The sequence below is a fragment of the Puma concolor genome, chromosome B4 (assembly GCF_028749965.1).
Source record: "Puma concolor isolate L17-30 chromosome B4, mPumCon1.1.hap2, whole genome shotgun sequence".
Lineage (NCBI taxonomy): Eukaryota > Metazoa > Chordata > Mammalia > Carnivora > Felidae > Puma > Puma concolor.
The window spans coordinates 103,662,967-103,735,055 of record NC_141673.1 but is presented as its reverse complement, the minus strand read 5'-3'; the positions used below and the strand labels follow the sequence as shown (position 1 = coordinate 103,735,055).

Genomic DNA, 72,089 nt, shown 5'->3' with positions numbered 1-72,089 from the left:
AAGACATTATTTATGGGTGCCTGGGTGCCTCAGTTGGTTATGCATCTGACTTTGGCTCAGGTCATGATCTCACGGTTTTGTGAGTTCGAGTCCCACTTTGGGTGAGCATGAGCCCCTCTTCTCTCTCTCTCTCTCTTTGCGCCTTATGGGATTTTCTCTCCCCCCACCCCCCTTGCCCCTTGCTCACTTGCACCCTCTCTCTCAAAAAAAAGGTAAATTATTGGGAGAAACAAGTAAACACTAATTGGGGAGGTGGCAGAATCTTCTCCCCAGGTTTAAACACACACACACACACACACACACACACACACACACACACACACGTAGATTCTAGGCAAGAAGCTAGGAGGCTGGATTAGTCCTCTGTTCTAGCCCAAGACCTCCCCAGGCCCCTTGGAGGTGGGTGGACAGAGGAGCTCCCCCTTCTTTCCAGCACAGATGAAGCCCCTACTCACTGTAGATGGTCTGATGGGGTGTGCCATCCACATGGCCGTCCTTGTGTATCTGCAGGTGGTAGCTGTTCCTGGCTGTGGCCGTGTACAGGTGGGTCAGGCCACCCCAGCTGGAGCCCAGCAGCGGGGAGGTGTTAGGATAGGCTCTGACTACCCAGCACAGGACAGAGACCAGGAGCCCAAGGCGGGTCCCTGACATCACGGAGCTCTGAATGGCTGACTAGAGTTTGAAACCTGACACTGCCTCCCTGACTCCCTGGTCTTTTTCTCCTCTTCTCCTTTGTGGGTATCTGGCGTGAGGATCCTAGGCTGGATTCCCTCCTTTTTTCCCTCGGATTTTTAAAGGGTAGATGTGTGACATCAAACAGGAAAAACTCCACTGTCCACATCCTCTGTGTTGTAACCAGCCCATTGGAAGAGAAGGCAGAGACCTCGGAGGCTCACGGAAGGCACGTCGTTCCAGACACACACACACACACACACACACACACCCCTCAATTTCAAGCCAACGCTCCAAAAAGTGAATGATGTGTGGGCAAAAGTTATCTACGACTCTGGGTTGTCTGTTGACCTGCCCCACTTCCACCAGGAAATGTGAAGGCAGTCAGCGGTTCCGAAAAAAAATCCAGCTTCAGTCATGCAGTCAACAGACTCCTATGCAATTAATCTCCCATTGAGTCTACTCATTTTGGTTTTCTCCGTCCTTTTAATTCCAATCAGCAGCTATGTATCCGGGGCTTTCTCCCTGCACAGCACCAGGTGGGTGTTTTGAAGTTGCAGAAATAATACAGGACACCAGCAGGCAGAGGGCACCCTCTGAGACCCCTCCTCATGAAGATATGGGAGCTGGGAACAGAGGTGCAAAAACCAAACTTGCCACCTTGGGAAGATTTCAAAATAGGAAGAAAGGAAACCAGGCCTTGAGGTCACCACTACTCTATGAAATTCTGAGGTTTGATTTCTCAGTTTTCCTGGTTTGGACTGCCTAAGGGCAACTAAACTGGTATTATGTTCCCTCCGACAGTACACAGACTAAATCAGAGACCTCATGAAGCTGGGAAGACTGGGGACTGAGCACAGGGGATTGGAACCCAGAAAGGTATCAGGAGCAGAGTGGACAGGGTGTCCTTGCCCTTAGTGTCTCCTGGGTGCCTGGCTCCTGGACACTGGACACTGGGCACTTCCCTGCAGACCCTGCTCACAGGTGTGCCCTCTGGGAAGCTACATTTGATGTGAGGCGATAGTGGAAGCACCTGCGGTCCAATGGGGAGCAAACTTCTGGAACACATATCAGAAAAATAAACCCACAAGGAGACTGCTCCTCTTCCAATTTTCCATTCACTGCTTGTTGGTGTCAGGCTGGACTTCATGGTTGATAGATGAGAGAGCAAGGTGTGGTCTCTGCCTCAGGGAGCTCACAAGCTAATGGAGGAGGCAGAAACAAGAAGGTATCACACAAAGCATAATAGGATGTACAATCATACAGATGCAGGCAAAAGAGATGCCATTTGTTATCCTACGTTTGTGTAAGTTTTGATAGTTTATAAGATATTTTGATAGGTATTAGCTCATTTGAATCTCACTGCAACCCTGTGAGATAGTTCCACCAGGCATTATCGATATTTTGATTGTATAGATGGAGAAATGGCAATCATGGGTTCATATGTCCAAAGTCACAAAGCAGATAAGGGAGAGCCTGGGTGGCTCAGTTGGTTAAGTCTCTGACTTCAGCTCAGGTCATGATCTCATGGTCCATGAGTTTGAGCCTTGCAGTGGGCTCTGTGCTGACAGCTCAGAGCCTGGAGCCTGCTTCAGATTCTGTGTCTCCCTCTCTCTCTCTCTGCCCCTCCCCTGCTTGTGCTCTGTCTCTCTCCTTCTCTATTTTTCTCATAAATAAACAAACATTTAAAAAAATTAAAAATCAAAGTCACAAAGCAGATAAATGGGAGAGATAGGATAAGGCCATGTGTTTCCCTAGACTGCTTCTCCAGCAATGACCAACACCTCTTGAGAGCTTACTAAGGGCTTTACTTGTAACAACTCATTCCGTCTTCATAATAACCCTTTGAGGAGATGCTGTTACCTCCTTTACACACATGAGGAAACTCATGCATGTGGTTTGAGTAACGTGCCCAAAGATGTACAGCCAGTGTGTGGAAGGGGTTGGATTTGAATCTGGGAAGTCTGACCCCAGACCCAGACCTCCTAAGGACTTTGCTAGATGTACAGACCCACACAACATGTTAGAGCAAAAGTGACAGGAACCAGGACTGGGTAAGAAAGTGCAAATAGCAATTTCTCTAGTAAATACAGGCCTTTACCCAGGATGTATCTCCAGGATACAGCGTGCTATCTCCCCAGGTTAGGCAGATGATCTAGGCCATATAAGACAGCTTTCTTTAATAACGGCGACAGAATGATTCATAACTAGAGTACCACATCTTAGCGAATTGAAGAAATTGTAAAGTTTCAGAATTGAAATACAGATCATTCAGGAACACTTGCTAATTGATAACCCCATATTTCCTTTCCTGGTTGCAAGATGTAGAGAAGGGAAGTACCTGTGAAACAATCAGCAGATACTGGGAATCTTCTCTGTGCAAGAGAGAAGAAAGGAAGGAGTTCCAGGAATAAAAAACAGAACAAACATCTTCGAAGAGCTTACAGTATAACTGAGTAGAGGAAAACCTTAATACAAAGCACTGTGGGAGAAGAGCTAAATTACCAGGATGTGAAGGAAATGCTAATGACTTTCAGAAAAGGGTGAGAGCACGGTGGGTGGATGCTGTGGCCAAGGAGGGCTTTGAGGGAAATGGGACTTGAGGGGGCCTGATAGGATGACAGGGAAGGGGCACTTGCCAACATCTGCCAGAGCACGGTGGGAAGACAATTGCAGGTGTCTCAGGAAGAGTATGTGGTTATTCACTCTGTTCCTGCAGTGATCAGAGGGGGCACCTCCCTGGCTGATTCAATTTGTCTTATTAGGAAAGAGAATTGATGGGCCAACTTAATCCATTTCCATACTTCCCTCCAAGAAGAAGCCTTGAATGCCTAGCAACTGGATCTGAAGGTAGAAGACAGCCCAGGATGATAAGTTTATTTCTGATGGGAATGGGGTGTGGGGTGCAGGAATAAGAAGCATTCTCCACTTGGCAAAAGCAAAGGGGGGCACAAGAATCTTAGAATAATCCTTTCCATTGAGATATGGAAACATTGAGAGTGGAAGAGAGGATTTATTCATTTGTGTGCACACATGGCAGCTTCTGGCTGAATTCCCTACCAGTGTGTTTCAAAACTGCCTGCCCATTAGAATCACCATAACTACCCCAACACTAACCTTAGACATACTGAATGTGAAGCCCAACTATTGAACTTTTCCCCAAAGCTACCTGGGAGATCCTGCCACCCTCCTTGATGTTAATGATACTGAAGGACTTTTCAAGAAATAAGAGGTTGTCAAGAAGATTCCTATATCAGACAGAGGATTGGAATAGATGAACTCAGAGACTCTTTCAAACTCTGAGCTTCTAATATTCTGGCCTTATAAAACTTCTCAGAAAAATGTATTAAAGACAGACTGCCCAGGTATGTTGTCTTGGTGGGTCTGACCAAGTGCATGAACCATCCATCCATCCATGCACCCATGCACCCATGCACCAAACATATTTACTAGGGGCTTCAGAGGTACCCAGTTTGGTATCAGTTGGTGACTCCTCTCTGTGGAGCTGAAAGGTCTGCTCAGTAGCAATCAAGCTAGTTGGGAACTTCTTGGCAACATGAGGCTACTGGGATGATCTTAAAGGTTAGGTTTGTGACAAGGTGGATCACAATCCACAAACAGTTGATCAACTAGTTATGATTCAAATGAGGGTCCCTTTGTGTGCACCTATATAGGGGATGCTGGGCTGGGAGGGGGGATGCATATTGAAAAAGACAAGGTCTATTTTAGGAGAACATGGGGAAATGACACTCAGGATTCAAGAGAATGCAAGCAGATTCAGTGCAGAGTAATCACAGTTTCTGTTCAATGAAAGGAAACTTCTTATAGGAATAATGATTTGCCCTATTGTTGTAATGAATTCATTGATAATTTTGCTGTGGCCTTGCTTTGTGGAATCAAAGGTCTTGAAAGCTGTAGCAAGTATACACATGCAAACCCAGTCATGCACAACTCTTCAGGTGTTCAGTGGATGGTGGCAGGAGTTGAAAGGAGGGACCAAAGTTCTCTCCAAATAGCAAGCAGGTTCCAGAACTCAAAGATATGTAGTAGGATTCAGGAATCAACATTTGGGAAGCCAAGTTTGAGTCCAATAATGGCAGAAATCTGTACTAAATCTGGATATACTTGATACATCCAAAGCATTGCTTTGAGTCCCAGCCATACACTGGAATTAGTGCACAGAGACCAAGCCCCCCTTCAGTGGCTTGCTCAGTTTTTATTTCCTTTCAGGATTTCCAGCCTAACTGCGCAGTTTGAGATGTAAATGGGTCTCTCTAGGAAATTTTAGTAATGAACACCACATTAGCACACTGTGACCCTGAGCAGCCTTTTTCCTGAGCCTGGTATGTGTGACATCTCCTTAGAAGTTTCAGAGGGTGAAGTGTGAGTCCAGAGTAAGTTGGTTCCTGTTCTTTCCACCTAAGGGGGACTCAGCTGTCACAGCTCAGGTCAGAGAATCTGGGAGCTACTGTGACCTTGGGAGCCAAATGTGAAACACTGATACCAGATGGGAGCAGGGAGATCAGGGAGGAGGCCAGCACTTTATGGTTTTGAGTATCACTGTCCTTGGTTCCCAGGTAGCTGCCTGGAAAGAAGCAGGTAGGGACACACCTGCTCTTCTCTGGCTCGCTCTAGAAGCCCCTGCTCTGGCTTCAGTAGAACTTGCCCTGGGAACTTTGTGGGGGCCTTTTGTCCCAGTCCCTGCATTCACAATCATAGGATCTAGGCTCTAAGTACAGGGGTGCCTGGGTGGCTCAGTCGGTTAAGTGTCCAACTTTTGATTTTGGCTCTGGTTATGATTTTGTGGTTTATGGGATCATAAACCCTGCCCTGCATTGGGCTATGCACTGACAGGGTGAAGCCTGCTTGGGATTCTCTGTCTCCCTCTCTCTCTGCCCCTCCCCGACTCCCTTCTCAAAATAAATAAATAAACTTTAAAAGAAAAGGCTTAAATATGAATTGGGGACTCTACTCCCACAAGTTCATTCTATTCCGTATCTTCTGACTTCTTTTTCTCAGAGCCCTCTGAGAAGGCACTAAAGAGGAGTATCTTGCCAAGGTCATATCTCTCTCAATGGGAAGACTCGGCAAAAATTTTCAGAAAACATTATCCTGTTTACTAGGCTATGAAGAAAAAATGTTGGAGGAATCAAGGTGAAGGAAGAGCAGGAGCTGAGGAGTAATCTCAGGGTGACTCAGTGTTTTCCTTTTTTTTTTTTTTTTTTTTTGATACTCTGTCTAAAGACTCCATCTATAGATGGTAGGACCATAGGCTGCTGCTCCCTCACCATTCCTGCCTCTTCACGACTTCGTCTCCATCATTGCTGGAATGGTTTCACCATCTTCTTCTTGTTCACTCCGTGGGTTCGGACAGATAGATATCCAAGTCATCCTGGACAAATGGTTGTTTCTTCTCAAAGTTGTGTGGGGAGGAGCCACATAAAAGTCTTCATAAAAGACTTGTTCTTCCTTAGAAGCTTGTTCTTAGAAGCATCTTGTTCTTCCTTAGAAGCTTCCTTAGGAGCCTGAGAGGGTGAGGAAAGAGCCTTGCATAAGTCTTTGCATCTAGAGGGTGCAGATTCTCTCTTGTTCTAATGTATCCATTCAGTCAACACATAAATGTTTGAAAGCCCATTTTATGGATAGTGCTATGTAGAAAATCTTTAGGGGAGCCTAAGAATGGAAAAAGTACAGTCCTGATCTTCAAGGAGTTTACAACGCACTGAGCAGAATATAGTTCGTATTTTTCCAGCACTTGACAACCTACAACCTGCACATTCACATCTAATGTCTCATTTGATACTCACGACAGTCCTGTGAGGTGGACCAGCTGGTCACCGCAGGAGAATCCAGAACTGGTTTGCCACATGGGGCCAATCTCCTCCCCTTCCCTTCTTCCGTTCCAGATGACTTGTTTCAGTTTCTCCTCCCCAAGACAAAATTTCCATCTTACTTTTGTCATGGTAGCATTTCTAGAACAAAGGCCCCTGGAAGGATGTGTCTTCAGGGCAGGCCCTTTTCCAAGGGCGCCTAGAGCTCAAGAGTGAAACATCAAGGCCTGGAAAGGAGTTCAAAACCATAGAAAGTGTTGACATGCTTTTCTAGAAGTTTCAGCTGGCAATGGCCTCCTCTCCTGCCACTCTTGCCAAAGAAACCCCCAAGCTTCCAGTGACCTTGTAAATTTATAAATATTGACATTGATGGCTCGGTAGTGACTGTTGATGAGAAGTATAGGCACCTGAGTGCTATTTACTTGACCTTTTTGAGAATAAGCCTCGATTTTCAAATGCATGACATTAAATTTCACCACCTGTTTTGAACTTATTACACCTAAAGTAGTTTTTAAATGTTCTTATTTATTTTTGAGAAAGAGAGCAAGAGTGGGGGATGGGCACAGAGAGGGAGACAGAGGACCTGAAGTGGGCTCTGCACTAACAGCAGAGAGTCTGATGTGGGGCTTGAACTCATGAACCGTGAGATGACGTCCCGAGCGAAAGTTGGACGCTCAACCGACTGACTCACACGGGTGCCCCAGTACGAAAATCTTTTATAAGAATAGCAAATGCTTGAGAGTATTGAATGAAAACATAAGCATATATCTAATTAAAAATATGCTCCCATTAAGCATATATGGGTACTTGTTTACTTAGAAGTTTGAAGCTTTTCAAGAGTATACCACAACCATATTGAGTATCAGAATTCTAAAGAGAGAAGAATTGGAAGACAGAGCTCAGTGACAGTTGACAGAAGATACACTGAGGATGAGAAGAAGCAAGAAAGCCTCAGGACCATTACAGCCAGGAGCATCCCTCAAGAGCCAAGGCTTTTCATGGTGAGTGGGGCTCCGTAGGCTGCAAGGGCCCAGAGCTGACCACATACAACGGGGCCTCTGTGCTGTTGTGTGGGTAGAAGTCACGTGGTGCCCTGTGTGAGCCACTACACGGTCAGGGGAGCTGGGCACTGGGAGGGCACACAAAACAAAGAACTGGAGCACAGAGGATCTTTAGGGTAGTGAAAATCCTCTGTATGATGCCATAATGGTGGACATAGGATATGACCATTTGCCAAGACCGATAGAATGTGCAACATAAAGAGCAGGAACCCTAATGTAAACTACAGACTTGGGTTTATAATCATGTGTCAGTATTGGTTCATCAACTGTAACAGATGTAGCACCCTAATGACAGATGCGGATGATAGGGAAAATTGTGTGCAAGATGGGGGAGAGGAGAAGAAAGTATAGGGGAACCCTGTACTTCTTGCTCAGTTTTTTTGTTAACCTATAACTGCTCTAAAAAATAAAGTATATTTTAAAAAATGACTGGGGTGCCTGTGTGGCTCAGTTTGTTAAACCTCTGACTCCTGATTTCAGTTCAGGTCATGATCTCATAGTTCATGCGATGGAGCCCGGCCTCAGGCTCTGCGTTGACAGCACAGGGCCTGCTTGGGATTCTCTTGCTCTGCTCTCCCTGTCCCTCAAAATAAATAAATAAACGTTAAAAACTTTCAAAATGGCCAGCAATGGTGTTTGTCTCCACAGGTGATAAAATTTAGTCACTACCTGGAATGAGTCATTCCAGGATCAGATCGGTGAAATGCACTAAAAATTCATTCCAGGATCAGATCCACGAAATTCGCTAAAACAACAAGGATTTCACTGTGCCCAGCTAGTTAGTTAACTTTAATTTATTTAAATAAGACACAAGCAAATCTCTCAGCCATCCCTGTCACATGGAGCAAGCTTCCCTATCAAAACTAGAACTCATTTCTTTTTAAATCTGTATGACCTTAGGGACATCACTTCCTCTCTCTGCACCTAAGTTTCTCTAGCTGTAAACTGGGGAGGTGGGATGTGGGATGTCTGGGGGTTTCTCCGGGGGGAAGGACAGGGTCTTGTCTTCCAGCCCCTAGCCCTCCCCAAATTGTCTGCTTTGTCACCTGCTACAATTGACCATCTACCTACGGATGGGGATGGGAGGGGTTTAAATTCTCTGTCGGTGTACAGATTAGGTATAAACTCAGGGGAGGCAAATGCCTTTAATCTAATATTTAATATCATAATATGATGATACATATTTTATAATTTATAGCATGGGTCACTATTACAGCAGTCTCAGCGCAACAGATGTACTTAAATGTAAATCTCAAAATATAAATAGAATCATCATTATACGCTCCATCCAGAAAGAAATACAGATGCCTTCTGTAAGATGACCCAAATCCATGCTGTGCCACCTTGCCACTGGTGCCCGAACAAGAAGCTTAGGCGGCAGGTCAGAGGAGGTGAAAGTGCCTTCCCCGGGGAGCCCCAGTGACCGGGAGGTCGGAGAACAGCTTGAGACCAGGGAACAGAGGGGCAGTAGCTGCAGCTTCCAGACCCTTTTCCTTCCCTCCCCACTCCTCACCCCTCCTCCTTTCCGCTACCGCCCTTCTTCTTACTGGAAACCCTCTCCTGGCCTCCACCTCCACTGTGGGAGATAAGACATCATGTGTCCTGGGTTGGGGGAGGCCCAGACTGTGTGAAACGATTTCAAGAAAGGTTCACTTTGAGTGATAAGCACAGGGTTATGTTTGTTCCACTCAGGGGAAAGCCAAAGACTTAGGTCAGACAGAGGAGCTGGGAAGCGTGGGAGACACAGCTTTTGAAATAAGGATTCTCGGCATAAAATCTGTCCATTTGTACCCCCCCCCTTGCCAAATCCTGCATATATTCACACTTCCAGGGGCCTTCTCGACTCTCTTTCTCTTTATCACTCCTTACCTTCCAAGAAAATCTTTTTTCTTTTTCTTTTTTTTTTTTTTTTTTTTTTTTTTTTGCTTCATGTTTAAATAGAACTTTAAACCTTTTCAAAACTACTTTCATAATGGGTATCTGACTTGTCCCTTTTAGAAACATCTGCTTTGTCTATTGCTACAAGTCAGTAGGAAAGCAGGTCTCTCTTTGGCTGGCCAGATGTCATGGTGTGAAGTTCTTGCCCGAGTGACTGAGCTCTCCCTGTGAGCTCTCCCCCATGAGCTCTCCCCACCCAGGCACCCCCACATGTTTCCTCTTCATGTCTTTCTGAATCAGAAGCTCACCTGGAGTTTTCTGAGCCTAAGAGTTTTGTGAATTCTCAATCTATTCTTTTTCCACATCATTTTCTTCCCCTCCCTCCCCTACTAGTTTCCCCCACTTTCCTCTTTATGTGGGTCATAGAAACATAGGACTTCATAATGGATGTTGGGAGCCTTGGAGATCCTTACTGTAGCCTTTTTCTACAATGAGGAAAACTGAGGCCTGGAGACGACTTGCCCAAGGTCACATGGCTGCATTAGTGTCTGAGCTCAGGGTTAAGATCAGGCTTCTGACCCTCTCAGCAAGACTCTCTTCCACCACAGCACATCTACATTTATTCATTGGCATAAATTCATTGGAAGGGGATTAGGCCATCTAGATTCCAAGGCTGCCTTATGAGTAGCTGGTGATTCTTTTCATCTCCTTTGCACAGGTATCTCATGCCCTGTCCATGCCACTTGCCACACAGGGAGCTGTGGAGAAAGGTGTGGTGGCTGCGTGTGCCCTCAGAGGGGGGAATGCTGCGGAAATAGAGGAAATTGCATTTGGTCGCTGGATGAGCCATTTGCAAACGGATCCACGCTTCCTTCCATAGTGCTGGTGCTGGCCCAGTGGTGGGAGAGTGTGGTTTCCCATAGTTTCACTTTCCTCCAGCTCAGGGACATTAATTCTTCTTAGTGTTAACAGTGAAGGCTTTGGAATCATTCCTTGCACAACTATTTTGTCTCCAGCCCTGGTGTTCTCCTTATTGACTCATGTCATGTGGTGGGAAGAGCGGACCTTGGAGGCAGGCGTCGGGGAAGTGTGCCTCTGGCAAGCTCATCTTAACTTTTAGGGACCTCATTTCTGTTCCTCATTGAATAAAGGGATTCAACCAGAAGACAGTTGTTCTTATCTAGATGAGGGAAGAAGGGACAACGTCTAGAGCCCCTGGTTACTCTGCCTGCAGGGCTTTGCCAGGTAGCTGTCTTCTGTCATCCCACTTTGTACCTTTGATCAAAACCAGAGAGAAGACAGTGATGCTTCTAAAGTGAGGATTCTGTCCAGGGAAGGGACAATAGAAACTTTGGACTGCAGAGGAGCTGTGCGTGTGTGTGTGTGTGTGTGTGTGTGTCTGTGTGTGCATGTGTGCACATTTGTTGCATGCACCCACATGCACACACACACACACACACACACACACATAGACACACAGAGTCTGCCTGATTTGATTGGTGCTCAAAGGCTGCCCAGCGGAACCCAGCCCACCCTCGCAGGATGCCTGGGGCTTGTCACGCAGCCCACGTCGGGGAGCAGACATCCTGGTTCCCACTCACCTCTTTTGAGCCTGTGACCCAGGCCAGCCCACCGTGTTTGGGACTTTGCACATCCGGACCTGTGTTATCTCAGGATCCTGGGACTCCTTGGCTCCCCTGCCCTGCCTCCTTCCCTCCCTGTGGACACGTAGCCACCACGCACTTCTCAGAGGGCTATTTCTAGCCGAGGGGCTGTAATTCAGCCCCAGCCTGTCAGGCCAGTCTGTGTGCTGCAGCTGGGACGAGTGGCCTGACACGTTGTGGGTTCAGCAGAACGCAGGATGTTGGGGCTTCCGGAGGCAGGCATCCCCTCAGCCTGCTGGAGGTCATGGTTGCTGAGATGTGGGGGTGGGGGGCAGACAGGATGCTCTGGCTGCCTGATTGGGAGGAGCTGGGTGTGTAGGGGAGAGTGAGTGAGAGCTCAGCCTCACACCTCCAGCCCTTGCTCTCTGTTCTCTGGCCACCACAGCCCGTCCCCTGTCGACAGCGGAGGTGTGGAGCTAATGCAAGCCCTGGGTTAGACGGCGGGGTCAGGAGCCCAGCTACGCCCCACACCGGGCCTGCCGTTTTTGTTGTTCCTGCACTTTGTGAGGCCTCCATGTCCTCATATGGAAAGAGGAGATAATCATTGTACCTGCCTCATGAGGTCACTGACAGGATTTAATCATATGACACATACAATAATCTCATGTCAAGTGGTCATGTAGCCCTGCTTGGCAATATGGTAAATGTTTACTGTCATTATTATTTCTTTTCCAAACCCCAACCTCCTGCCACAGCATCAGGTAGTTCCTAAGTGGCTCTCACTTGCTATCAGAATTCCCTACAGGGGACTTTCGGAGTTACTGTTATTTCTGAGCTATTTTTGATGCCTGGTATATTTTAGGTGTTTAAAAAGTTTTTACTGAATGAAGGAACCAATTCCTCCTCAGCTTGACAATGACCTTGGGATGCAAACAGAAATCAAACAAAAAAACCTGGGTTCAAATCCCAGCCGCAGCCCACTGCTAGCATTGTGACCTGACCAGCTAAGCTTGGACACTCATTCCCCACATCCTCCAGTCCCCTACCTGTCAGTGGGGATAATGGCTCCTGCCTAGTCTCCTTCCCAATGTTGTGGGGACACAACAAAGGGTGTGAAATGGCATCGGAAGTAGCGAGAGGCTGTGCGGTTCCACGCAGATTATTCTTTGTCTCCAGTTATTTCAGATTTCCCACTCCTGGAAGACAGATTTGTTCTACTTAACTCCCTTTTACATTACCATGTTCCCGGAGCTGAGGTTTGCCTTAGCTGTGCCATAGTCTCTCCCTTCCTTTTCCCTTCTGTCTTTCAAAACATGAGACTCCCCTCCTTCAGAACTGGGGCAACTCACCTCATGAAGGAAGCCATCCCCATCAGCCTCATCCACACTCAAGGGCTTCCTTCCACACAGCACTGCAATACTCCCTGTAGAGAGGCATTGGTTAGGACATAGCCTTTTCCTTTGGGCTTGTTCTCATATTTTTGAGGAATTCCTTCATTATGACTTTATGGCAACCATCGAGGTAACACTCACTCCCTTGGTGTCTTTCAAACAAGGCCATATGACCTCACTTTAACTTCATCTCAGCTCTCTCAGCTTTGTGAGGGAGGAGAGACAGGTTATTACCTTCATTTTATAGATGAGAAACTTGAGACCTGAAAAAGACAATTGACTGACTCAAGGTCTCATTGTCAGCCAATGAGTTGTACCCAGTTCTTCAGTCTTAGTATTACAGTGGCGAATCCTGAAGGCAAGGCAGTATTACTGGGGTTCTTCTGATGGGCCATGTGGCATGAGAGCTCTGACTTTATGTCTTATAGACAGGAGGTTTTCAATCTTTGCCTGCCCTGTTACTGGCTGCCATCTTGGACAAGTAACTTGGACTCTCTGTGCTTAGTTAACATGTCTGTAAAATTGGGATATACTATCTACCTCATACGTGAAGTACTTGACACACAGTTGGTTCTCAACATTCCCTTTAATTCCTTGCATTTCCTCAAAGTATCCAACAGCCTCTGATAAGTGTGTGCATGTTATATTTCTGTTCCTACCCCATAAAGATATGTCAAGGTGAGATGAACTGTATATTTATCCAATTATTCAATGAATATATAGTAAATGCCTTATATAGACATTGTGCTAGATTCAGAGATAAATGGGTGAAGAGATATTATCCTTGCCTTTAAGAAGCCCACAGTATAGTGAAGAAAGTCACCTGCTAGAGAGAAAGCTACTGAGTGTGATTTGTGTCATGAAAGAAGTGTGTTCTGGGAGCCAAGAGGAAGATCCTCAAAACTGGCCAGGGAAAGTCAAGTTGGGCTTCACAGAAGGGGCGACAGCTGAGCAGAGTTTTAAAGGAGTAAGAATTAGCCATGTGGGCAAGGTGTGATAGAAGGGAGATTATTTTATTTTATTTAAAAAATATTTTAATGTCTATTTATTTTTGAGAGAGAGAGAGAGAGAGAGAGAGAGAGAGTGGGGGTGAGGCAGAGAGAGAGGGAGACACAGAATCTGAAGCAGGCTCCAGGCTCTGAACCGACGCGGTGCTTGAACCCACAAACTGTGAGATCATGACCTGCGCTGATGTTGGACTCTCAGCCGACTGAACCACCCAGGTGCCCCCAAAGGAGATTATTTTTAAAGGGGAGATCACATTGAAAGGACAGTCATAAAAGAACACAACATCCTTGGGAGCTATGAGAATTGCAATGACCACAACATAAAAGAAGGTGTGAAGTATTGATAAATAAGGCAAAAGGAGGGCACAGTTGGATTACAAATGGACTTTTGTGACTCATTAAAGCATTCTGAGTGTAACTTCAGCCTATGGTGACACTCTGGCAATTTTGGGCAGGGAATCAGCATAGTCAAACCTGTGTTTCATGATGATCACTCTGGTAGCAGTGTGATGAATAGATTTGAGGGAAACAACTCAACATGTAGGGAGTCAGAAAATTTTCAGAATATTCTAAATGAGAAATGATAACAGGCTGAACTAAGGCAGAGGCCATTTGGGGCTAGACAAAATAAGGTTATGAAAAATGTAGAAAGAAGAACTGAAAGAAATAAATGATTGTACTTGGGGGTCAGAAAAATGAAGGAGCCAAGGATCATCCCAGGTTTTCTGAGTTGAGTGCCTCCAGGGGCTGATGGCACCATCACCAGACTAAGAAAACACTACAAAGTCTTGGTAGGAGAGATGATGAATGTGGTCTTGTTGGGTTTGGATACATCAGATGTATGGCTCTAGGGAGAGAGATCAGATGTGGTAGTAGAGAAGTGGGAATTGTTCTGATACAGTGATAGGTGAAACAATATTAGGGATGGATCATCCCCAGAGAACACATGGGCTAACAAAGGTATCCCCTGGGTATCTGGGGAATATCAACTGAGAAGAGAGTGGAGGAAGAGGAGCCCACAAAGGAGATCAAGAAATGTTACTCATAAGGTTTTAGCTGAGAAGCCTGAGTACCCAATTCCTGGGTAAACTAGCTTTGGTTATAGTGGATTCTGAACAGAGGATGTACAGAAAATGCGACATGTGAATGCACTGTCTTCATTCTGAGGCAGAACTTTTGTGAGCTTCCCCAGGTAGTACATAAGTCCTGAGGGCATCACTAACTTTAACTTGAGATTTTGACCAAACACAGACGCAGCTTCTTCTTGGCCTCTTTCCTCTAAGCCTCCATCCTGCTCTTGATCCTTGGGGTCTTACCTCTCCAATTCCCAAAGGAGGAGACAAATAAAAGTATTACAAAAAAGGGAAGAATTAATGGCTGCTTTCCAAAAGGCTGGAGCAGAGCTGATCTAGTCTCTTCTCCCTCCAGCCCTACCCTGAAGCTTGCTAGGTTTCTAAGGAGCCAAGAGAGAAAGGAACGAAGAAAAGGGATCTTAGTGGCTGAGCAGTGGGTATGGTTTGATTTATCCCCTACTGCTTCCATGCATAGTTTATTTAATCCCCCTACTAAAAAGTTCCAGGGGCTACTCTCAGGAACTCAGTGTATACCCCTCAAAGGAAGGAGTCCATTTATTTTGGTATGTATATACGTATGTATGTACTTGAAATATAATTAACATGTAATGTTATATTAGTTTCAGGTGTACAATATATTGACTCAATAATTCCATATATTACTCAGTGCTCACTATGATAACTGTAGTCACCATGTGACCTATTCATTTTATAACTGAAAGTTTGTACCTTTTAATCCCCTTTATCTATTTCACCCATTCCCCCATCCACCTCCTCTCTAGTAATGACCAGTTTGTTCTCTGTATTGAAAAGTTGTTTTTGTTTGCTTTGTCTTTTAGATTCCACATATAAGTGAAATCACCTGATATTTGTCTTTCTCTGTCTGATTTATTTAACTTAGCATAGTAACCTCTAGGTCCATCCATACTGTTCAAATGGCAAGATCTCATTCTTTTTTATGGCTGAGTAGTATTCTATTGTGTACACACACACTGTGTGTGTGTGTGTGTGTGTGTGTGTGTGTGTGTGTGTGATATCTTCTTTATTCATTCATCTATGGATGGACACTTGGGTTGCTTCCATATCTTGGCTATTATAAATAATGCTGTAATAAACATAGGGATGCACATATCTTTTCAAATTAGTGTTTTTAAAAAATGTTTATTTATTTATGAGAGAGAGACAGAGCACAAGCAGGGGAGGGGCAGAGAGGGAGAGAGACACAGAATCTGAAGAAGGCTCCAGGCTCTCAGCTGTCAGCATAGAGCCTGATGCAGGGCTTGGACCCATGAACCATGAGATTATAACCTGAGCTGAAGTTGGACACTCAGCTGACTGAGGCACTCAGGCACCCTACAAATTAGTGTTTTCACTTTGGTGCAGTAAATACTCAACAGTGGAATTACTGGATCATATGATTATTTCTATTTTTAATTGTTTGAGGAAACTCCTTACTGTTTTCCACAGTAGCTGCACCAATTTATATCTCCACCAACAGTGCATGAGTATGTTTCTTTTTCTCCACATCTTCACCAATATTGTTATTTCTTGTCTTTTTGATTCTAACCATTCTGACAGGTGTAAGGCGATATCTCAAGGAAGTCCATTTTGTTATTGACTTATATCCAAGATTCCATTCCCAAGGGTCGAGTGAAGAGGAAGTCTTAAGTTCCCTGTCAAGATCAGAGTGTGCTAATTATTAAGAATAGGGAAAGAAAAATTGGAGAGTGGGGTCTTAAGGAGGCCAAAGGAAGCAAGATTTCCAGAAAGAGGACATGTCCAATGCTGCAGAAAGGAGACATAAGCTAAGAGACGAGAATTTGCCACTTTTCATTCATGATTTTGCAAAGAGCTGTTTCAAAGGAGTAGGATTGGAGACTAGACTATGTGTCATAAGGATAGTACAAGGAATAGGAAATGAAAATAGAGAATGTGGATATTTTTAAAGTTCAGAAAGACAATAATAGGAATGGACGTAGGGTGCTGTTCCTGGCTAATTAGTTAAGAAACTCAAAAGGAAAACGATGTGTTTATCAGGTAACAAAGAGAAAAATTTTGAAGGAATATCATCATCAATCCTCAAATGAGGATTTGAAAGCCAATCATAAGGCTTTCAGCTTTAGGAAGACTTATATAGTTAATGTGTAACTGTCTTGTCCAATCGGAAAAATGGGAAATCAGGGGCTACATTTTCAATTTGAAAATTATTGCCTGAAGCAACTTAAATGTCCATCAATAGACAAATGGACAAGGAAGATGTGGTATACACACACACACACACACACACACACACACATATATATATTACACAGCCTTAAAAATGAGATTATGCCATTTGTGACAATGTGGATGGGTCTAAAGTGAAATAAGTCAGACTGACAAATCATATGATAATATGATTTCACTCATATATGGAGTCTAAAAAAATGAATAAAAAAACAAAAAGCAAAATAAGACCTATAAATACAGAGAATAAAGTGATGGTTTCTAGGAAGGAGGTGGGTAGAGGGATGGGCAAAATGGGTGAAGGGGAGTGGGAGATACAGACTTCCAGGCATGGAATAAATACGTCATGGAATTAAAAGGCACAGCATAGGGAATATAGTCAGGGATATTATAATGGTGTATAGTGACAGATGGTGGCTATGCTTGTAGTGACCACAGCATAATGTATAGAGAAGTTGAATCATTATGTTGTACACTGAAACCAATGGAGCATTGTGTTTCTTTTATACTCAAAAATTTTTAAAAAATTATTTCCTCTGCAAAACTATACAATTCCTAGAAGACAACATAGGAGAAAATTTAGATGACCTTGGGTACGCAATGACTTTTTAGATACAGCACCAGAGGCACGATCTATAAAAGAAATAATTGATAAACTGTACTTCGTTAAAATGACAACTTCTGCTCTGAGAAAGACAAGGACAAGTAACAAACTGGGAGAAAATATTTGCCAAAGACACATCTGATAAAGAACTGTTATGCAAAATATACCAAGAGCTCTTAAAACTCTTTAATAAAAAAATAAACAATTTTTAAAATGGGCATAAAACCTGAACATACATATCACCAAAGATGATGGCAAATAGCATTCAAAAACGTGTTCCATAAAAGATCTCATCACAAGAAAAAATTTTTTTTTGTTTTAACTAGTCTCCATGCCCACATGGGGCTCAAACTCACAACCTGAGATCAAGACCTGAGTTGAGATCAAGAATTGGATGTTTAACTGACTTAGCCATTCAGGCACCCTAAGAAAAAAATTTTTGTAACAATGTAAAGTGATGGATGTTAACTAGAATTATTGTGGTGATAATTTTGTATTACATACAAATATCAAATCAGTATGCTGTATACCTGAAACTAACATAATTATAGATATATATATACATATATATACATACATACATATATACACATATACATACATACATACATGTATACATGTAGATATGTATATATATGTATATATGTATACATATATATGTATATGTGCATATATATAGCAATTATACCTCAATTAAAAAAAAGATGCTCCAGATCTTCTATCATCAGGGAAATACAAATTAAAACAACACTGAGATGCCACTACACACCTCTTAGAATGCCCAAAGTTCAGAATACTGATAACACCCAGTGCTGGTGAGAATGTGATGCAACAGGAATTCTCATTTTATGCTGGTGGAGATGCAACATGGCACAGCCACTTTGGAAGACAGTTTGGCAGTTTCTTATGGAACTAAACATGCTCTTACCATATGATCCTGAAATCATGCTCCTTAGTATTTATCCCAAAGAGTTGAAAGCATATGTCCACACAAAAACCTGCACATGGATGTTTATAGCAGCTTTATTTATAATTGCCAAAACCTGGAAGCAACTGTAGTATAAACTGTAGTATATCTAGACAATGGGCTACTATCCAATGCTAAAAATAAATGTCCTATCAAGGCTTGAAAAGACATAGAGGAACTTTTAAATATATATTAGTAAGTGAAAGAAGCCAATCTGAAAGCTACATACTGTATGATATTCTAGAAAAGGCAAAATTGTGGAGACGGTAAAAAGATCAGTGATTGTCAAGGTTGGGGTGGAAGGTGGGAAGAGGAATGAGTAGGCAGAGCACAGAGAATTTTTAGGGCAGTGAAAATACTCTGTATGATACTGTAATGATGGATATAGGTCATTTAATACATTTGTCCAAATCCACGGCATCTGTAACAACACCAAGAGTGAACCCTAATGTAAACTATGGACTTTGGGTGATTGTGATGTGTCAGTGTAGAGTCATCAGTTCTAACAAATGTTCCAGTCTGGTGGGAGAGAGTAATCATGGGAAAGTCTATGCAAACAACATATGGACTAGCTCTGTGCCTTCCTTTCAATTTTGGTGTGAACCTAACACTGCTCTAAAGAAGAGAAAGTTTTTAAAATAATGATTTCCTCATTAAAATGTCCACGTACCTTACAGCTTGATAAGTTTGGCAAAAGCAAAGGAGTCAATTTAGAATATAAAAAAGCAGTTGCTGTGTGAGGCTGTGGTATTTGCTCTGTGATACAACTTCAGCATGTGAATTTATGTAATATTTATTAGAGTGGCTATGTGTGACACATTAACAGTAAAAAAGTGAAGACGTGGCCTCTGCTCTCAAATGGTTAGTGTTAGCAGGGAAGAAAGATAATTTTATTAGTACAGTATCATCAAAGTGGGATAATGTTACAATAGGCATAGAGCACAGACCCATGAGAAGGAGTGGCAGTGGGTCCCATCCAGGCACGGGGGTCAGTGAATAACCAGGAGGAAGTGACAATGACTATACTGTGATCTGGAAGATGAGCAACTTTGGAAACTATAGCAAAGTATAGAGTTAAAAAATATCCACAGTCTCTCTGAATGTAAATAATTACAGCTTGGTGTACTTTCTTCTGGTTTTTCTTTCTTAAATAATTTTTTTGTTTTGTTTTGTGAAAACAAGTTACTCATAAATATTTAAGAAAATAAAGTCAAAAGAACAAAGTAAAAGAAAACCCACCACCTATAAATATCCATCCTTCAGTGAGCATTATTCCAGACATATCTGTAAGAATCTTTATGGACAGAAGAGTAGGTAGAAATGTTAGCACAAGAACTTTTATAAAAATGCGATCATTCCATATATTCTATTTTTTAAGTTTATTTATTTATTTTGAGAGAGCCCGTGTGAGCAGGGGAGATGGAGAGAGGAAGAGAGAGAGAAAGAGAGAGAAAGGGAATGAATCCCAAGCAGGCTCCTCACAGTCAGTGCAGAGCCCAATGTGGGACTTGATCTCATGAACCACGAGATTATAACTTGAGCCAAAATCAAGAGTTGGATGCTTAACCGACTGAGCTACCCAGGCATGCCCATATATTCTGTGTTTTATGCAAAAGTGTTTTAATTAGATATTCCTTGGATTTAACAGAAGAAGAGATGGAGGTGAAACTGGTAAAGATATTGGTAAACTTCAGTTAAATGTATCATTTGCACAAAAGATATTGTTTTGATAAAATCCTTCCACATTTAAGAAAATAGATTATGAAAATATTATGAAAAACATTAAGTGGTTATTATAATTATTGCCTAAATAGTTTGGGGGAACTGATTTAAATTAGGCAATTTTGATTGGGTAAATGCTATGAAAAATAAGAAAAATAAGAAATAAAAAAAATTAAATAATAAGAAAATAATTAGTATTTCTCATGTGTCCTCTCTCTCCTTACCACTCCCTAATTTTGTTAAGTATATTGTTAAATTGTCAAAATTTATCAAAAGTGTATCAAAGTTTACAATGTCAAAATTTTTGTGTAATCATAATTTCTACAATTGTTTATAGTCTGTTCAGTATCTAACAGTTTCAGTGCTTACCATCAATACTTTTCCAGCTGTTTCTCCTTTCCTGAATTTTTATTTTGATTAATATTTATATATAAAATTGTATTAAAATAGTCACCCCCGCCCCAAGTGGAGTTCTTGGGTGCTGTCTTCTTAAATTCTTTCAGGTTGCAGAAATTATGAGTTTTGGCCTTTATGTGAAGTGACTTCTTGGTGGTTATAATTTTGGGAACAATTTTCTTTTCCTCAAAACACTGTAAATATTGAGCCACTATTTTCTGGTGTTAAACACTGCTCTCGGAAGTCTGAAGTCAGCTCAACTTTTCCTCCTTAGAGGTGAACTATTTTTTTATGCCTGGATTTTTTATTTAGAAGGACTTCCCAAGTGTCGGGAACTACTTAGCTATTTTTGATGCTTGTGTTATATTAATTTCACATTTCATATCATTTTCAGGTTGTGTGAGAATTCTTAAAGTTTAATAAGTGAATAGGAGGTATCTTGGTGTTGAAGACTGTGTGTCAGTTTTTCATGAAATCAATGTGGTCTTTCAATCTACAGATTTGACTCTTCCTTCATTTCCGGGAAAATCCTTGTATTATATCTTCATTATTTCTATTCCATTTATTTCCTTCTCTACATCAGGGACACCAAAAATCTTATGTTGAGTTGTCTTTCACCTTCCTTCATATCTCTTATTTTCTAATTGCTGTTGGTTCTTATCTTTGTCTTCTTTATTCACTGGCACCAGCTCAAATTTTCCAGTAACAAATTTTCTCATAGGTAGTATATCTGTTCTGTTTCTTATCTATTTATTACTTTTATAATGATCTTGCTTTGTTTATTTGTTTCCTTGAATCTACAATTTCTCTTCTTTTTTTTTTTTTTTTCTTAGTCTGTTTTAAAAAAAAAATCATCTCATCTTTAAGTTCTTGTTTTTATTGAGTTCACGTTTTCTTTAGGTTGTTTTTTAGTGTGAAACACTTGTGAAGGATTTTCTTCTTTTCCTGGGGTTGTATTTATTCCAAACTGGGTTTTTTTTGTCTGTCATTTGCATGCTATGATTATTTTTCTGCTTCTATTTTGCTTTTTTCCCTTTTCCTTTCCCCTTCCCGCCTTCTGTTCTTCCTTCCTTCCTTCCTTCCTTCCTTCCTTCCTTTCAACTTCTATAGTATATTTGTTTAATTTCCATGCCATTTTTTTGTACCTTCAACTAATGTTGAACTACATTACTTTCAGCTAATGTTCAAACTACTGAGTTTGAAGATGAGGTGGATAGCTCTGAAATATCTATATAGGTTTTTTTTACTTAACTCTTCTTTCCATTCTAAGACTTGGTTACATGTTTTGTATTGGGGTTATTTCATCTTCTGGTCTTTTTTCAGTGTATATAAACACATTTTAAAAATTGGGTTAACACCATTGTCATGGATTAAACATGGTTAAATTCTTTGCCATTCCTCTTATTCAGAGGTAGAGCCTATATCTTCTTCCCTGGAATCTGGGCTGGGTCTATGACTTGTTCTGGTCAACAGATTATGGCTGATTGTGTAACTTCCATGGACTACCCTTAAGAGATATGCAGCTTCTGTTTTTGCATTCTTGTAAGGCTTCTGCTTGGGAGCCAGCTATCATGTAAAGAGACCACCATGCTCTGAGGAAGCCTAAGTTAGACACATGGCGAGAGAGAGAGAGAGAGAGAGAGTTTGGACGAACACCATGGTGCCAGACATGTGAGTAAAATCTTCTTTGACCTTCTAGTTCAGCACTGCCACCAGCTAAATGCAACTAAGTAAATGACTCCATCTGATGACACCTGGAGCAGAAGAACCAGCCAGCTAATCCCTGTGCAAATTTCTGATATACAGAATGGTGAGAAATAATAAATGATTGTTGTTTAAGCCGCTAAATTCTACAGTTTGTTATTTAAAAATAGATGACCAAACAACTCTATAAGTAGATGTGTTGTGTGTGTGTGTTTTACTTTTTTAATCACTTAATGATAAATCATTTCCTGAACTTGTTAATATTCTTGAAAATGTAGTTTTGGGGGGATGGTTATACAATATTTTATTTTTTGGATTATAAATAAGGATTTGATGAATATCTTTGTACATAATTCTTTGAAAATAAAGTTTTGATCTCTAACACTGTAATCATTCTTTTTTAAAAAATGTTTATTTATTTTTGAGAGATGGAGAGAGAGAGAAAACAAGCAGGGGAGGGGCAGAGAGAAAGAGGGGGACAGAGGATCTGAAGTAGGCTCTGTGCTGACAGCAGAGAGTTGGATATGGGGCTCAAACTCTGAAGTCCAGAGATCATGACCTGAGCTGAAATCAGACACTTAATTGACTAAGCCACCCAGGGGCCCTTAACACTGGGCATTCTTAAAGCTCTTGAAACACATTGTACAGAGTTTGAGTTTTAATTCATTCAGCACTGGAGATGGGCTTGCATTGAGACAGTAGCTTTAGTGGTGTATTTAAGGCTGCAGCCAGTTGCCTTTAAATAAGAGGAAAGAAAATGTGTTCACAAGGCTGTTAGTGCATGACTTTGACTTCATCAGCACAGGTCTCTCATTAACAAATCCAGTGAAAACAAAGTTTGTTTCCAATTGCTATTATATTGGAATGGTGCATATGCAGAAGAGCAATCTTGTTTAACTTCATGGCATTCTATGTCAAAGAATACCCTGAATTCTATGAACATATTCTTTCTACTCCTCATAGGTGAAAAGGAGTATGTCCTATTCCATAGAAAAGGAAAGGGGGGTTAAAGAACTCTTTTCAAGGACATTGTTCTCAGTCTTCAGTGAGCATAAAAATTAACTGGTAAGCTTAAAAGATGTAAATTCCCAAGCTCTACAGTCAGAGAGTCTGATTCTGAGGATGTGTCCACAAATCTGCATTTTAAACAAGGATTACAGGGATTCTGATACAGAATCACAATTTGAAAATATTACCCTAAGAGAAGAGAGCTAACATCTTTTTGTGTGTGGTTGTGGGTGTGGGGAGTAAAGGGGGAGAGTTTTGTTCTCTGGACTAATAACCAGGCAAAAGTGTTATATACTTAATCTCATCACTTCATTTAATCATTTAAATTATTACCCATGTATTTACCCAGATGAGAAGCTGAGGCTCAGAGAGGAACATGAGTACCTCAAGGTCAAACACAGCTAGTAAATGCAGAGCAGCGATTTAAACACAGGTCTGTCTGGATTTCACACTGCTCTGGGACAGCCTGGGCAACGGGACGTAGGAGATCTGGCCATCAATGTATGAAGCAAATGCCTGAAGTAATTAAGTATATAGCTAACAACTTGAGTTTACTTGGCATCTTTCTTTTGAAAGTTTCCATTAAAGAATGCCCCTTTTGTAATCCTTTGTGCTTATGTTTTAGACACTACATCATGATGCCCCCTGATATGTACATCAGGCGAGGGCACTCAGCAAAACAGAATTATTTGCCTTTCTCTATAATGAATGAATGCTCTGGAGTCAGCAAAAGATAGAAAATAAGAATTAGTTGAGAACTCCACCAGTTTTAGTTCACCTTCTGGTATTAAAAAATGCATTCTTTTTAGAAGATGTGGTGTATATACACAATGGAATATTACTCAGCAATCAAAAAGAATGAAATCTTGCCATTTGCAACAACATGGACTAAAAGAAGTCAGTCAGAGAAAGACAAATATCATATGACTTCATCCATATGTGGAATTTAAGAAACAAAACAGATGAACGTAGGGGAAGGGAAGAAAAAATAAAATAAAAACAGAGAGGGAGGCAAACCATAAGAGACTCTTAAATACAGAGAGCAAACTGAGGGTGGCTGGAGGTGTGTGGGTTAGGGGGATGGGTTAAAATGGAAATGGGTATTAAGGAGGGCACTTGTTGGGATGATCACTGGGTATTATTACAAGTTTTTCAAAATCATAATTATTTTTTATCTGTATTATTTTTATGGTCACCAAAGTAATATGTGCTTGCAAAACATTCATGTTTATGAATATTCCGATCTCAAGAGAAAACCACTACAGACAGCCAGCAGCTTTCTCAGAATTTACTTAACTAATCCCATTTTGTTGGACATTCAGGTTGTTTCCATTATTAAAGATAACCTTTTGATGACTATCCTTGCACGTAGATTCCATTCACATTTCTGATCATTTCCTTTGTGTAGATTCCTAGAAGTGGAATTACTGGATTAAAGGGCATAAACACTTTCAAAGCTCCTGATGCATATTGCCAAATTGCTCTCTGGAAAGGGTGTACCATTTATTCAGGGACGAACATTTCATGAGCATGCCCACCTTGCTCTAACCAGGTTTTCTGAACCTTTCTGCCCTTTTGCAAGAAATCAACGTGGCTTAGCAGAAAGCATAGCTACGGATGTCTAATTCTGACTGGTAAAGTCCTGGTATGTTCTGATTCCAGAAGAACTTGTGTGTGACCTTGGGTGAGCCGTTGCTCTTGTCAGTTTAGTTCAAAAATATTGTGTGCTGTAGTGGCTACTGTTGGTTATCTGCCCAGCAGTTATTTCCTCTTTATTCCTTTCTAACACAACTCTGAATTTTTCACATTTGCATCCCCCTCTGGAGCTTCAGGGGATACTGACCCCGTTCCAGCCTTAATGGATGCTGTTTTTTAAGTTTTCTGGTCTCAGGACCCCTTTCCACCATGAAAAAGTATTGATTTCATCTATAATTTATATTTATCTATAAATTTATATTTATTATGTATATAATCTACAATTTCAAAAAAGCTATCATCTATTGATATTTATTGTTTTTGACACTAAAACTGAGGAATTTAACAACCATTTAAAATTTTTTTTTAAATTTTATTTTAGAGAGAGAGAGAAAGTACGAGCAGGGGAGAGGGGCAGAGGAAAAGAGAGAGAGAATTTTAAGTAGGCTCCATGCTCAGCATGGAGCCTGACATGGGGCTCCATCCCACAACCCTGGGATCAATCCCACAACCCTTGATTTCTTGCTAAATCAAGAGTTGGACGCTCAACCGACTGAGTCACCCAGACATCCCAGAAAACATTTTGAATTAAAAATAACAATAATGAGCCCATTATATGTTAACCTCATTAGCATATTTTAATAAAAAGAACTGTATTTTCCAAAACCAAAAAAGTTTCGCAAATAGAGTGGCATTGTGTCACATTTTGCAATTCACTTTTTAATGTCTGGTTGGATTCTCATATCTGCTTATGCACTCGGTCCATCATGTGTATCCTATAGCATGGTGTCTCTGTAAAACTCCACTGTGAGAGACTGAGAAAAAGGCGATGCTGTTATGAAAACAATTTCGGCTTCATGGGGCCCCTGAAAGGATCCGAGGGACCCCAGGAGACCCCAACCACACTTTGAAAGCTGCCATGGTAGTCCCAATTGCCCTTACCAGGGACATAGCCCAGTATGACCAATGAGGCATTAGGAGAGATTGCTGGCAGGCTTCAGGAAAATTCTTGATCCTAAAGAAAAACAGAGGAAAGATGTAATCATGTCTGTATGTGGCATTAGGAAGTGCTACAACTGGGGATACCTGGGTGGCTCAGTTGGTTGAGTGTCTGACTGAAGCTCATGTCATGATCTCACAGCTCATGAGTTCAGGCCCGAGATGGACTCTGTGCTGACAGCTCAGCCTGAAGTCTGCTTTAGATTCTGTGTCTCCTTGTCTCTTTCTCTGTACCTCCCTGCTTATGCTCTCTCTCTCAAAAATAAATAAATATTTAATTTTTTGTTTTTAATTTAAAAAAGGAAATGCTACACCTGTTTTCCTACCAGCCTAAGGATGAGGCTGACACATGTCAGATGGCACAGCATGCAGACAAGGCTGGTGTCTCATTGGCCAAGTGCAAGACTGCCCTTACTGTGGGAGACAAGCATTGAGTAAGAGAAAGCATAGCAACAGAATGTGGTATGAGGAAAAGGAGGCACCCTGACATGAGAAATGGGTGAGTTAAGGAGGTGTGGTTGCAGATAGCCAGAATCAATATCATTGCCCTTCCAGGCCAGGAAGCTGGAGGCCCTATGTGGCTATGAATTAACTGATACTAACTCTTTTCAGTAGAACCTTGGGATAGTAAGTAAGCTCCCACTGAGGGTGTAGTATCAGGGCAAATTCAGAATATTTGTGTATTGGCTATTTTTTGTGGTCTGTAGTAAATCCTATAAGAAAGAGACAAGTTTACTGTTTATTGCCATCTGAAAGCAGAGAAGGAGGTAGGGATCTTATCTTCAGGAGACAGTGAGGCCCGGGACAACCTTCCTGGCCAGTGCTCTCCCAAACACCTTTCTTTGAGCTTCTCCACCTGACAATGTGAATGGGGTGTGGACAAGTTCAGCTTTGTGGTGAAGGCACCCTGCCTGAGGATATTATCTGGATTGCCTTTGGGCAAATGCCTTTAAACTATGTACAAGATGATGGGCAGAGCACAAGGGCCACTGATCAGGCGTCTCAAAAGACTGCATCCAGAGAAACTCTTTGAGCCCATGGCTAATAAGCCATGGAACTGGCCAGAAGAAAATTGATGGAAGTATACCAAATGTTAAGGGAACCATTTCCCCAGAGAAACCCTAATCTTGGCCAAGAAGAGTCATGATCTTTTATTTTTTTAAGTTTATTTATTTATAGTGAGAGACAGAGAGAGCAGGAGCATGGTAGGGGCAGAGAGAAAGAGAGAGAGAGGGAGAGAGAGAATCCCAAGCAGGCTCTGCACTGTCAGCATGGAGCCCTTTGTGGTGCTCGAACTCACAAATCGTGAGATCATGACCTGAGCTGAAACCAAGAGTCAGATGCTCAACCAACTGAGACACCTAGGCACCCTGAGCCATCATCTTTTTAGCCTTTGGGGCAATTCCCACACCTCTGATCCTGCAGCTGGAAGCTGTGTATTTTCTCCAGGGGCCATTTTAGATGTGGCCATTGAAAATCCGTATTTTCATACCAAGGATCTATCTCTAGCAGACCTCTACAGAAATGTAAATACTCCCAACATATAGCAATAATAATATCTGCTCTCCATGTACCAGATGTTTTACCTATATTACCACATTTAATCCTTACCATAACCATTCTAAATTGAGATCATGATTCCTGCTTTGCAGATGAGTAACCTGAAGTTTAGCTTAAGAAACCTACTGGATTATTTCTGACTTTAGAACCTGGTTGTCTTCACTGAATCACTAACCTTAGCAACTTTGTCTACAGTTTCTCTTAGTTCCAGTGATCTAGACAGCCTACCATGAACTCTGGGGAAACGGAGACAACAATGAAGTCCTCTGATCCCACAGAACCTGGAAGTGAGCTCGCTAAGAGGTAAGTTAAACCCAACACATAGTGATACAAAACATTGCTTCAAATTTTCTTTTTTAATTGTTTTTTTTAATTTATTTTTTTTTATTTTTGAGAGACAGGGAGAGGCAGAGCATGAGTGAGGGACGGGCAGAGACAGAGGGAGACACAGAATCCGAAGGAGGCTCCAGGCTTCAAGCTGTCAGCACAGAGCCCAATTCAGGGCTAGAACTCACAAAATGCGAGATCATGACCTGAGCCAGAGTTGGACACTTAACCGATTGAGCCACCCAGGTGCTCCACATTGCTTCAAATTTTCTTAAACAAAAATGAAACTATTATTTCATAACAAGAGTTACACAGGTAGGACGGTTTTTAGGCATTGTTTTCAGGAGAGGTATTTTTTGAATGTTTATCTATTTTTTTTTTTAACGTTTTTTAATTTATTTTTGGGACAGAGAGAGACAGAGCATGAATGGGGGAGGGGCAGAGAGAGAGCGAGACACAGAATCGGAAACAGGCTCCAGGCTCCGAGCCATCAGCCCAGAGCCTGACGCAGGGCTCGAACTCACGGACCGCGAGATCGTGAGATCGTGACCTGGCTGAAGTCGGACGCTTAACCGACTGCGCCACCCAGGCGCCCCTTGTTTATCTATTTTTGAGAGAGAGAGAGAGACAACATGAGTTGGGGAGGGATGGAGAGAGAGGGGGACAGAGGATCCAAAGCGGGCTGACAGTAGCAAGCCCGATGCAGGGCTGGAACTCATGAACTGTGAGATCATGACCTGAGCTGAAGTCAGATGTTTAATCGACTGAGCCACTCAGGTGCCCCAGGAAAGGTATTTTTGATTGGAGGAGGGGAGCCCAGAGTAATTTCTGACCCACCCTGAATCACCTCACATTAGTTGCTACATATTCTATTCCTGGGAGATGCTGGTACTCACTGGCTCCAGTCAGTGTCCTGAATGACTGCTGGGGCACATGTTGCTGGACCCACTTTTCATCACCTAGCTCACCTTCCAAAGCTCAGAGAAGATTTATCCCAAAGATCCCCTCCCCGATTAATCCGGGTTCCTCCAACCATTCAGACTCCATAACCTCTCAGGGCTTATATATGTAGAAGCAATCATGAGTGAGCATACAGAAACCCAAATACAGATAACAGATGAATTTGTTACAAAAGAATTTATCATAGGTATCTTTTCGGAATGCCAGAATTACCCTGCTGTATCTGACCCATGGGCATTTAGCCCTGTATCCTGTTTTCTCCAGCAGTTCCAAAAGATGGTTTCTCAGAACAGTAGAGAAGGAAGGGAGTTGGCAAACATCCAGTCCAGCCCCTCATTTTTCAGGTGGGCCCAGAGGGGAAATGACTTGTCTACGTTTTCACAGCTGATCAGCGTCACAGCAAGAAGTAGAACCCAGGCCAGGATATATTATTCTTTTGGCTCTTAGCCTCAAATGTCAGGAACCTCAAATATGTCTATATGGTAATTCATGCATTAATGTATCTAAATTTCTTTCCCAATTAAACCAGAATATCTATCTATATTAACATTTGGCAGTAATGTATTCTATAACACTATCATTTGCATAAAAATGATAGCATTTATTTATTTTACAATTTTCCAGAACTTTTATAACTTTTGAGAAGGGAGTTTACATTTTTAATGTTTTGAGATTTGCTGTATAAAGTCTATATTTGCCCCAATGACACTGAACTATTTTGCAGGCTTTGATCATATCATATCCCTGCCATTTTTTAAAAAGTCTTTTTAAACGTAGAGCAAGATTTGGGCTGATCTCAAAAAAACATGGAATTTTATTTTTTATTTTTTAAAAATATTTATTTATTTTTGGGAGAGTGCAAGCTGGGGAAGGGCAGACAGAGAGGGACAGAGGATCTGAAGCAGCCTCTGTACTGACAGGTTGACAGCAGCGAGCCCAGTGTGGGGCTTGAATTCATGAACCACAAGATCGTGACTTGAGATGAAGTTGGATGCTCAACTGACTGAGCCACCAGGCGCCCCAAGAATCATGGAATTTTAAAGCCAGAAAGGACTTTCAGAATTTGATACAACTGTTCTCTAGGATTGGTTAAGTGTCCTTCCTCATAAACTTTAAAAAAGAAAGTTTATTTAGTGTACTTACATTTTTTTGTACAAAAATTATTTTGGATGCACTTTTCATGAAGATAACTACTACATAGGGTGATGTTGGTTTGCATTAAGTTGTCTTCTGGAAATGGTCCTCTTGTATCCCGCCATTTGTGCTGTCTTCTTAGTGAGGCTGATCACCATTAGAAGATGGGACATATTTCTAATAGTTCTTGTTCTGTAGTAACTATATCCCCTCCACAGTATGACACTGGTCTGAGCACATAGAAGGCATGTAATGAATGCTTACTAAATGAATGGATTAAATGAATGGATGTAGTCTAATGAGCGAGAGTGGTCTTTCTTTATGGTAAGGAGAGGACAAGACGTCAATAACATGCTAATTCCGGAAACAGCAACAAGGATACCATTCCAGTAAAGAGTAGAAAAGACTTGTTTCCGGCTAGCATCTGCCAAAGTTGGTCCAGGAAGAAGGACAGCAATGATGATCATTTCTCAGAAAATGTTTTTATCTAGTCACAGATACAATTGTCCTGGGAAACGGAACCATGCAAAGATGCAGAGGCCAGGTGTCCTGCTGACCACCCTCTCTTTCCCTTATCCCAAATGTCTCCTTCTCTTCCCACCCCTACTTGTCAGCACTGTACCCCAAAGTATGGTTCAGATTCCAAGAATCTTTGGAACTCTAGAAGGGCGTAAATAATTAGGACAGAGGAGTGAGAGGCAATACCCAGAGGCCTTGAATGTCACGCTGAGGACCTTGACCAGTTATAAATTCTCTATTTCCCTGCTAATGAGGAGAGACTGATATGGGTCATATGGAAGAAACTTCAGAAATCATGTGTGCAACAATTTGGGAGTACTTTAAGAAAATCCTAGGGGCGCCTGGGTGGCGCAGTCGGTTAAGCGTCCGACTTCAGCCAGGTCACGATCTAGCGGTCCGTGAGTTCGAGCCCCGCGTCAGGCTCTGGGCTGATGGCTCAGAGCCTGGAGCCTGTTTCCGATTCTGTGTTTCCCTCTCTCTCTGCCCCTCCCCCGTTCATGCTCTGTCTCTCTCTGTCCCAAAAATAAATAAACGTTGAAAAAAAAAAATCCTAGCAGATACTCTTTGGAGCACACATCCACCGATGTGAAAAGGTTTTCTACAGAAATAAACGTGATGGAGGCAGGCTATCTACAAGAGGTCAACAAAGAGAGTCAATCAGTTCATTTAATTTACTGAGATCTGAGTGAAAGAGAGTCATTTTATTAAAGTTTGGTCAACATGGGCTGTTTGATTTAGTTCTGAATGTTCAGTAAGTTGTCTTCTGTGCATAAGCCATCAGTTTGACCATTTTCTCAGAGATTTGATCATCCTGATCATCTTAAGGAGAGCAATCAAGTATAAATGTCAGGTAACAATCTGGACTGACTCTACGAAAGCCTCAAATGTAGAACTATGCTATGGTAGACCATACTTCACAGCAACCTTTGGCACTTGGGATGGAATTAATTGTACCAATTAAGATGGGAAATTTTGGACGTTTGCAATTGATTTGTATTTATAAAATTATGACTGGTGCTAATTCTTTCCTCCTCTGCACTTGAAGAGGGCTTGAGCAACTTAAGGGTAATATTTACTTTGAGGCTGCACGTGGCCGGGGGGTGGGAGGGTGGTGAAAAGGAAGGAGGGAGCCAGTCCTCCTCTAAGTTCAAAGAGAAAGTTTAAGGTCCTTATGAGAATTAGGGAATATTGGGGACAGCCCCAAGATGCTGCCTCCGATGCTCACACATGGGAGCCAGATGTATTTCTTACAAGGTCTAAAAAATCAGTGTTGTCTCCACATAGTTGGTTAGAAGTGACCTCAAGTTATATATCCCTTCTGGGCCCCAGTTTTGTCATCTGTGAAAGGAGGGGGCCAGCTGAGTATGCTTACCTTCTGCCCAGGTATACATTACATCACCTGGTAGCTGTAAAACAGAGCTGCCCAGCCTGTGCCCCAGACAAAGAATTCAGAAGTGATTCTGGATGCAGAATCAAGAAATGACTCGGGAACCTAAGCATCAGCATCTTGTAAAAGCCTCACTGGTGATTCTCAGGTGCGGCCCGCTGGTGACCACAGACCTAGATGATCTCTATGGTCTCCAGCAGCAATAACTTGCAGATTTTAGTGCTTTGACCAATGTGTAGCTGAATATAGATGGCAATTATTCTTTCTAATTTGTAAGGGAATTCTAAAGGGTTAGTATAGAAATGTTTTAGAACTCAGGATGAACAAGGATGCTCTTTTAAAAAATTTGGAGAACCTCAACTTAAACTTGGGCCATCTGGTGCATAGGTTCTTTACCACATGGGGGATGTTCACATAAATATGTTTCTTATGAGTCTGGGGAGTGGCATGGGCAGAAAAGCATACTCAGCTTTAAAAAGTTTTGGTAAGTGTGCCTGGGTGGCTTAGTCAGTTCAGCATTTGACTCGTGATATCAGCTCAGGTCATGATCTTATGGTTTGTGGGTTCAAGCCCCACGTTGGGCTCTATGCTAACAGCACGGAGCCTGGTTGGCATTCTATCTCTCTCCCTTTCTCTCTGCCTCTCCCTGTTCGCACTCTCTGTCTCTCTCTCTCAAAATAAGTAAACTTAAAAAAAAAATGGTTTGCTAATTCAATGGTAAACCAAGCAAACAGGGAAGCTTCAGGAAGAATTCTTTAGTCTACCCAATCATCTCTCCAGCCAACAAGCCTTATTGGATGCCTGCTTTTTACAAATGTACTGTGAAACTACTCTGTGGGTGAGCTCTCCAGAGCTCCTGCCAGAGAGATTTTACTGAGCAGAGTAAGCCGAGCTTTAGTGCCGGGGTAGCTTTTCTCCTGCTCTGATATTGTCATTGTTGTCCCAATGAAGGGAGCATGAGCCCGCCTTCTGTACCCACATGGGCACTTCTGCCTCTAGAGGGGCATGAGCAGTAGCAGCTAACATTCATGAAGCACTGACCGTGCCAGGTACCTGCTTTATATGCATCTGCTCATTTTATCCTTCCAGAAACTTGGGAAGCCAGCAGACTCTGTGGTTAGTTTTATAGGTAAAAACACTAAGGCTCAGAGAGGTTAGTTCACCTAAAGCCGCACAGTTAAGAACCGAGAGTTGGAATGTCAGCCAGGATGCCGCCGCAAACTCCGTACTTGTATTAGTGCCCACATCCAGAATGGCCTCTAGAGTCCTCTGTCTTGTCTCCATCCCAGCCCTGCTTCTCTTTCTGGAGCCAGTTCAAGCCTTGTGTATGCCGTGTGGCATCCCCTGATTGCTCAGAGCCACGCTATTTCCCACATGCCCCACGGTGCTGGGCCCTCTCCCTTAGTGTACCGTCGGCCAGCCTCATGCCACAGGCTGGTTTTCCTGGAGGGTTTGGACTCAGCTTTGTGCTCCCCACCTCCCTGCACTGTGCCCAGCTCAGAGCTAGATCTTTGTGAAGACTCAGCAAATGCGTTAGGATTGATGAAAAAGTGAATAGATTGATAAATATTCCAGGTTCCTGCTTCCAGAGAGAGAATCAACCATAACACCAAATACCCTTCCCGGGTGATTAATTTTGCACCTCCATTGAGCACTTATGCCCAGATGAGAGCTCTCTAAGCATTCTCTGTAAGCATTCCAGCCTTTCATGCTTTTTTAAGTTTAAGAATTAATTTGAGCAAAAATCGATTCAAATAGATTTTTGGCCTCCCGCCACGGCAGTGCCAAAACCAGACTTGTGTGGACTTTGCTGGTTTTGGGGCTGACTTATCTTGTCTCCCCAGCTCTGGCCCACCTCATCCTGTGTTCCTATGCCCACCATGGAAAGAACAAGCAGACAGATTTCTCCTGATGGGATTTCCTCCTCTTGTCATTTCTGCCGTGCTCTTGCGTGTATGCTAATGATGTGGGAGAATGGACATTATATGTGGAAGTTAGGAGACCAAACTTTTTTCTCACTGAGATGTGTGGTGTGGGCAAAGTTCCTTCAACATCATTTTCTTCTCTGCAAAATACTGGATCTGTTTTAGATTGATTCTAAGGTTCTTCTCAGCTTCATATCTTTAATTCTAGCAGCACATAATTGCCTCTATCAACTCACATGCTGTTTGTTATTTTATCAAATGAGATAAAGTGTAAAAGCATGCCATGATATAGAATATGCATGAAAGGACATCACAATGCTGCTTATATGTGTAACACCTTATAGTGCGTGTCTGAATTCCCCAAAGTGCTGTAACAATAGCTGATGTGTATGGATTCTTTACTCTGTGCCAAGCACTGTGCTAAGCACTTTGGGTATATTTACTAGTTTAATTCATAGGACACCCCTACGAGGAAGGAACTAATGATCACATTCATTTTACAGATAGGGAAACTGAGTCTCAGAGAGGTTAAGTGAGTTGCCCAAGATCCTGTAGCTAGGAAGTGGTGAAGCCAGACTTTGGCCCCAGGTGGTCTGTGTCTAGAGGCTATGCCTCAGCCCCTGGGCTCGCTGCTTCTCCTATGGGACAGTGCGTCGCACTTCCTGGAGACCTCCCTTGGGGCCTGAGCATGGTGTTGAGCACAGAATAACAGAGTCAGAAAATGACCTGGTGGAGACTGAGCTGATGGAAAAAGGTACTGGTTGTAAACTGCCTCGCTTGAGAAACTTCCAGAACAGGTGACCCGAGGCAGCTATGAGTAATGTCTGAAGACATTTAAGAACTGAGCAAGTACTTCAGGCAAGTGGTCAGTCTCCAGGGGAGATATAGGCTTGTCGCCTCTGTAGGTTCCTTGCAGCCTGAGGAGTCAGTGTTCCACCCAATTCCTAGAACTGTTGGCCGAAAGAGAGATGCTTACGATAAATCACAGCATGGGACTAAAGGTGACAGGAATCACGCATTTGGCCTGATGCTTATCTTGTGGGCCAGCCAGCCACACGAGGCCAGTTACTACATGTGATCAGCGGTGTAGGGCTTTCCCCATAAGCTTCCTTTCCAATTACTCACAGCCCCTGTGAGAGGAGGGAGGAAATGAGGGCACATGGGGGAGGGGATCTCTCCCCAGAGTGCCATCACGGCAGGAAGCCAAGGGGTCTTACAGCTACTGGCTGTTTGCTGGCTGGACTAGAAAACCTGGAGGCCCACTTACCCATGGTCCAGACCCAGAGCCTGGTTAGTAGCACCCGCCAATCCTCCACCTCATTCACGACTGGTTTGCTCTCTCAATAAAGAAGAAAGAACTCACTCGGTGCACGCATCAATACCACTGATGTTCTACCAACTTTTCTTTTTTTTTTTTTTTTTTTTTTAATTTTTTTTTTTCAACGTTTTTTATTTATTTTTGGGACAGAGAGAGACAGAGCATGAACGGGGGAGAGGCAGAGAGAGAGGGAGACACAGAATCGGAAACAGGCTCCAGGCTCCGAGCCATCAGCCCAGAGCCTGACGCGGGGCTCGAACTCACGGACCGCGAGATCGTGACCTGGCTGAAGTCGGACGCTTAACCGACTGCGCCACCCAGGCGCCCCTCTACCAACTTTTCTAGCCCATCCCATATACTCAAAGCACATCTATCTGTTCATTTATTCTTTCAACCAACATTTTTAGTGAACACTTACTGTGCGCCAGAGGGATGGGTAGGGGTTGGGATATAGAGATGACTAGAGAATCTTTCTCTGCCTTCAGGGAGCAACCAGCCAGTGACGGGAGTTGGCAAGGTCCAATGTAATAATGGTACAACACGAGAAATGTGTGCAGGCAATAAAGGGAGTGAAGGAGGGCCACCAGGAGACATGGTGATGTTTGAGCTGGGTTGTGAAAATTGCATTAGATGGGAAAGGGCATTCTAGGAGGAGGGTTGCCTCCTGCAATAGGTGGAGACTCAGGAGGTTCAGGTGTCGGTGACAGTGAGTTCCTTAAGACACTGGGAGTGGTATATGGGAGTGGGTATGGAAAGTCTGCACCGGTTAGACAGTGACAGGCTTGCAAAGCGAGTCTAGATCTTATTCTACTAGAGATGTGAGCCAAGAAATTTCATCCTAGTGGCAACGTGAAGATGAATTGTGGAGAGACAATGGAGAAGGCTGAGGGACAAGCTGGATAATGATTGCCATGGTCCCCAACACCCACAATGAGGCATGACAAGGCGTAGCAGTGGCTCCGTGATTTTACCAGTTTGACAAAGCAGTAGGGCACACCAGGTGAGAGCCCGAGCTCTGAGTCAGACGTTCCTGGGTTTGCATCGCAGTTCTGCCCCTTTCCCTGTGCGAGTATGGGCCAGTTCCTCTACATCTCTGTCCCCCTGTGCCCCCATCAGTCAACATGGAATGGTCATAGCACCCACCTTAGAAAGATGCTTTGAGAATTAAGTATGCACAATGCTCGGCACACAGTGGGCGCTTTATCGTGGTGACTTTTCTTACAATGAAAGGAATGAGAGGAGTGACAGATGACTGTCTTCATCAGCCCGGGGTGGTGCCATCACTATCCAGAAGAGACCATATTCAAGAGGAGGAGCAGGTTTAGGAGAAGGATGTAGAGAACGGGAGAGGTATGGGTTGGGTATAGGTCTTGAGGGGACTGGTTCTTTATATCTAAAAAGGCCAACATGAGGCACATCACCTTGTGCCATTCCCCCTATAGTCACTTTCCTGCCACAGGACCTTTGTACTTGCTGTTTCCACTTATTCCAATAACTACTACTTGCAAAAAAAAAAATCATCCCAAAACTTAATGGCTTAAATAGCATAGTCAATTTATTATTACATCTCACAGTTCTGGGTTGACTGGACCCAGCTCTTGTTTAAAGTCTCTTATGTGGAGGCAGTCAGACCACGATGGAGCTGGAGACATCTCAAAGTTGTCCTCGCATCCTTGAAGGTAACTCCACATTCAGAATACAGAAATAAATAATATGTGTAAAAGAAACTCACATATGTTATTTCATTTGATTCTTAAATCCACACTGTGCAGCTGGTGCTACTGATATTTATTTCAGACGAGGTAAATCAAGCTCAGAAAGACCAACTGATTTTCTACCAGCTGGTGTGGACTTGAGAGTCAGATGAGGTGCTCTGAGTGTAAATGTCCTATTCTTTTCACTTAGATTCCCACCGCTTGCATCTGTAGGTATAAATGACTGGTATGGGGAAGGAAGAGTAGGAAGGCAAGGGGTTTCCCGCGGATGTGGAGGGTGTTAGGACAAGGCTGCCAGCTAAACTTGAATCGCAGACAAAGGAATGTCATTTTTATGTAGAAGTATGGCCCAAACATTGTGTGGCAGCATACTGATACTAGAACATTATTCACTGTTTATCTGAAATTCAGTTTTAACTGATGTATGTGCTTCTGTCTGCTAAATATGGCAACCTTACACTCGGACTATGAAAAGATGCACAGTGCTGGAGACCAGGTATCTGAAAATAAACTTTATACCATTTAAAGCATCGTGTCAAGCTAAGTCGGCATCCTTGCCCCCAGTGGACATGTGTGAGAGGATGCATCCTATCCTGGGTGCGGGATAAGTTCCGGGAAGAGGAAGCTTGGAAGGAGGGAGAGAGAGGCTGAAGAATGCAGCTTGATGCCGTAATACGGATGAGCCTTGATGGCATTATGCTGAGTGAAACACCCCAGACCCAACGAGCAAGTATGGTGTGACTCCACCTATATGAAGTACCTAGAAGAGTCAAGTTCATGGAGACAGAAGTAGACCAGTGGTTACCAGGGGTCGGGGGCAGGGAGGGAGAAGAAGTTACTGTTTAGTGGGTGCAGAATTTCCATTTTTTTTTATTTTAAAAAAAAAAATTTTTTTTTCAACGTTTTTATTTTATTTTTGGGACAGAGAGAGACAGAGCATGAACGGGGGAGGGGCAGAGACAGAGGGAGACACAGAATCGGAAACAGGCTCCAGGCTCCGAGCCATCCATCAGCCCAGAGCCTGACGCGGGGCTCGAACTCACGGACCGCGAGATCGTGACCTGGCTGAAGTCGGACGCTTAACCGACTGCGCCACCCAGGCGCCCCCAGAATTTCCATTTGAGAGGGTGCAGAGGACGATGAAAATCTGGGGACGGGTGCTGATGGCAGGTGCACCACCATGTGAATGCACTTCATGCAACTAAAACATGGAGTGAAAAACGGTTAAAACGGTACATTTTACGTTATGTTTGTTTTACCACAATTGAAGAAAGAGTTCGGCCTGAGATCCTGCTGTGTCCTGTAAAGAGCTCTGGAGGGCAACTGATACTACAGCATTGCTCACTACTTATCTGAAGTCCAATTGTAACTGGTGTACGTGCTTCTGTTTGCTAAATATGCAGTTCGCTCTCGCCAGGGTTGCTTGGGACATGAAAGGCGGAGACAAAGCTCCAGCTTCTTGCTGCTCAGCATCCAGGCTGCAGCGGCCAGGCGTTTGCTGCCACCCGCCAGGAGGAGGTTTACTTGACCTGATTAAGGTCGCACTGGACAGGGGCTCGGGGAGCCTCTAAAGTGGGCCTCATTCCTCTGCCTTAATGGGAGAGAAGAACACGACGTGCCGCTCTCTCCTCCCTCCATCCCTGCCGCAATGAGCTAATGTCCCAAAAGAGCCTGGAGCTCTTCTCAGAAGGATGCTCTATAAATACAGCATCGTTCTGCCACTGGGAACTCAGGGGCGAAGGACAAATCACCAGAGGGATCCGGATGGGAGAGGCTCCCTGGGGGACTTAAATTTAGCATGGGCAACTCAGCTCAGGTCACTGGCTGAGACAGCCCTGTGCTGTAGAACCATCAGGAGGGCACTGTTCATTCTTTGCAGTTTGGGGGCCTTCCCTGCCCTCAGTCACAGCCTAGGAGCATAATGGCTTTGTATGGAATTTTGGACAGAGAGTGTGAATTTTTATGAGCAACAGTTAGGACATCCCCCACCCTGGTCCTTGCTGTAGGGTGCAAGCCTGCTAAAATCAGACCAGAGTAGCTGCCCAGACAGACCTTACAGGAAGACACAAGGCCAGGGAGGCAAGGGGTGAATAGAGACTGTCCTCAATCTGCCCTAGAGATGGGTCACCAGGGGAATCCGGGAGCTTTATCTTCACCCTCTCTTGTTAAATGAACAACACAGTAGCTCTCTCTACCCTGTCACATAAAGCAGCACATTTCATAGCAAGTATTTTTTTAAACACTAAAAAAAATGTTTATTTTTGAGAGAGAGAGCGTGAGTGGGGAGGAGCAGAGAGAGAGAGAGGGAGACAGAGGCTCCGAAGCAGATTCTGTGCTGACAGCACAGAGCCCAATGTGGGGCTCGAACCCACAAACCATGAGAGCAGGACCTGAGCTGAAGTCTGACGCTCAAACAGCTGAGCCACCCAGGAGCCCCATAGCAAGTATTTTATAACACAGTGTTTCCTATCTTAAAGCGAAATTCATGGTTAATATAAATTATGCACACCACTTTAAGAAAATCACTGGGATGCTTTGCTGCAGGAGAAATGAAAGTAACTTAAAACACTTGGTATTTCAACCTTTAAATGGTTAAGCACAACAACGTGAAAAAGCCAAACAAAGAATTCAGTTCCATATGTACTTGTAATGGATAAATGTGGATTTCACTGTGACAGAAAATGTTCTATTAAAAATGAATGTTGGAGCACCTGGGTGGCTTAGTCTGTTAAGCGTCCGGCTTCAGCTCAGGTCACGATCTCACAGTTCCTGGGGTCAAGCCCCTCATCGGGCTCTGTGCTGACAGCACAGAGCCTGCTTCACATCCTCTGACCCCTCTCTCTCTGCTCCTCTCTTGCTCGTTCTCTCTCTCTCTCAAAATAAACTTAAAAAGAATTATATGCCTTTTTGACCTCTGAAGTAAGGGTTAAATAAGTATATCTGTGGGGGGAGAGAGAGAGAGAACACTGTGAATGTGGGAGCCACAAACACAGCTGTACCGATAACTCAGTACCACTGGCAGCACCATTATGAGATGGTTTTCCAAAATGGTGACCTGCTCGTGGAAAGTTCCAAACAAAATGAAGTGTGGTCCTCTGTGGCCTTACACCCTTGCCAGGGAGTTCAGTGGTTATGAAGCAGATGGGAAAACACTTCTTGCTTTATGTAAAATAGAGTTTGATTCTAGGCCCAGATTTATGAACAGCTGTTTCATTAAATGACATTTTTTTGAAGTGCATTTATTTATTTTGAGAGTGGGGGAGGGGCAGAGAGAGGGAGAGAGAGAGAGAATCCCAAGCAGGTCTCTGTTGTCAGTGCAGAGCCTGACACAGGGCTTGAACTCACAGAATGTGAGATCATGACCTGAGCTGAAACCAAACATCAGACACCCAACTAACTGAGCCACCTGGGCGCCCCACTTACATGACATTTTAAAGTTGAGCAGAGCACGATGAGGGGACCGTCCTGCATGTTGCAGATGTGTCTAGCCTGTGGCCTCTGCCCACGAAGGTTGGGAGCATCCCCAATCATCGTGACAAGGAAACACCCTCCCAGGTTGTCTAGGGGCTCTCACTGATAACCACTGACATTACAGGTCTGAAGGTGGCTGGCATTTAACAGAAATATTTCTTCCCTCCCTCCCTTCCTTTGTGTCTCCGCAGGATTCTAAGAAGTGGGGGCAGCGGTGCAGGAAAGGAGACCCAGACCTGTCTTGCCTGTGGAATGGCTGAGGAGAAGTAGATGATGCAGCCGAAGAGGACCCTGGCTCATAGGTCTCACAGATGTCACCAAGAGCCTGTGACCAGCTAGGAAAGAGCTAGTGCAAGGACCTTATGTGGTCCTTAGTGAGCTTCATAACATTCCTTCCAGCACCTCATCTCACGTGAATCTACCCACTGACTGCACGGTGGGCAGTGCAGGCTTATCAATGGAATTTAAGAGATGAGGAAGCTGAGACACGGAGTGCTTAAGTGACACAGGCCCCTGAGGTTATCCTCCATTTTAGCCATGTGCTTGTTTCCTTGCCAGCCCTCCCCACAACATGGAATATGGTTGTGGTGGTGACTTAACGGACGGTCTAGTCTCCACTGAGATGAGAGCTCCCAATAGGCAGGAGCCCACTGTCTCCAGCTTACTGATCTCCACAAATGCCAGCATGGAGAGGTGGGGAACACTTTTGCACTGATGGTGGGAATGCAGACCGGTGCAGCCACTCTGGAGAACAGTATGGAAGTTCCTCAAAAAATTAAAAGTAGAACTACCCTATGACCCAGCAATTGCACTACTTGGTATTTATCCAAGGGACACAGGTATGCTGTTTTGAAGGGGCACATGCACCCCAGTTTTTATAGCAGCACTATCAACAATAGCCAAAGTATGGGAAGAGCTAAATGTCCATCGACCGATGAATGGATAAAGAAGATGTGTTATATACATACGATGGGATATTACTCAGCCATCAAAAAGAATGAAATCTTGCCATCTGCAACAACGCGATGGAGCTAGAGTGTATTATACGAAGTGAAATAAGTCAGTTAGAGAAAGACCAAGATCATGATTTCACTCGTATGTGGCATTTAAGAAACAAAACCGATGAACATAGGGGAAGGGAAGGAAAAATAAGATAAAAACAGAGAGGGAGGCAAACCATAAGAGACTCTTAGCTATAGAGAACACACTGAGGGTTGTTGGAGGAGAGGTGGGTGGGGGATGGGCTAAATGTGTGTGATGGGTATTAAGGAGGTCACTTGTTGGGATGAGCACTGGGTGTTGTATGTAAGTGATGAATCACTAAATTCTACTGAAATCAGTATTACACTACATGCATTTAGTGTTAACTAAGTTAACACTTGGATTTAAAGTGGTTAACTTGGAAGTTAACTAACTTGGATTTAAATAAAATTAAAAAAAAATAAAGCTATGGGGCACCTGGGTGGCTCAGTCAGTTAAGCGTTCAACTTTGGCTTAGGTTGATCTTGTGGTCAGTGAGTTCAAGCCCCATGTTGGGCTCTGTGCTGACAGCTCAGAGCCTGGAGCCTGCTTCAGACTCTGTGTCTCTGTCTCTCTCTGTGCCCCTCCCCCACTAGTGCTCTGTCTCTCTGTCTGTCAAAAATAAACATTTAAAAAATTAAAAAAATAAAGTTAGTAGGTTTTAAATAAATATTTGTTTAATAAATGAACTAGTAGTTTTCTTGCTTCCAATCTTTTATCCTTGTCCCAGAAGTGTCCTCTTAAAACAGGATCTCATCACACCACTTCATTGCAAAAGCCTGCAGTGGTGCACCACTGTCTACAAGATAAATTTGAGCTCCTTGGCTTGGCATCCAAGATCTGGTGGCAACTTACATTCCCCTCCACACCCACCCATGCCACCCACCCTCTAAAGCACCCTATCTACTTGCCTGTAGCAGCTAACACTTATTGAACCCCCACAGAGGCTGAGCACTGTACAAAGCACTATAGGTATATCATTCTATTTAATCTTGACAAGGACATAGGAGATTGGCACTGGTATTATCCCCATTACCATGGAGGAGGAGACTGAGGCTTAAATAGCTCACCTAAGATCATGGAGCTCTCAAATGGCACAGGTGAGATTTGACCCCCCACCTGTCTGCCACCCAAGTCCATACTCAGCTGAACTTAGCTTGTGCTTTTATATCTTGACAGGGCCCTGTGCTCAGAGGCCTCTTAATTTAGAGTATCCCTTCCTCTTCTCCATGTGCCTTTCATCATTGCAGCCCCAGCCTCAGTGGCCCTTTCTGTCACTCTGATGAGTCACTTCCACCTGGTCACTTCTGCCTCTGCAACTTCACGTGTATTCTGACTTAAAGCAGCAGTAGCTGGGCAGGTGACTGTCCTCCACTCAGGACTGTGAGCTCTTTCTAGGCAAAACTATGATCTATTCATTTCTAAAATTAGCATCAGAGTCCCAACTCACAACTGGCATTCAGTGTCTCACTCTTGAACATCTAGGGATGAAATCTAGTGACGAAGTAATCATTATGAAGGAAATAACCACAAGGGGGAGGTACCAAAGAGTCTGAATAAGGCGTGCCCTGACTTTCTTCTGGGAGATAGGTGTTCTGTGTAAGAGACCCTGAGGGACAAGGGAACCAAAGTATAAACTAATTGAAATGTGCTTAGCCGAAAGAGTAAACAACAATGTGAAGGGTCAGAGGAAAATCAGAAAAAGTCAGAAAAAGAACAAATTTTTGGAAGCTTTAAGTTTTCAAGTTTTTTTGACAATTTGGAAAACATGAAGACATGGCTTTTTCTGCTGAGTATTTTTTTTTTGTTCTTCTTTATAAAATGAGTATTTTTGCTGTTCTTCTTTATAAATAGTTACATCTTTAGTTTACCAAGCAAAATTTTATTAACAAATCAAGAAACACATAATACATTCTATAATGGGAAACATACATTTAGATCTATAAAGAGGGCAAAAAGCATAATTAATGTTATTTTCTATTATTCTATTCCAAATTTTGCTACCTCTCTCCCTCCACCCTCCTAATTGTTGTCTATGGGTTTAAAATATGGGTTGCTTATTTTTTTTAATTTATTTGTAATTTTTGTTTTGCTGGTTGTTCTCAATTAAAAATGAATAGAAGACCATACAAATTTTGAGATATGTTATTTTCCCAACTGTGGGATGTCAGAGGGAACCCACAGCTCACCCTGGAGAAAGATGAGGCAGAGTTGGATAAAGAAGAATGGAGAAGGGCCAAAGAATATTGGGGGGCCGTAGCTCAAGTATTGGTGGAATTTACCCATATCAAGGGCCAGAAAATGAGGTTTTGAGAAGTGGGTTTTTAGGAGGAGACTTTTTAGGAGGGCCTTAGAAAGTTGATGAGATCCCATAGAAGGCTGGATATGTGTCCCCAAAGTTGAGGGACATAATGGATGGTGTGTGATTCTGCCTGCAAAATCTCCAAGGAAGGAGAAAGGAGGGTTCAATGCTGCTTCTGTGGTAAGGGTGAAGGGCAGGTTGCTGCCACTCTGGAGTTTACAGGGGCCAGGGCTGTTTGTGTATTTCCCAAGGACTTGGTGTGGGTCATGTATGGCAGGGGGGATGACTTACAACTTATTTAATATAGCCACCTATAGAGGTAATGGGCTATGACAGAAGGAAGCTGCAGGTGGACTGCTGGCCTTTAAGGGGATGGAACAGGAGTAGGCAAATTCCCCACTCCTCCTTCAGAAGATGAATTCACTGGGTCTTAAATGTTATATGCAAGAGTTCTCCCGAGATGGACAGTCTCTGAAAAATTGAAAGCAGCCCCTCATGAGAGAAAGAGATAGGGGTAGGGAGAGAATGATATTGAGGAAGAGGGGGAAAGAGAGACAGAGAGAGAGAGAGTTTTAGGCATTTACCAGGCCCAGAGAACACAAAGCCTGGTGAGAACTATGCTGCTCACCTTACCACTCTTTCTGGCCTCCCTTCTGCACCCCAAAAGGGTTAGGAAAAACTGCTAACCAGTCTGTGAGGAAGTACCCAAGGAAGTGAGAAGAAACTGGGTGGAACATACCTTCCTGCATATATCCAACAGCCCTGGCTGGGTTGCGGGGAAGAAGTCTTACCTTTGAATGAAGACCGAAGTGCAGATTATTTTGGTGTTATACGTTCTGAATTGTGACTGTGTTTTGCAACTTGAATGGGAAAAAAAAAAAACTTGAAAAAATTGCTTTTGAAATGCATATGGCTTGAAACACATATGGCTTTGTGTTAGTTATGAGTGGTCAGAAAAGCCTGTGAGTACCTGAGTTTTCCTCCAGGGACACTAGCTCCATGGAGCAAACTGAAAGGGCCAGGAAGAGACAGAAATAGAACTGTTCTGCAATAGCGTCCAGTCATGCTCATGCCCCACATACTACCTTGATTTTACACATGAAATACTGAAGAGGAATATAACAAAATCTTAAGAGCAGTAGTCTTTGGGCTGTGAGATGATGAGTCATGAGGTGGTTTTTTAATTTCCTGAGTTGTCTACATTTTCTACCATGAACATGTTTTAATTGTATAACCTTAAAGAAGTGAAAATAAACTGTGCTCTTTGGTGGGGGGAAAGAAGAAATTAATATTACATAGGTAACAAAAATTTATGACTAAAGTTCTGAAGAAAAACCCTGCTTGGCTGTCATGGGGCGTGGAGGTAGAGCCCCAGTCCAGGTGTGAGAGGGTGCAGGACGATGGTGAGAAAGAGTAAGGGCCTCTTGAGTTTCTTCCCCTTGATCCTAGTCACCTGCCCTTCATGCCACTCTGCTGACCCAGGAATGCCTACTTGACACCCCAGTGTAATGCTTCTCAGTGTCTATCTGCCAACCCTACTCTCTGGACCAGTAGTGAAAAGCCACTGCCCTGATCACATTCTTACAAGGACCTCCTGGAGACTGGGTCTGGGTGTAAGGGTTGATAATGGCATCGAAAGCTTCTCTTCTAGCCTTTCCTTCCTAACCCGGGTCTTTGATGAGGGTTAATTTAAGTATATAGGGACAAATGAGAGGTGTGCTCTACTTTAGAGCAGGTTTCTCAACCTCAGCACTATTGATATTTGGGACTGGATCATTCTTTGTGTTAGGAGGCTGTTCTGTGCATTGCCCGATGTTAGATAGCATCCCTGGCCACTATCCATGAGAGATCAGTAGTGCTACACATTCCACACCCGTGAGTTGTGACGATCTGAAGACAATGTCTCCAGATATTGCCAAGCGTACCCTACATGTCCTCCCTACATGTCAAAATCATCCCCAGCTGAAAACCATTACCTTAGAGGTAACTTCCTATTTCACCTACTCAAAAGAATAGGGCCCCCAGATGACGCCTAGTTGTGATTATAGCAGACCACTTGGGGGTCTGGTAAATGGACTGACAATTTCCTTCCTGGAATGTTGTTAGCATGACATCATGTCTGAGGTCAGACTTCCCCAGATGGCAGTGGGGCACTGTTATGGACTGAATTCATATGCTGGAGCCCTAACCCCCAATGTGCCTGTAATTGGAGATAGAGTCTTTACGGAAGTGATTCAAATTAAATGAGGTCATAAGGGCAGACCCGAATCCTATAGGAGGGGTATCCTTATAAAGAGAAGGAGAGACACCAGAGAGATCTCTCTCTCCATGTCCATGCACAGAGGAAAGGCCACATGAGGACACAAAAAGAAGGTGGCTGTCTACCCCTGTGGTCCCTTGGAACTGCAAGTAACTTTGTCTCATGAAGACATATATTGGCCTGTTGGATGGAGAACGCCCCACCAAAACCAGATGGGAGGGCTCTAATGTTCCTTATAGAAATAAGTAATGATTAAGCATTGATATTTATAATAAACACTACAACTGGCCAGTCAACTGACCCTTCAGCCTTCCAAAGGGCCACAGTGAATACGCTCCCTTCTCTCTTTCAGGGCAGCTTCAGGAGGAATGCTCAAAGAATGGAATATTTTGGTTGGCTGATTTTTAAAACCGAACATTAAACTTTTGGGGGGATTGTCCAAAGTTTTCTGTTGAAAAATTTTAAAAACATGCGTTTATTTTTTGATAAATACATTTGTCAACTGAAGATTTTTCAGATCTTGAACTTTTCACTCTGAGCATCATTTCCTGTTGTATGATGCTGTAGGAGAATATGGTATAGAAATTTTGACTGGGTGTGGAAATACCAGAATGTCTCTGAGATATTGTTTTCACAACAAATGTTCAACATCTGGTATTAGCTTTTCTTGGCATTTTGGCACTTTCTCTTAAAGCCAGAGGAAAGGAGTGGAAGCAGCCACCCTGGCCAAGCATTATTTGTGAAAGGAGTTTGTAGCATCCCTTTGCCTATGTTCAGAACCATTGCACTGGGCCTCAAGGCCTTGATGATGGACAGAGATACCAGCAGAGGAGCTTCTTGGTTGGCCCATCTAGGGATGAGAGTGCTCATCAGACGAAGAATATGAAATCTCTTGAGATTCACCTCAGAAAATGGTGGGGCCTGCTTCCTATGTTTTAGAATAATCAAGTTCAGCTTATGAAGAGCTCCCTTTGGTCAGGGCTGCTGTGTGAAATGACCAGCCTTTTTTCTACCCACTGTCACCACTCTATTCTGCCATCATCTCCTTAGCCCAGAGCACTCCAAAAGCCTCCAGTGATCCTCCCCATAGAAGGCTCACCTCCTCCATGCCACTCTATACCTGATAGTTCCAGCCATCTTTCTAAAATCCCTGTCTGGTCCTGTTACTTCTTAAACTCTCCAAGGATGGACCTTACATCGTTTTTAGATGAAAATTCAAGCTCCTTCAGTGACAGAAGCCAAACACAAGAAACCACATATTGTGTGATTTCCTTACAAGAAATACCCAGAAAAGGCAAAACTATGGAAACAAAAAGTAGATTAATGGTTGCCTGTGGTGGACATGGTGAAGTGGAGATTAAGGGTACATGTGCACAAAGAATCTAATTGGAGTAAAGAAAATGTTCTAAAACTCACGTATGGTGATGGTTGCACAACTTGGTAACTTTACTTAAGAATCATTGAGTTGTACATTTGAAAATGGTGAATTATATATGAAAACTTAAAAAATATTCAAGCACCTTACTATACTTACCAGATAGATGCTCCATGATACATTTCCTAATGGCCTGGTTTGAGACCCCATCTCACCCCTGCCCTCCCTCTGCACACCTGCCTTACTGGCCATAGTTTAGGTCCTCCAAGGTGCCACGTTCTTCCCCTGGAATCTCACCTGGACCTTTGAACACCTGCTGTAACTTTCCTACCCTGCCTGCTGACCCCCACCCACCTGCCCCAAATCTGGCTGATACCCTTCAGAGCCTACCTGTCTCTGGGATGGATTCCGTTTTCCACCCAGATGAGCTCAGCATCCTGTTCTGTGCCCCCATAGTTCACCTGGGCTTTGTTTTTCATGCCACTCATCACACTTTTCTGTGATTATTTGTTTAATGTCTGTTGTCTTTGCCAATATATAAGCCCACATATAATTGGTCACAATGATATTTCAAGGCACATAGTAGGATCTTAGAAATATCAATTGTGTGGATAAATACAGGAACAAGTTGCAGAGGCCACAGGACCAGGCAGCTCTTCCAAGAGTACAGAGATTTATTCAGAACCCAACATTACTCAACCAAAGGCACATTTTATTCTCTTCCAGAGACTACACAAGGAATAGAAGAGGAACCTGGGTAGGGCTGGCATGATAGGGGCATGGTCAGGAGATCACAGGTGTGATGATGAAGAGGCGTGGGAAGGGGTAAGTGGGACGTGAGAGAATAAGCTTGTGAGTCATAGGTTCTCATCTGGCTATGTGATCCTGGGTGAGAAACTTAAACTCCCTCTTCTTCTTCTTTTAACCTATGAAAAGATTTTTCATAATTTATAGAGTATCTCTTAATTCAAATATTCGGTAATACTAGTCATTCTACTAGACTAGGGCTTCTCAGTGTCAGAATTGCCTGGGGTGTGTGTTACAAAGGTAGACTCCTGAGCTCCACCCAGGCCTCTGGATCAGTATCTCTGCAAGTGTGGCCAGGGAATCTACATTTTAACATACTCTTGGGTGTTTTTTTTTAAATGCAAGTTTGTGAGAGGGTGGGAATTGGGTCTACCTCATTCACTCACATTTCCCAAAACTCAACCCAATGCAGCACAGAGATAGGGTGCTCAGTATTTTCTTGATGGGTGAATAAGTGAATGAGTAAATGGTACAGTAACAGAAATGTGGATATCTTGCTTTGACCAAGGCAGAAGAGGAAGAGGGCTGCTGCCTCACTATGGTCTATGATAGCTTCCTTCCCCTTCGGAGCTGAATTCCACATTTTTAAAATATGGTGGTGGGACTGAGTTACTCACGTGATTTCTCCCTGCCTTAATAATCCATAGCACCATGAACCAATAATATTGACAGCACCATGAATCTATGCTTTCTGTTTCCCTTCGCCTTCCTCCTTGAGAGAAAAAGAATCAAGGTGAAAATCAACCACAACCTGGAGATTTGTTGTGAGTTTTAATAGGAGGGGTGGAGTCAAACAGTTTAGAGGAACGTATAAAAAGACCTTTTACTTTTTGCTGGAACATGATATGGTTTGTGCATAGCACATACATATTAAAAAATAGAAGCATCACATTATACACGCACATGACTGAACAAATTCTGAGGGTTTTCTATTCACTTTACCCAAACTTAAGGACAGCTCTGCATTGGGACCCAGCCTGAGGTACTTAATTGATTTATAGAAAGGAGAAACCATATGAGGACACAGCTGTCTGAATGCTGGAATCTCAGTAGTTCAATGAGGTATACAAGCGTGGTTCTGTGTTGGCTCTCAGCACAATAGACTAGATTCAGGATCTGCTTTGGGCAAAATCACTCCCTCCTCCCATTCTGGGAAGAGGAAACACCAACTCAGATATAAGCTCAGAATGGATTATTTCTATCTACTCTTCTGGCCTTGTTCCAAACATTCTGGGAGGTAGCAGAATGAGTGGCCATTTCTGGCCAGGAGGGGGGGGGGGTGCAGATTTGAGGGACCCACTTCATAGACATGAAAGTGGCAAGCAGCAGAAAATCCCTCCTCAGCGACATCTGAACTGGAGCCTTTGGGGACAGAAAGATGTAGGAGCTTTCCAGCTTCTGTGCACATGAAAAGCAGCAGGAGGGGATAGATGGGAGAGAGAATATCCCCGTGTCTTAGGGCCAGCAATCACCCTTGGTAGATATGTTTGCACCAGTGACCGTGGCACAAAACAGGCATGGGTAGTGCATATACAAAGTTAGGAGGAAGGATGGGGCACTTGGGTGGCTCAGTTGGTTAAGTGTCCGACTTCAGCTCAGGTCATGATCTCATAGTTCGTGGGTTCGAGCTCCGTGTCAGGCTCTGTGCTGACAGCTTGGAGGCTGGAGTCTGCTTCAGATTCTGTGTCTCCCTCTCTCTCTGCCCCTCCCCCATTTGCACTCTGTCTCTGTCTCTCTCTCAAAAATAAATAATAAAAACATTTAAAAAAAAACAAAGTTGGGAGGAAGGAAAACTACAACTTGTAGACTCTCATACGTCCTTCTCTCCTAGGATTGCACAGAGTGATAACTTGGAGGCACTGAGGTCTAGGACAAGAAAGGGGCCCAGCACCATCATGAGAAAAATTCTAAGCTTCCCAGCAGAGGATTAGGTTAGGAGAGACTTTCAGGCCTGGGTTATTGGCCTGGGAAGATCCTATGTCTAGAAAGGAGAGAGGTTCATAGCCTAGATCAGATGATAAGAGAAAATATTCTCTTTCCTAAGCCACAGAATGGCCCTCACCAGGGGCTTGGAGTGTGTGTGCTGGACGTGTTGTGGGACATGGCAGCAGAGGTATTAGGCTGTGAAGGGTAATGGTAGGGTATTAATTACAAAATTATATGCTTCTTTCCAAAGGCGGTTCAAAAAGGCATGGCAAGTGGGAAGGGAAGTGTTGTTAGAAGGCAGTGAGTGATGAAGTGAATATAATCAACAGCTTCAATGAGGCAGTTGGTTTCTGGTTTCCTCTGAGGTCCATCCATTGCCCTGAGGAAGGTGCAGATTCTACAAGGGACCTGGAGCTCCCCTATTGGTTCTGACCTCACCTTCCCCAGCTGAGAAGTTCATCATCAAGGGTGTGCACATATGTTGCTCTCATTTTTATCATTTGTTCTTGAAAAAGGAATAAGGCAGCATCTGGGCTCTTGGAGGCCCAAGTTTGCATGGAGCTGCCAGAGAAGGTTCAAGATAAGAGGGAAGCCAGTGACTACCAAACTCTGTAAACCAGGGTCACAGCTAAGGATCTGGGGGAGAAAAGACCCAAATTGTTTGTAATACATGGCAGCAGGAAGGTGAGGTTCATTCTGTCCCCCTGCTGCTGCCTTTTGGATCCAACAGGGCTGAGAGCTGAGTCCAAGAATCCTTAGATGTGATGATCAGACAGGAGACAACTCTGCATGCCTATGCACAGACACAGTAGCAGGCAAGAAGGGACTGAACTTGCTGGTCTTCCTTTGTTCCTGCCCCTTAACCCACTTCTGTGCATGGACAGTGACTTGTCCTAAGCCACTTACAGGTCAAAGAGAAAGCTCTTGGGAGAGACCTCCTGTAGCAGGAGGAGTTTTAACGAGTCAACGATGCATCCCCCATCCAGGAATATATTCAGAATGTTCAGCAACTGGTGCAACGTAAGCCCTGGTACTGGTTTGAACAGATGCCCGGCTGCTAGTAACCAGTTCCTGTCCAGCAAATGGTGTGCTGGTGCCTCCACGTAGTGACTGACTAACAAGGCAGCCTGGTCCTAGGCATGTCATAGCATCTCCTTCTCACTCTTAGCATGAAAAATGGGAGTGGACATTTGGGGGGACTCCTTGTCAGTATTTTGGCCCTTTTAGGAGCCTCTAGAGAGATGCAAGAAAGGTCTAGCAATCTGAGGCCTCTCTTTAGAAGTGTGTCCCTTCTCGTGCCAAATTGGCTCAGAGATTTAGGAAGAAAGGAGCTAACGTTTTGGGACCTAAAACTTTTCTCCTCACCAGATCATTGTCCGTCCATCCACCCAGCCTTCCTGCACTGCCAGTACATCCCATCAGAAACTGATACGTGCCTTAGGTCCTGAGTGCACCTCAGGTCTGATGTACCCTGTCAAAGAGGCCAGTCAATTACTCTGGACAAGATAATCAGCTTTGTACTCTGCCTCCAAGCAGAACTGCACTTCTAGTATTCTAAATGTTCAAGATGGACCAACTTTCTCCCATTTGACCCAAGACCCAGCTCCTTCCCGTTTCTTCCAAGGCTTGGCCATGTCCACTCTTGCTCTCAAGCTCTTACTGTCTGTTCAGTCTTTCTGGTTGCTCACCTTGGTGTGGCCTTTTCCTCCTCACCCAGCACATGCCCTCCCTGATGTGTGCCAGGCAGAAAGTAGTCAATATGATGTCTCCCTTGGTTTCCAACCTCCATGTCCATCTCACAGTCGCTCAGCTCAGATCTATCTATAGATGGCCGCATCTGCAAATAGAGAGGTATGTCGAAGATGAAGGTATTTGCAGCAGATGAGGGGTTGTCTTGCAGGGGCCCCTGAAAGCAGCAGGGTGTCAGGTCATTTTGTAACTTGATGGTTCATGTATGCCGAAAATATTTGCACTCTGATATGGCTCTCTCTGGTTTCAGATTTAGGAACATTCCAATGGTTCAGGAATCTGAAGGCTCCAGGCAGACAACATTTATAGTCACTTGGGGAACCTCTGCTTTAAATACTCTCAAAGGACAGGAGGCAAGAAGGCATTGTACAGCAAGGAGCTGTTTCAGTTTGGCTGCTTGATTTCACAGGATTATCACTCTTCTCTTACTGTAGAGGGGCCGGAGGGGGCAAACTCTGGAGGTCATGGTGCCCATTCTACTGCATCCAGGCATCAGCGTGTATGCAAACTGATGATGACCAAGAAGGAAGTGAGAGTATCAGATGAGGACTTGGGTGAGTTTCCTGGACGTAGCTAGACAGGAATTATCATCTGCAGTCCAAAGCCTCTCTACTTCCTTCATGCCCTATTTTGCATCCCCTCACCCCTCGCCAAACAGGTTGCCATTATTAGGATCCTTGTCATCTGAGGTTAAAATAAGACCCAGTTCAAAGTGAGGAAAAGTTATGGGCAGGGAGCCTGGCCCCAGCTTGTTCTTGGAGCCACACGCAGCACTGAATCCTCCAGGCAGAATGGCACTCCATAGAACATCCAGTCCCTTCCGCTGCTTCCAGCAGGCCTTCCCCAACTGCCCGAGACACTGCTCTACCCTTTTTCTCCAAGAAGAGGATCATCCCTTCTCCCCCAGCTCCCCAGACAGGGCAGCCCCAGAGCCCTCACAGACAGGAAGTTTGGAACCTGCCCACCTTCTTTCTGGTTTGCAGTTAAACCCTACTTCCTCCCACCCTGCCCTCCCTACCCTTAGAGGACAGCTGTGCCCCGCCACCCATGCAACCCATGCATGCACTAAGTGGCCTCTGGATGGAAGAATGATTGGAAAGAGGCAGAATGGGCACACACATCAATCCAGCTGGTTTGACAAGTGGCATTCTTGCAGGCAGATTCCTGCAGCAATGATACTGGGAGAAAGAAACCCAATGCTCTGCAATGCCTTTTCTCAGACCATCTACATGAAGATGTATGGATATACATCAACACACACGAATACTCTCACCCTGGCCTTTTCCTGTGCACGTGGTCATATGCCACATGTACCTTCTTTCCTCAGTTGAGGTCACAGCATGCATCCATTGCCATTCTAGGATGTTGGTCGCAACCTCTCTCTTGGTTTGGTTACATACCATGGGGTCCGGTCACCCAGGGAACCAACTCAGGTCTCCCCAAGTACAGGAAAAGCCTGACTGAGGAGTCATGGGGGGTGGGAGGTAAGGGGAATTGTTCATTTGTGCAAAATTCCAAAACAAAAGATGTTGCTTTCAATCTGTGAGCCTTCTTTGAGGGTCCTTATATTCTGGGGAGGAAGTGAGTGACAGTCATGATTGGGGACACTTTGCTGCCCCTCTTTACCCGTCCATATTTGCTCAGTGCGATGTAGGTCCCTCGGTACAGGTCTGACTCGTAGGCATTGTAATTGTTGGGCAGGAGGGTTTCTCTGAACTTGCATTCCTCTTGGAAGCTGGGCTGCGAAAGAAATGGACAAATAACAGAGGCTCAATTATAAATGAGGTGTAGTGAGCCCTCTACCGGGTACACCACCCTTCCCTTCGTAAGATAGCCAGCAGGGAAACTGAGCCATTCTAGGCCAATCAAATCATGGGAGGGCACAAAGGAAGAGACTTCCAAGCTCTTTTGGACCCTCTCATGTTCTCCTCTTCATGATAAGCAAATCAAGGCCCAGGGACATGGATGGAGAAAGTCTGTGTCACATGAGGTGGGTCTCCTGATTTTCAGTTCAGGGCACTTTCCACCAAGCACCTAGCTGATAACTTATTTCATCAGAGAAAGAATCATAAAAGGATATAATAGGCTTTTCCCAAGTCCACTGTGAGAGGTGGTCTAGTGGAATGGGTTTGGGACCCCAGGCTCTACTTAGTGGTTTTCTGCTTCCTAGTTGTGTGACCATGGGCAGTCTCCTCTCTCAGCCTTGGTTCCCTTTCCTGCAAGCTGTGTGTCTGGGGAGGAGGTGGGGGGGGGGCAGTTAGAGGAGGGGTGGAGACATATGATTCCCTAAGTCCTTTCCAGCACTATCTGTTGACCATGTTAACCCTTTCTTCTTTCCACTCGTTGCCCCCTCACTCCATCTTTCCCAGTTTACCTCCCAGGTTTGCCACCCCTTAAAGATGCCCATTCTTGGTTTTGACTTTGAACCCAGAAGGTGCCTGGTGCCTCCTAGACATTCATTGCTCTCTAGAAAAGTTCAGGAACAGAGATGGTAAGGAGCAGTGATTTTTATGGAGAAGAGAACCTGGTTCCCTCTGTGGCAGGTGGTGCCATGGAGTCTGGGGCCAGTGCTAATTTGGTAGAGAAGTGTGTGGAGCACCTGTTCTGAAAATGAGCACTAAACTTCCTGCCACACATCAACAAGTTCATTCCCTATGCATCACCCACGCCCTCCTTTATTCCTAGAAAAGAAGGCCGTTCCTCCCCGGACTTGCAGGGCCAATGCTGAGGGAGGTTGGGGGGATTTCTGTGTTTTGTATAGGGAGTGGCTCTGTTGAGTCTAGAGGAAGAGAGAGCAAGGTGAGAGCCAGGAGGTCTGAGATCCAATCTTGAAAGAAACACAGAATGAAACAAAAAGAGAGGTGGGGTGTAATTTCTGACTCCTTCCTGCTGACTGAGGCCATTGGCTATAAAAAGTCCACTCAATGGCTGGCCGGCTGTGCCAAAGGTGTCATCTGACCTTCTCCGAAGGAATCGTACTATGAGCACTCTGGGCTGGCTGGAGGCGGGGGATGGACCAGAGCCTCTTCCTGTTATGAACAGAGGGTGATGAGCTAGTTCCCTGGGCTCCCAGACACCCACAGCTCTTTGGACGCACCTCTCAGACAGCATGTACAACAGTGTGTGATCCCTGGGGACAGCTTCTTCTTTCTCAATAGACTCCAAGTTCCCCGAGTCAAGGATTGTGTCTTGTCAGGTATGTGACCCTGAGTGGATGATGACTTAATAGGGATGCCAGGAGGACAAATGGACACCCATACATGACCGGCTCCTTCAGTGTAGCATAAGAGTGAGCAAGGGTGCAGCATGGTGTAAGGAAGGAACACCACACTCACCTTCTGCCCTTCACCTCTCACCCCTTTCCCCACTCAGGCGTCCAGTTTATTGTTTACAAGGCACTTCTACATGTATTAATTTACTTGAGGTGAATGTGAAAGCTTTAGCCAGTCACACCAACTGGCTTCCTAATACCACACTAGGGAGTTTGGGTTTTTACAACCTTTAGTTTCCTTTGTAAGGAACTTTGAGGTTATGCTGATGATGATTCACCTCTTACTTCATTCGCTATGTGAACTTGGGCAAGTGATTTAACCTTCTAAGTCTCAGTTCCCTCATCTGTAAAGTGGGGGCAGTTAGAATAATTATGTCATAGAATTGGAGCATTAATTGAAATAATGTACAGGAAGTCCATGGTGTAACACCTGGCACATAGTAAAATATAAAAAAAAATTGGGGGTATCTGAGTGCCTCAGTCAGTTAAGCATCTGACTCTTGATTTCAGCTCAGGTCATGATCTCACAGTTCTTGAGATTAAGTCCCACATCGGGCTCTGTGCTGACAGCATGGAGTCTGCTTGGGATTCTCTCTCTTCCTTTCTGCCCCTCTCTTGTTCACATGTGCTCTCTCCTCTCTTTCTCTCTCAAAATAAGTAAACTTTTAAAAAATTCTTATTACTATAATTATTCTCTATCATGAACTACTTTGCATTAAAAGCTCTAAAGGACTTTGTCTTACCCTGGATTGGTATTCCTGCAAAACCTGCTGTGGGTTATTGGACATTTCCACTTTTAAGCTCTGCAGTTATTGACTGAATGACTGGGAGACCGTGAACTTGCATGAGAAGAACACAGAACTAGGATACACAGAGGCTGATGCTCTGGCACTGCTCTTTGGGGTCTCTCTGGGCCATGGCCTCTTTACCTGTGCATGAGAGGTAGAAGCAGCCACAGAAGCTGAGACCATTTGAGGGCCAAAACTCTGAAGCAACACCACTAGGAGAATAGAATCTCAGGATTAACTGTAAAAGGTAAATGAGAAACGAAGCTACATTGATTAAAAGTCTGGTGCGGGGCGCCTGGGTGGCGCAGTCGGTTAGGCGTCCGACTTCAGCCAGGTCACGATCTCGCGGTCCGTGAGTTCGAGCCCCGCGTCGGGCTCTGGGCTGATGGCTCAGAGCCTGGAGCCTGTTTCCGATTCTGTGTCTCCCTCTCTCTCTGCCCCTCCCCCGTTCATGCTCTGTCTCTCTCTGTCCCAAAAATAAATAAACGTTGAAAAAAAAAAAAAAAGTCTGGTGAAGATTAATGAACAAAATACAGAGTCCAGAAGTAGATCCAAATATATAGCAATATAACATAAAAATGGATTTGAAATTAATATAGAAGTGGGGTTTCAAATCACTGGAGACAGCATGGTGTTGAAACAGCTGGGTAATATCTAATAACAATAATAATTAAAAATAATAATAAAGTTTGACTTATCATTTCTTTCCTTACTTTAAAATAAATTCTACAAGTAGCAAAGACCTAAATGTAAAAAAAAAGAACCTCATGAGTCCAGAAAAAAATTTTTTTAAATAATCTGGAGTCAGGATGATCTTTTTGATCAGGGCACAAAAAACTAGATGCCATAAAAAAAAGCAAAAGGAATACATTTGACTTCTGCCTGGAAAAAATTACCTTAAACAAAACAAAAATGTAAATGGAAAACTCAGTTAAAAAATAGTTGCATTTGTGTCAGAGAGTACATTTTTTTACTATATTCGGGACCCTTGGACAGTGTTTATGAAGAGACCATTTACAGAAAAGGAAATACAACTAGCATTTGGACATGAGAAAATATGCCTAATGAGAGAAATGTAAGTCCTAACAGTGAGACCACATTTTTAATTGTTTGATTAAAGAAATCAGACTTTTGGGCACCTGGGTGGCTCAGTCAGTTAAGCGTCTGACTTCATCTCAGGTTATGATCTCACGGTTTGTGAGTTCAAGCCTCTTGTCAGGCTCTGTGCTGTCAGTACAGAGCCCACTTCTGGTCATCTGTGCCCCTCTCTCTCTGCCTCTCTTCTGTGAACACACTCTCTCTCTCAAAAATAAATAAACATTAAAAAAGAAATCAGATGTTTGATAATATTCTTTCATTGGTGAATGCATGAAGACTAGGAATTCTCATTTAATGTCTGTGGGTGTGTATATTGTTATAACCTTTATAAAGAGCAATTTGACAATATCTACTAGAATGAAAAAGGAATATAGCTTTGATTAGTAATTCCACTTGTAGGAATGTATCTAACTAGCACACTCCCACTCATGTACAAGAGTTACTCACTGCAGCATTATTTATAATAGTAAAAGACCCAAAACAACAAAGTGTCTATTTGGAGGGGAGTAGTTAATTCAATTATGGCAGATCTACACAACTGAATGCTATTAAGCCATGAAAAAATATGAAACCTTTGTGGGCACTGACTTGAAATGGTCTCAAAGACATACTGTTAAGTGATGAAGTAAGGTTCAAAACGATGTGTAGTATGCTCCTATTTGTGTGACCTTTAAAATAACAGTGAGGGTGCACATACAGGGACATGGGGTCTTCCTGGGATGATACACAAAGAGCCAGGACAACATCTTTGTCTGGGGAGGTACTAGTGGCTTCGAAGAGCGTGAGAAGGAGACTAAATTCCCATGGCATATTCTTTTACATCTTTCTCCCCACCTTAAACCGTGTTCATGCATTACCTAGTCATCTAAGTAGATTATTTAAAGTGGGAAAGAAATTCAGGATACAAGTTGAGCCAGGAAGGAATAAGAAAACATTTATATAAAAAAAAAAAAAGAAAAGAAAACATTTATATCAAAAACGGGTGGTCCCCCTGTGTCCTGGTAGTCCTAGTCCCTGCCACCTGCCACCTGCCACTTTTCCCTCTGTTCTAACTTGTACATCCCTGGAGAGCAACCCGCCCTCAGTCTCCAGAATTTGTTTCTGATCTAGATGGTGGTTAAGGGAGAGGATTTGCATGTGGTTTGCAAACTCTAGAGAGGAAATCAAACCTTGGGGCCGAGGGTGTGAGGGAGAGGAAGGAAAGGAAGAGGAACTGAATGATTCGGGCAAGAAATTCTGAGAGCATCTGCCCATATCCTCCATTCTAGAACGTGTCCAATTTAAGAATCCAGCCTTTCACAGTGTCTGGGTCTCCTCAAACATTGGTTAAATGTGCATCCTGGTGGTTGTACATATTGTGCCTTGTTCTCCGCTCATTGCATTTTGATTATTCAAATTTCCTGCCCTTTAAAAAATTTTTTCCCACTTTAGTTTCTGTCCGTTTGGTTCCTTTTCTCTAGCCTTGCTCCTATTCCTGGCCTTCCCCAGAACTGGGTACAAATCTAAAGTGAAAAAAGAGAAGTGGATGAAGTTTGCTTTCAAAGCCCTGTCTTTCCTTTGCCTGTCTTTTTCTGTACCCCTCTGCCCTGTCCTTGGGGTTCAGGTGGCAGGAGGCCAAGGCCATTTCCCTGAACCCTTTGAAGCAGCTGATGCTTCAGGCCAGTGGGTATTCCCGCTGCCCAGGCTGATGCCTGAGCTGGTATCCAGACCCAGCCTCTTAATCCATGTCTACTGCTTCCTGAGCCCGGTTCTCACGACCCAAGAGAGGTGTCTCCTCAGCTCTGGTGAGAAAAGCACTCATGCCAAGTGAACGTCATGTCAATAAAAGTAGCTACCATATATTATTACTTGAACAAATGAAAATAATTCCTCCAGATCACATTTCCTGGGTTTGCCGGGGCTCAGGCCCCAGTGTGACAACGTCTTAAATTCCATGTAGGTCTAATCAGACTTATGTGGAACCAAACTCCAAAGCGATCGGCTCTTACCATGGAGAAGGGCATTTTGCAGAGGGGCTTTGCAGAGGGCTGTTCCAGCCTGTGACCTCTGGCAGAAATGCCCCATGCGGTCTGGGCTGGATGAGACATCCATCCTCTTGTCTTCGGGCAGAGCTAAGTCACCCGGACTGGTGGAAGTGGATGCGTGTCTTTAAAGCTCTTCCTCCCAGGGCTAACCCAGAGCCACTTGCTTCTTCTATTCCTCCTGGTTTGTGAGTGTGCATGGAAGGGGCAAGGGTGGGTGGTGTTTAAGGAGGTGGGAAATGGAGAGAAAAAAAAAAGACTCTTTTTCCTAAGACCCTTTCCTCCTGCAGCCTCTGTTTCTTTTTCTGTCCTTAGCTGAAATGGAGAAATACATAACATCTCTCAGCTCCAAGAGGTCTGTATATTGTAACCCCCTTTCCTAACACACAATGGCATTGTCGATTTAGATGTGTTTGAAAAGCTTTTTGTCAGGCATGACTTTCTTGTCAATCCTGTGCAGCTCCTTGTAGCAGGCAGGCCGTGTGTTGGGGAGAGTTGTCTTCAGGGCTCTCGGGTCCCATCCCCCAGCACTTCTACCCAGCAGGCGCTAACATCCCCTCAGGAATCTGTTCTCTGCTGGATGAGCTTTGCTGCCAGCTGAATGAAGGCATGGCTTGGTCCTCCCCTCTCCCAATGTAATGCCCCACAGAATAAGCAAAGGCCTTGATGGATGAAACAAATACTGTGTTCTCTGCACGTTGTCATACTACTATTGATTAAAAGGATGTAGATGCAGTTATAAATAGTAAAACTAAAATCATTTAAAAGCATTACTGAATTCCTACTGGCTTTTTGTCAGTATGCATTTTTCTCTTGGCCAAGGGATTCTCGTAGAGAGTGCCCAAGCCGACCACCAATCGTTAAGTGGGGTTCCTTGATTTTTTTTTTCAATTTTATTTTTAAAAGCATTAAGGACATTGGAATTCACTGATTTCTGCCTCTGTCTACATGGAGAGAGCAGAGGTCCAGGCCCAGAGAAGGTCAGGGATTTTGCCCCACATATAAGCAGGTAGTGGAGGGTAGGTGGGGCAGGAGCTGGAATTTGGGTCCCAATCTGTACATGAGATGCACTTCTTCTGTGGGTTTCAAGAGCCTTACCTGAAGAGCCCTGAGGCAGGTCTGCACACAGAACTGGTTGTGCGAATTTAGAGACCTAGTGTCCCATCTGTGAAGGGAGGATAAAGACCACATGCACCTTCCAGGGCTGCTAGGGGATAATGCTTGGAAAGTACTCCACAAGATGCCCTACAAACAGTAGGTGCTCAATACCAGGACGGCTATTTATATTGTCTCAGCTGGGAATAGGCATCCTGCCATGGGGCTCTGCGCCCCTCTTTCCTAGAAGTGAGACATGCAGGAAGTCACTTTTCCTAGGTAGGTTTTCTCAGCTCTTCTTCTCTGGCCATGAGTAGTCTCCTGTCCCCACCCCGTGCAAGGGTCCCCTCCCCCCATGAGAAATCTCATTTAGCTGCAGGCGGTAGCAGCTGAGCCTGGGGAGATGAGGCAGCTCTAGGGGCTTAAGGGAAATAGTGTGAATGAAATCATCACCCAGCAGGAGTCTTCCTGGCTCCGGGGATCAGTTGGCAATTGTTTTTTTAGACTGTGATAACAGGCCCCTGAGGGGCAGTGGGAGGGGGTAGAGGTGGTTTGGAAGCATCTGGGGCACAGCCACACAAAGCATCAATTGTCCAAGCTTGGGGCATAGTTGGGCCACACTCCCGGGTCCAGCCCCACTCTCCTACACAAGCCTGCCCAGCCCTGGGCTCCAAGGAGGACAACCTCCCACCTTAGAGAAGGTGCTCCCAGACTCAGTGCTCCTGGGGTGTGGGAGGGGGAGGGTAGAGTGTGCAGAATGAGCAAGCCTTCCCTCAGGACAGCCCCCCTTTTCCCTGGACTCTCTCATTTCGTGAACCCTCCAGCTCAGGGGCCCATCTGACCCCCTTGGAAGTCATGTGCCCCGGAGGGAGGGGAGCAGGGGTGTCTCCAACATGAGGAGTCAGTTCACACTTACTTATGGAAGGTGGCTCCTTCCCATTTGCTACTCCATGCTTTACCCCTTTGCAGTGCCTCTGACTGTGATTAAAGCTCTAATTTTTGAATGTCATATAGGTTCTCTTACCGGGGTAATGGATTTCTAGTTGGAAGTGGGTACATTTTCCCATATTTGTGCCCTCTCCTTGCCTCAAAGTTGAAAGTCCTTCTGGTAATGCTTTCTGCACTCTGTCCTTCCTTCCAGGAGATCTACCTGCTAAATGGTCCCTTGCAGAGGGTGCCTTAGTCAACAACCCCAGTTCCTGGCTCTCCAATCAGCGGGATCCCAGGCACGGTGCAGGCTGGCGAGTAAGGGCTTTTTGGGAAGACTATCTCCACAAGGAGGGACCCTGCTTCACCCAAACCTAGGCTGGCCCCAGGCTGGCTCCTGTCTTCTCCAGCACCTTTGCACAGAGTGAAGTCTGAGAAAGAAAGGGGGTGTCTGAGGATTCCAAACCTCATGCTGGGTTTCACCTGCCCCGCCCTCCAAAGACTGTGTGGCCTGGTGGTCCCAAGCCTGCTTGTGCTACAGAAACACCAGAGAAGCTTAAAAACAACAACAACAACAACAACAAACAAGCAAACAAACAAACTGATCTTTGGTCCCCCATCCCAGCCCTGCCAAATAAGCATCTCTGATGGAGGTCCCTGCAAATCTGTACTTTTAACAAGCTGCCAAGGTGATGGGATACAAAATGTCCCACACATGTCACTTCTAGGAAAGAAGGGTGCAGAACCCCATGGCAGGGTGCCTCGCCGCATCAGCTGATATGATAGCTGCTCTGTATTGAGTACTTACTGTCTGCAGGGCACCCTGTGGAGTGCTTTCCAAGCATTATCTCCTGGCAGCCCTGGGAGGCGCATGTAACTTTATCCTCCCTTTACAGATGGGACACTGGGTTCATGAAGTCTCCTGTCCTGTCAGAGCAGTGTGCAGACCTGCCTCAGGGCTCTTCAGGTAATGCACGTCACGGCTCTGCAGAAGTGCCCTTGGTGAACAGACCAGGGACTGAATTCTGGTTCATGGTACCACCTAGCCTAGGGCTATTCCTCTTACTTCCAACGCCCACTTTTAATCCACGCCTTGTCTCCTTGACTAAAGGTCACAGGGAGGGACACCTGCGTGGCTCAGTTGGTTATGCATCCAGCTCTTGTTTTGGGCTGAGGTCATGATCTCATGGTTTGTGGGTTATAGCCCTGCATCGGGCTCCTTGCTAATGGTGCAGAGCTTCCTTGGGATTTTCTCTCTCTCTCTCTCTCTCTCTGTCCCTTCCCCCACTTGCTCTCTCTCCCTTTCTGTCTCTCTCAAAAATAAGTAAGTAAACTTAAAGATCACAGGGAAGAGACCACCTGAGCTCCCCTTTGGGTATGTAATAGGCCTCTCGTGTAGGTATAGCCTCGCCAGAACCAGGCACCAATCCCAGATCTCTGCTCACTTCCTGGTGCTCAGTCTGCCTCCAAGGAGAGGTAGAACAGCACTCCACGCCCTCCCCATAAATAACTCTGGTATTCCTTCACAAATGCTCAGCGGTCTACCTTTTTATCCTTCTAATTTCTGTCAAAAGAACTCCCAGTGCCTTCAACTTCATAAGGATGTTGTTCCCCCCCCCACCCCCCGCCGTAGTTTTGGAATAAGCCAAATCTTAGGAGGAGAGACCCAGGACCCCGGGGGTCAATAAGAGCAGGGGTTTTAGTAAATGCACTTAGAAGCCAACTAGGTTAACCAAAGGGCCGGCATTCACCTTCCCAGGGTGATCTGTGATGGGGAGCGGGCTGGAGGTTGGGTTCCAGCCCAGAGGGTGGAATAAGAGGATGTTTCTCCATCCTACAAGATCAGGGGTCAGAGGGCTTAAAACCATAGAGTAAAACTTCAAGTTCCTTCGTCTCTCCTCCTCATACTGCGCGCTAGATGGGTACCTCTCGGGGTCATGGGGAACAGCACCGGGGCTGAAAGACAGGCTTGCTTCTCCAGGCCTCTCCAGTTCAGGGGGTAAAACCCGACCGTCAGGCTGGGTGACAGCTTTATGCCAGGGTGCAGGTCTCCTTCAGAACCAGCAGCCTCCTGACCTACGGTTCCTATTTAATATTACAAAGGCTGGAAGGCTCAGGAAAAACATGGTCCAAAGCAGAAGCCAGTTAACCGTGAAGCACATGAAACACATGAAGCATGAGCTCGCATGCTTCCTTCTTATTCTAGACAAATATTCACTTCTTTATGCAAGCTTTTGTAGCATTTTCTTCAACTGTGTAAGTTGTAGCCCTCAAATAGCCTGGACGTCCCCCAGCCCAGTGGACTCACCGTTGTGTATAATCTCCCTTTACTGTTCATGGCAACGAAGAGGGCACTCTTCACTCCAAAGAGACTCACCACACCCCGCTCCACTGTGGAAATCTCCAGCAGGCCTAACAAAGAAAGGGGGGCCAGGTTACCCAAGGCTTGTGCAGGGCTCAGCGGGACATCAATCTAGAGGCGACACTACAAGGGCACCTCAGCCCATCCCCCAGCTCCTAGAAAGCCAGACCCTTCATCACCTCTATCCCTGATCTCACTTTGGACTCGGCAAGTCCTGCCACTTTACTGTCAAAGATCCACTTCCGCTGGGGAAGTTCTGACATCGGGGTCAGGGATTGCAGCCATATCTAGATGAGATTAGCTTTTACAGACTTCACATGAAGTCCTTGCCTGGGGTAGAAACATGAATGCTGATTAGCTTTTTAATAAAGTAGATACTCTCCATGCTTCAACAAATTTCAGCTCATCTAATCTTGCAAACACTGCAACCACACGGAAGACTGAAGGCTTGTGTGGATCCTGCAGCCCCCGACCCCTCTTGGATGCGGGAACGTACCTATGCAGCAACCCACCAACTTGCAGGACAAGGACCTGGGGACGGAGAGGGCAGGTGGAAATAAAGGGAAAGATGTGCTTCAGTGAGAAATGTTGCAAAATACTTCCTTTCCTTCTTAAAGAGGGAAGCTAAATAAAAATGAGCTTAAGTCGAATCTGGTCCAAAAACCCTTACTTATTTTCACTACTCTTGCCTTAAGGCTTCCTGGCTGGTTCCAGGTGGTCTTATATGGGCACAGATGTGCCTTTAACACTGAACTAATGGATGCCATGGGGGCTCTGTGGGGTGATGGCAAAGGACACCAGAATGCCTGGACCTCAGCATATTAAGCCTGCACCCAGGCAGGGTCAAAGTCAGTCTGGGGGAGGTGGCTCTGCTTATAAGATTCCAAATAGAGAATATGACTTCTGTCCCCTTTATAATAGGCCCCATGCACCAGAGCAAGTCCCCTTCATCTTTTAGCCTTGCTTGCACCCAAGCCCCCAGCTTCCCAACTGGCTGCAGCTTGCACTCACTGTAGGGGTTCTCCTCGTGGGTCCCGCTGATCCGGCCGTCGGGGGGCACCTGGAGGTGAAAGCCGATGCCCACGTTGCAGTAGAGCCTCCTCTGCCGCTTGATCCCCACCAAGTAGCCACTCTCCCAATTCACTCCGGCAATCTCTCCAGCTAGCCCAGCTCGAGACCTTGACAGCAGGGTGCCCCAGCCCCTGGAGTCCAGCAGCGTGCTGTTGGTGCGGGTGCCTGCAGGCGAGGGCACCACCATGCCCACTAGGACGCCTAGGAAGACAAGAGCCCACAGCGTGCCCTGAAGACGTCCTGCTCCCCGGGACATAGTGATGAACAGCCTCTGTCCCAGGGCCATCCACCTTGCCTCTCAGGCACGTGGTCAGAATTAATGGCCCTAAAAATACCGCCCTTCTTGTTTTTCTCCCCTCAGCATGGCGGCAGGGGCTTATTTTTGGAAGGCAGATGAAGGCTGCTGACATGAAACCAAAGCCTGCTTTGGGCACTCGGGTCGGGAGCAGAGGGACCCAGGCTGAGCCGTGGCTGGTAGGGACCATGGCTTGGGGACGGTGTCTAGCTCGCCCGCTTGCTCCGTCCCAAGTCGATTATATTTGATTTGACCTATCTTTATAGTTCAGCAGCCTGGCCCTCCCCTCCACCCATCATCACCCTGACGTCAACTGGCCCAGCTCACTTATCCAAGGCTGTAACATTAATCTGCTGCTGGGCCTGGCTGCCTCCCCAGACCCCCATCACCCTCCCCACACCCCAGGGATTCTGGGAGCCACTGTCATTCCAGCTATGAGGCAGGAATGAAGTGAGCAGGGAGCATCTCTGAGGGAGGGAGGACTTGGCTGGGGGCCCGGGGGAAGAGGGAGGTAAGAGGCCACACACAACCCAAACTGGGCAAAAGTTCTTGGCCTGGCAGTGCTGGCTTCCTTGTTTAGAGGGCAAAGGGTAAAGATAGTGATAGGGAAAAGTTTGGTGTCAGATGATGACAGTGGCCTATGAGCTACCCTAGAGACCTTTTCATGGAAAGAGTTCATGGTTGAGGGCAAAGTAGGCTCAGGGGACACTGAAAAGCTGACCCCTTTTAACAGGAGAGAACAGAGATTCAGTGGTGAGGGGTGGGGAGGTGGTCCCTAGGATTGTCGAGGAAGAAAGGGCTAGGGTCACGCTTCTGCTCGCTGTTCTGGCCATGGCGTTCACCCAGCCAACGGGGTGGAAGTTGTGCTGGCCCCCAACAAAGCCCACTGGCCATTTTCCTACCTGGGCTCATCCTTGGCCTCTGACTATTATTATTCCCATTTTGTAGAGAACTTAAGGGACTTGCCAGAACTTGTAAGCCAGAACCTAGAAAATTGGCTTAAATCCAAAGCCTATGCTTTTAACCCCTGCACGATTGCCTATAGTAGAAGTGAGATTACCTGGCTGGGGCCCACAGAGTCTAGTGAGCTCATTCTATGCTAAGAGTACATCATGGAATTATTTCAATAGCACAAAATGATTCCCCTTCCCACACAGGCTGGAGGTTACAGGCAGCCTGGGGAAAGCTCCTAGGATGAGTCTCACTGCCTAGGGACTCTTCTCAGACACCATTCCTCCCCTCTGCTTCCAAGCCTCCTGCTCGGGTCTGGGCTCAAGTCTCCAGTCTCTATTTATCCCTACCTTCTGCCTTGCTGCCTCATTCATTTGAATTGATGCTTTGGTTAGAATTTCTGTCGAGCCGTGCATTTCAGTTTTGCCCTAGATATGTTCTCTCATATCCCTGGAAGCCCTAACATCTTCTGCCATTATCCTCTGCAGGTAAAATTAATGGGGAGGGATATATGCACCCCTGCTTAGGATCACCCTCACCATCAGGCCCCCCAGCTTCCCAACCATCCTTCCCCTCCCTGTCACCTCCATTGCCTTGTGCCCAGCCTTACAATCACCAGCAGCCCCCTCTCCTACAATAAGGAATGGCTGGCACCTGTGGCACAGATTGAGCTTACTATGTAGGCCTTTGTTGGAAAATTATACAAAATAAAAAAAAATCTCTGCAAAGTAGGAGAATCATGAATAATCCAAAGACAAAATAAAATTACCTTCACCTGGATCTCCAGCTTGATTTCATAAATTTAAGTTTTCATATACATAACAGCAGTGGAGATGCTCTCTTAATGGTGTTCAGTTTGGAACATTGTATTAATCATGCTTGCAGTAGGGAAGAGGCATCCCAAGAAGCATGCACGATGGTAAGAAGTTAGTCTGAAATGAACTCTTGCCTTGGATACTTGGGGATGTGCTCATCGCCCTCACCATGGGATTCTTCTTGGAACCTATCCACTTTAGGGTTGCCTCAGAGGAGAGTCTAAGCTATAATAAGGTCAATACTATATATCAGTGGTAGATCTCTTTAGATCCACCTTTTCTCAGATTCTTCTCTGTGCAGAGATTGTGGGTGGTGTCTTACAAAGCAATGGGCTTTTGGATGGAGGACACCTGAATTTGAATCCCGACTCCACTATTTATTAGCTTTGTGACATTGCAAAAATTTTTGAACCTCATTATTTTCATTTGCAGAATGAGATCATTACTTCATAGGACTGTTATAGACATTGGCAATTATATATGCAAAGGGCCCAGTGCAAAGCACAATATAGCTCTCCCTCAGTCCTTTATCTGAAATATATTGGAAATCTATCACCCAATTAAGGGAGGACAAGCCCAAAGTGAGAAGGACTCTGTCTCATCTCAAGGGGTGGGAGAGACACATGGGCTTCCAGTTCTTAATTCCCAACCACCAGAGCATATGTTGTGATGGCTGTTAACATATGTAGAAGCAGGCAGTCTAGATTCCTAAAATATTCTGAAAACCAGTAATAGCATTGGTATCGTCCCTGTTAAATATAAAACTTAAGTAATTCATTCTATTAAAAAGCCTGAGTCTTATTTTTATCGGGTGATGTGATGAGGCCCTGTTCTAAATGCGCCTCCTGGGCCTGTCTCTATAGCAACTTCACTGTGCTCATATATCCATATATTTCTCCTGAAGGCTAATTAAGTTGACAACTGCTAGGGCTTCTTGGTTTACCAGATTTGCACTTGACCCTTCTCCTGGGGCTTAGGGACCCCTATGGATGTGAAGTGATAGAGAAAAGAGTAACAGGTGGAGGAGGCCTCTCTGTGGACCCCTCTTTCACATAGTTGCCCAGCAGCCTTTGCGGTTGTCAATCACTCTCTCTGGATGAGCCAAGAGTTAGTGGAGGTGAGTAGGAAAAAATGTTAATGTCTGTCTCCTTCCATGACAGGGTCTTTGTCCCTGAGTGGGGTACCACATTGTGTAGATAGCTCAAATTTGGCACATCACCTGCACCGTGGGACCACCTCTGTAACACCAAGTGGGTTGTTTTCTATGACTTCTGTTTATGACATATTAAAACTCAAACACCTCAGAGTGACCATAGGGGTCATGTAGATTGTGAACAGCAGCGTCCATTTGTATCTTTCATATTTGGTTTTGAAAAAGTGATATTAGCCTTTTTCTATAGATAATCTGGAAAATACAGAAGATGATAAGGTAGAAAATAAAATAACTCTTTGTGCTTAGTGTCTTTATAGATTTAGTCTTGGTCTTCCTTTGAGCTACAATGGCACAGAGGCCTGGCCACCTCCATTTGCCTCTCCCTCCTTCTTGCTCAGACAGGCACCTGTGTGTAAAACACACCTGTGCCTGGTGGTTTAGGGGTCGAGTGTGCTCAACAGACTTGGGTGTGACCTGGGCATGTGCAGAGGGGAGGGATTAAGAAGAGCCCCTACCCTGGAGCTGAGGGAAAAGGGTATTTGGGCTCATAAAGCTTACTTCAGGTGGGAGGATTCAAGAGAAAAAGTTTGACCAGAACAAAGATCCTCAGCTTCTGCGGGTAGGAGCCCCATGTGGTCCCGCTAGCTTGTCCGTGGAGAAGTCATACTTCGTTCTTTCCTAGTGGAAGTCAACTTTCCCCAGGCCTCACCCACATAAGTGGGGATCCATTAGCATGATCCAAATTTCCTGAGTTTTTGCCTCTACCAGCTCATGTGGGGAGGGACTTTACCTTACTATAAATTGTCCCTGAGTTATTTCTGGAGCTCCCCAGCATGCCTCACACGTGTTTGTGAGTATGTGACCCTGCTCCTGCCTGGGACTGCCGCAGGGCATCTGCATGGACCACCCTGTCCGTCAGCCTTCCGCCTCCCCCTGGCAGCCATGGCCGTGACATTTCTCACTTCAGCTTACCACCTGAAGGCCGGAGAGGAAGCTTCTTCATGTTCTGTTTCAAAGGAGGAACGAGCATCTTAGTCCCCCTTCTTTATACTTCTGCTCATTAAAGGGTACTACTTGTCCCCTGGTGGTTTATTCCTTTCGATTTTATCTTCAGATTCCCTGCCTGCAGAGGATTCAGTCTTTGTTATGGGACAAGCTTATCCAGTTCGGTTCTTTTTTCCTTCTGGATGGAGCCTCCTCAGCCTTCAGGCAAGTAGACTTCTGCTGGGGCCTGCCCACCAGTGGTCCAGATGTGTCTGAATCACCACCTAAGTTCACACGGGAGACCCTGCTCCACTCCCTGCAGCCCCTTTCTTGGGGAGCGAGGGAGGCCTGGATGCTCGGCTTTGTGGCCTGATTATTGGAGGATTTGCAGAGTCTGCTGGGAGGAGGTCATGTCTTCCTCTCTACCCCAGAAATTATCTTTTTGATCTATCCTTCAAGCTGAGTCCCCATCTTGCTGTGACTCAGTGTGCTTTCCTGTCTCCCAGCTCTCTGTCGTTCTTCTCTCAGTCTCTCCTGCTCTCTCTCCAGCCCTACTCTCTAGCCTCCCTCCTCTGCTTACTATTCTTCACCATATGCACAAGCCTAGAGGTCTAGCCAACTGCCAAGGAGGCAGCACCTCAGGTCTGGCTGACCACTATGGCAGCACATCTCAGCTGAATTTGCAAAGGGGCAGAGGAGTCAGATAACTTTCTGGAGCCTCAGAACGTAAGGGATTTTGGCTCTGCTCAGACTTTTGCGGTTTCTCAGATTTGCCTTTCATGATCATCATCTAATAATACCTACTGCGTGCTGAGGCGGGCATGCTCTCTGCCAGCCACCATGCAGAGTTATGTAAAAGACTCAGCCCTCAGTGGCAGGCTCCCCAGTGTGGCACGACAGGCCCTTGGTGTCTGACCTCTGCCGGCCTCTCCGGCTTTATCTCCTGCCTCTCCTTCTCTGGGGATTTTTGTTTCATGAACTCCACATGGCCTGCTGTTCTCAGGCACACTCTGTGCTGGTTCTGCGTCCCTGTCTTTGCTCTGACTGTCTTCTCTTTGCCTGGCAAATTGCTTCCCATCTTTAAGGACTCAGCTTAAATGTCACCTCCGGAAGCAATCCCCAGCAACCTTCCACCTGTCTCCAGGCTGGACTTGGTGCCGCCGTCTCTGCTGCCTGCCCCATCCTCACCTCGTTAATGTTTTGAACATACCTCTGTCACTGCCTGGGTCAATATCATAATAATTTTGACAAGGAGATCACACTGAGAGTGGAATCCTTGGGGCAGCAATGGTGCCTTACTGGTTTCTGTATATTCAGAACCAAACACAGTGCCTGCTACATAATAAATATTATAAAATGTCTGAATACATGTTGTTGAATTCAAGGCTTTGAATCCATGGATTTCATTAGGCAAGCAATTCTCGAACAAGGGCTCAGCCCTCTGTGGAGGGGTGATCAGAATTTTGGTGGGGGTGGGGCATAGTCATTAAAAAAAACCCACTTTCAATATTACTATTTGCATTTTGTCATGAAAAAAAAAAAAGCAGTTACTTTGGAGACTTCTGCTTCTGCCGTTTCTGGGGAAACTTGTACTGGACTTGTGCTCCCACTGTAGACTGTGAGAAAACTGGCAAATGGGTGAAACAATTATTTTTGGACATAGGTAACAGGCAGCACGGGACTGTGATCTCTGGAAGAAAGGGAACAAATGAGATGGATTCTAGCATCACCTTTTCCTTCTCCCTGGAGACACTTCCCAGGCCACAGGGAAGGAAAGCAGAACTCAAGCAGAGCCCAGAGATCACAGAGTGAGGATGCAGAGACCAGTGTTTGAGGGACACTGAGGCAGCAAGAACTTGCAGGGTACAGCACAAAAAAAAAAAAAAAAAAAAAAAAAAAAGGAGGGAATGCATAGAGAAAGAGCTCCAGAAATCTGGATGTGTTTGCCCTCAAGACTGTTGCTCAATACGAAGCCATACAAACGTAGAATGAGCACTATCAGAATGTTGCAAGGTGGGCAATTTCCAGAGCTCACACAACTCTTTGTGTTCAGACCAGCCAGAGTAGAGAGAACTAGATTTTCTCAGTAGAGAGCATTCAGTAGAGACCCCAGAAGAGGCCCCTACTAATATGGATAATTAAACCCTGGAATAAGGTGCTGGGCACCCTCTCCCCAACATTTCCAGGATTTCTACTTCTGGCTAAGATGCACTAACAGGTACTGGATTTACCCTCCTGTTCAAAATAACTAAAAAAACTGGAAAAGATACATCAAACAACAGTTTCCCAGACATTAGATATCAGGATATAAACAGCAATGATCCCTGAGAAATGAGAAATTAACAAAGTGAATGCTACGATTGTCCAGTTTACTCCCTTAAGAGAATTCTCAGGCATGGCTCAGGGAGAAGAAAACTAGGTGGAGCCTGTAAACACCTTGAATTGAGGAAATGAAGCTGACTGAGGGAGACTAAGTTAGAGTTTACAGGGCAGAGTAGCAGGCAAGAGAGAGAGATGTACAGAGAGAGAACTCAGAGATATGCAGAGGGGCAATCCCCTGGAGTGGTCATCTGGGTACAGATTAGCACAAGTGTAAGCTCCCTGAGGCTGGGGAGAGAGCTACCCAAAAGGATTGAGACAATAGTACTTGGTACTCACCTCAGAATGGAGACAGTGCTAGTTCCTACCAGACAGATGAAAAAATATAGTCATTCATGGGACCTTAGTTTGAGTACTCACAAGGGTCTTACCTTAATAGTGGAGAATAGTTATTTCAAACCAAATGCTGCTCTGGTCCCACCTAACAAATACTAAAAGAAAAACTCAAAAGGATCAATCTGTTTTCAAGTAACTTAAATTCACTCCAAGAAAAAGCTCAAGAATATTCATAAAAACAGAAGAACATGCAGACTCCAACAGGGTAAATTTCACATGTCTGGCATATAATAAAACATGACAAGTCATACAGAGAAGCAGGATAATATGAGCCATTGTAAGAAGAAAAACTTAAAAAGTAGAAACTGATCCACGACTGACCTAAATGTTAGCATTATTAGACAAGGACATTAGCACAGTTACCGTAATTGTATTTTATATGCTCAAAAAGCTAAAGGAAGATTAAACATGGTAAGTAGAGACACAGATGATATAAAAATGACCCAGATGGAACTTCTAGAGATGAAAACCAGAGTGCCTGAAATGGGAAACACACTGGATGGGATACATGACAGATTAGACACTGCAGAAGAAAACATTAGTAAAATCAAAAACATAACAATAGATATTACCCAGACTGAATCACAGAGAGAAAAAATTAATTCAAAGTGTGCAGAGCACCATTCAAGCAACCTAATACATGTGTAATTGGAGTCTCTGATAAAAAGGAAGGACCAAAAAAATTTGAGGAAATAATGGCTGAAAATTTTCCATATTTGAGGAGAACTATAAAGTCAGATCCAAGAAGCTCAATAAATCACAAGCACAAGAAATACAAAGAAAACTAAAACACAGTCATAATCAAATTATAGAAAACAGAAAAATTTAAAAACAACCAAAGCAAAAAACACTTATTATGTACAGAGAAATAAAGGTAAGGATAACAGCAGATTTTTTGGTAGGAAATACTGCAAATAAGAAGATGGTAAGCCAACATCTTTAAAATACTG

At 44.4% G+C, this 72,089-nt stretch overlaps 2 protein-coding genes across 2 annotated transcripts in view; both read right to left on the bottom strand.

Moving 5' to 3' along the window:
* Window positions 1-747, bottom strand: part of FGF23 (fibroblast growth factor 23) — a 7,910-nt gene extending 7,163 nt beyond the window's left edge. The window contains exon 1 of the mRNA XM_086711851.1: window positions 456-747. Coding sequence (XP_086567977.1) covers window positions 456-651 — 196 coding nt within the window. The 5' untranslated portion in view covers window positions 652-747. The remainder of the gene's footprint in view (window positions 1-455) is intronic.
* A 47,929-nt stretch (window positions 748-48,676) lies between these two features.
* Window positions 48,677-64,738, bottom strand: FGF6 (fibroblast growth factor 6). Its single transcript, XM_025930669.2, has 3 exons — window positions 64,167-64,738; window positions 63,102-63,205; window positions 48,677-53,333 (listed from the first exon to the last, which is right to left on the bottom strand). Exons 1-3 carry the CDS (start codon window positions 64,510-64,512, stop codon window positions 53,157-53,159), a joined length of 627 nt encoding a protein of 208 aa, XP_025786454.1. The 5' UTR covers window positions 64,513-64,738; the 3' UTR covers window positions 48,677-53,156.
* Window positions 64,739-72,089: the final 7,351 nt, after the last annotated feature.

Coding starts and splice junctions, on each gene's coding strand:
- FGF6 (XM_025930669.2), bottom strand. CDS start 64,512: ATGGCCCTGGGACAGAGGCTGTTCATCACTATGTCCCGGGGAGCAGGA. Junction 63,206..64,166: donor CCACGAGGAGAACCCCTACA/GTGAGTGCAAGC, acceptor TTTCTTTGTTAG/GCCTGCTGGAGATTTCCACA. Junction 53,334..63,101: donor AAGGGAGATTATACACAACG/GTGAGTCCACTG, acceptor TTTCTTTCGCAG/CCCAGCTTCCAAGAGGAATG.